General features: G+C 38.9%; 2 protein-coding genes across 2 annotated transcripts; one reads left to right on the top strand and one right to left on the bottom strand.

Moving 5' to 3' along the window:
- Positions 1–3,212: 3,212 nt before the first annotated feature.
- On the top strand, positions 3,213–11,980 carry GAL (galanin and GMAP prepropeptide). The gene is made up of 6 exons (XM_075047044.1): positions 3,213–3,345; positions 3,541–3,621; positions 4,320–4,374; positions 5,825–5,911; positions 9,288–9,365; positions 11,629–11,980. The coding sequence occupies exons 2-6, from the start codon at positions 3,541–3,543 to the stop codon at positions 11,679–11,681; spliced, it is 354 nt and encodes a 117-aa protein (XP_074903145.1). The 5' UTR covers positions 3,213–3,345; the 3' UTR covers positions 11,682–11,980.
- Positions 11,981–60,826: 48,846 nt separating this feature from the next.
- On the bottom strand, positions 60,827–71,280 carry TESMIN (testis expressed metallothionein like protein). Its single transcript, XM_075047782.1, has 8 exons — positions 70,649–71,280; positions 68,799–68,875; positions 67,270–67,361; positions 66,526–66,597; positions 65,834–65,936; positions 64,205–64,342; positions 63,479–63,654; positions 60,827–62,034 (listed from the first exon to the last, which is right to left on the bottom strand). The coding sequence occupies exons 3-8, from the start codon at positions 67,281–67,283 to the stop codon at positions 61,872–61,874; spliced, it is 666 nt and encodes a 221-aa protein (XP_074903883.1). The 5' UTR covers positions 67,284–67,361; positions 68,799–68,875; positions 70,649–71,280; the 3' UTR covers positions 60,827–61,871.
- Positions 71,281–72,089: the final 809 nt, after the last annotated feature.

The raw sequence follows: 72,089 nt of genomic DNA, 5'->3' as shown, positions 1-72,089 counted from the left end.
CATTTCTAGTCAGCTGGATTATGACACTCCCCCAGTAAAGCATTTACTTTTTGTAATGTCAGCATTTCACTGGAATTACTCCAGTGTATGGGAGACAAATTTTTTTGGTAACTTATCTCCCAAGCCTAGAATTCGTTGCCTTTGCTCACATAAAATATCTCTAATAAGAAATTTTGTATACATACTTGAGGATGATCTTAATATGTTCACTCTTGTTGTTAACTGGGAAGTAGGAAAAAAACTCACTTGTTTTTCATGCAGATGGACATCACTCTGTGAATGCAGTGGGTCTTAATGTTTGATTTTAATATTTATTGGTGAGTTGCTGAAACCAAACCTAGCTGTATAACTTCAACACAGAAATAGAAGATACACTTTTTCCTGCTTCATTCATTATCTTTCAGTAAGCTGGACAGTGAAGGGAGACACTGCAACTCTAGACCCTTCCAAAATATACTGCAAAATCCACTTTTCTTCAGTGTTTTTCCTGAATATTATACAAAGTAGCCATTCTCAATGGTTTATCCTTTTTGTTAATTAAAAATAATTTGTATATAAGGGAAATTTCTACCATTAAACTCATAGTAGAATCCTTAGGATAGACCACTTGTTCTCAAAATTAAAACTCCAGTGACAAAAATGCAATTAATTTTTTCCCAAGCCCACTGTTTCAATACTCTCATTTGTTTAATCTGTATTATCATTTCCTTAAAAATTTGAAGCTTTTTAGTCTGGCTGAAAACAGTATTATCTCCTGTGTTTTCATTGAATTATTATGAAATGCAGTTATAATTATGGAACAGAGTACATGTTGTGTGAGACAGCCAATGGTAATCCTGTCTCTCATGTATCAATTTAGAGACAGTTTTGTTATCAATGCTTATTGTTCTATTGACTTCAGTAAATTTCAGATGAGCTTCATTGTGAGTTTGTGTGATGGGGAACCTCTGGTGAGGACTAGGCATAACCTAACAGCTACTGTAAATTGCATTAAGCCTTTACAATTAACCAAACAACAAATAAATCAATGCAGGAATTAGTATGTTGAAGGGTCACCTCAATAAGAAAATAAACCATGTAGTCACAGAAATGGCCATTTTTCAAGCTAAGGTGGAAAAGGCAGGCTTCAGACTAATTCTAATTCTTCTGTCTGAGCAGTGAGATTTAAAATTCCTATGGAATAATAAAAGGCTAATAGCATTCTTGACAAGGAAAACTGAGGGAATGGGAATATCAATTGTAGAAATGAGTGATAAAATTATTTAATTGACACTAACCTAAAGATAGATTTATACAAAAAGTATGATGGTCAAGTGATGGATTAAGCCTCTGACTATACAAAAAGGCTTTCTTCTGCATCTGACTCTAGTGGAGTTGAAGAGATGATTTTACTCTGTAAATATGTAATTTGTAATTTGACAAGAAGATACAAGTATTGTGATGAATGGAATAAAAATTACAGGTTAAAATACATTGTTTCAAATACTTTTTACAGGAAGCTGAAGAACAAACTGTAGTCAAAGATAACAGTTAACACACTTTTGTAATATTGCTTGAATGCAAATTTTGACATCTCTTGATATAACTTCTGTGGTTTTATTCGAATAACACAAAGAAAACATTTTGTGTCATGGAGAAGCTTCAAGTTTCAAACATTACTTTTGGAGAGTTAACAGTTGAAAGCTAGGAAATTTCAGCCAGAAGTGCATTTTTGATAAGGTAAAGGAAAACAACACTTTGCAAAAATTATATTGCTATTTTCCAGATCTATCTAGTCTGAATTATGAGGATCATGCAATGGCTGACAGAACATCCTCAGCAAATGATAAAAAGCATCAAATGAAATCTGTAAATTTGAGCTTCCCATTTATGTACATTAGCATTTAAGAATTGTATAAAATAAACTTGATTCAAGCAGTTTTAGATCAGAAATCCAATGACATGGCTAGACTGTTGCAACCCCACTGCTCCTGACAAAAAAGAGTAGGAAACAGAACTAAAAGACACAGCTTCTGCTTTTAGCCTGGGTTATGAACATTTATGCTGCACTGAAGTAAAACAAATTGTTTGCTTTTAAACTGGTGAATGATGGATGTATTGCATTGTTCAATAGTTGTCTTGGCTCCCCATTCAAGTTCACATACACACTGTGTAAAAGTTTTCAGGGAATCTTAAGCAGCTTCAGAAAAAGGAGCTGGAAGTATAACTTATTCTGTGCAACATCTGGGGTACTTTTCTTCTTGAAAGATGAATTTGAGGGGCTTGTAGGGAACCAACTCATCTGTTGCAGAGAAAAGAGAATTTGGCAGGGAAAAAAGGGAACTGACATTGGAATCTCTGCCTTGTAATTCAAGTGGGCACATCCCAATGTCAGCTGTAACCACAACTAAGATAAGCAAACTGGTGAAACTTCACTGGTTGTAAATTAACAGGCAGGGCTAGTCTAATCACTGGAGAGAGCTACATCCCTAGTCTTTCATATATAGCCTTAGAAAAAAAACCCCAAACCTCCAACAACAACAAAAATAAGTGTTATCTCGGATACAAAGCAGCGAGGAATTACAATAACCGAGTTTTGATTCAGCTCCTTTTGCTTTTTGCTGTGATGCTAGAGCAAAGGGCATGGCTTGAAAGGCTTTTAAGGGACCGCCAGTGGCCTGGACTACAGGGAGCGCTCCAGGTGTCGCAAGCAGAGCAGCGGGGTGTTAGGTCCTCAGTATTGCCGAACGCAAAGCCCAGACACTGGATGTCGTTAGCCAGCATCACACGCCGACGTTTGTATTTAGCTCTGCTCCCGCACCCGAGTCTCGGAAAAGTGATCTCTATTCACTTTACGCCTTCTTAGTCCCCACCATCAGCCAAGCCCTGGTGAAGCTGCAGCGAGTGGCAGGCGCAGGCAAGGCTGCCCGGACCAGAGCTCCTCTCGCTGCCCACCAGCCTGCCCACGGCCGCCGTCAGCAGAGGTAATTGCCCGGGCTGTTATCTCCCTGGAGCCTGCGTCGTGCTTCCAAATACCTCTAATTGAATTAATGTAATTTTTGCCCTTCCTAATGCAGTGGGTTGGTGAGGGGGAAATGACCCAGAAGAGGCGGAGGAGAGGGGGGGTGGGCGGCTCTCGGCTCCCCCCTCCCTCTCCCGGTGGTGCTGCAGCCCATAAAGAGCGGAGGGAAGCGAGGGTGGGCGTGCAGATCTGCACCCGCGCACTGTGGCCATGCAGTGAGCGCCCCCGGGACGAGCCGCGCCCCCCTCCGCCCCGGACCGCCGCCCCCGGGACGAGCTGCCCCCTCCGTCCCGGACCGCCAGCACCAGCGCTGCCAGGGAGAGGCCGTCGCCCCCCAGTTCAAGGTACTCCCCTCTCGGACTCTCTCCCGGTGCGAAACTGGGTGCCAAACCGAAATCCGCAGCCGCCCTGCCCCACGGGAAGAAGGCTCAGCCCCCCCTTCCCACCCGTGGCGGGGATGCTCCCGTACTCTGTGGGATCCGTAACTGGAAGGCAAAGCGGTAACTCGGAGCACTTACCCCAGAACGGTTTCTTTCCAGATGCAGAGGTGCACTAGTTTCCTGTTTCTGTCTTTAATCCTTTGTGCCACCCTGTCAGAAACACTTGGACTGGTTTTCTCAGTAAGTACTAATTTCACTGTTGGAAGCCCTATATCCGTTGGGCAGCGTCCATGTCTCAGCTGGCAAGTAATACTAAACCTTGCGGTGATACACACTGCATTTAGATACAGGGGCTGGGCAAGATGCAGCACTCAAAACCACTTTGGGCAGTAAACAGGTTTTTAGTTAAGATTTTGCGGTTCTTTAATACTAGCTCCCTTGTAACAAGTAACAGGACTAAAGGAAGGGAAAGAGAGTGTCTGGTTTACAGCTCAAAATTGAACAGGTGTCCCACCTGACTCAGAAATAGGTGGTGTGCATGTGGACCTCTTATAAAGAGGCTGTCATGTAAATCCAAACGATTAAAAGAAAACATTGTTGTTTGTTAAGGTGATTATCAGGTGGTAATATAAACTTGCAGTATAAAGTCAAAATTTCTGCCTCCAAAGTGTGATTCGCAGTTTCTCTTACATGGGGTGAAATCTTCACTTAGCATGGATGTCAATAGCAAAACTACTGACTTAGATGGGGGGGGGGGAGGGGCAAGAGTTCACCATTATTTTTTTCTTAATATTATTTGCTTTTATTTTTTACAATATTTCTGATCTCAAGCCTTCAGAAGACACTTTCTGCTAAGAGAATGCCAGTTTGGGTGCTGTTTCCTTTGTCTTCAGAAAGCACTGTGTAGTTCACAACATACTTTCTCTTTTTTCTTTAAGGCAAGAGAAAAAAGGGGCTGGACTTTGAATAGTGCTGGTTACCTGCTTGGGCCACGTAAGTCAAGCACTCTCTTTTTGCATAATTTCAAAATGCAGAAGTTTTTTTTCTTGTGAACCAGTTTTCTGTAGTGTGCTACTCACTTTTCTGATGAATACAGTAATTTTGTCTAAACCTGCAAGACTGAAGAAACTCATTTGGGAGAATACTTGTTTAGATATCTGTTACATGCCTATTATAGAGTTGACTTGTCTTAGACAATAACTGTTCTTTTTTAAAGCAGAGTGGTGCTGTGAAACTTTGTACCCAGAAGCACATCTGCTCACTCTTTGTTCTTCTGAACTGTAATTTTCATATGACAAATACTACCCCACCCCTCCCCCAAAGTGTTACAACATCTTATAGCATCTTAGATGTCAAGGGATGAATGACGAAATGTGACATTTTGGCACTTTTCAATGTATTTCAGATTTCACCTTTAAATCTATTTGAAAATGGCTTTGCTACCTGGCTTTATTATACTACTAATTTTTTTTTTTCCTCAATTAAAGCAAAGCAATTTAAAACAATAACACGCAAACTCATGACTGTAAATATTAACAGTTCACTCTCTGAAAAATATTTAATGTAGAAGGTGTTTAAAATACAGGAACACAATGGTTTACAAAGATGGAGAATCACAAATGAAGATTATGTGAAATGCAGTGCTAAGCTGTCTCAAATATCTGTCCTTTTACCCTTATTTGTTGTTAATGTAATAACACTCACTACCAATGTTTCTATGTTTTCTGTCTTAGCAGTACATAACAAATACTACAGATACTTACTGTGACTCTCTTCATTATTTTTAACTAACCTTAAGGATACCTAAAAAAAAGATTAATGCATCTTAAACATATTAACTGGTTCTGTAAATGTGTGGAAGTGTATTAGCCCCAAAGCAGATCTAATCAGATTGGCAAAGATACTGTGGGGAAATGTACTTGTCAAAGTGCCATTTATCTAAGACTGGATAATAGGAATCATCCTTTGTTGTAGGTCGTACTGATCAGCTTTTACTGATAAAGGCAATCCCCATTGCAAGGGGAGAGAAGAGGCACCAGGGGCACATAAGATAGTTTACATGAATAACCTTCAAAAACTATCTGCAGTTTTCTTTTAAGCAAACTCATTGGCATCATTTTCTAAAAATAGAGGAAAGAGTAGCAAAAACAGCTTCCCAAATTACACGTGAATGTACAGACTTACATTTTCTTTACAACTTCCTCTGAATTCAGCAATAGCTTCAGCAGCTATGTAGTACAGGACTAGGTTTGTAAATGATACAAATCATAAGCACAAATTCAGAAGACAGGTTATTTCATTTAGTGACACATTAATTGCTTCTTTGTCATTTTGTACATCAAAAGTGCCCATCATGATCTCTTCTTTGAAATCCATGAAAAACAAGCAATACAGCAAAGGTTGTTGCTATGTCAATTAACTCCTCTGATTTTTAATTTATCAGATGCAGTAGATAACCACAGATCTTTTAATGACAAACACGGTTTCACTGGTAAACGTGAAATACAGCCTGATGAGGATATTAAAGCAGGTAATGAAATTCTGAAAGCCAGTATTGTTGATTTTGTTTTTTATGTTTAGTAATATATTTACTGTTATTGAGTTAACTACCTACCTAGATACAAGGCTGTTCCTGCACTTTAACAAAAATCCTAATAAACATATGAAAGGAAGAAAAATGAAATTTGGCCATTCAGTGTGCTCTTTGTACATGGTCATAGTTTAAAACATCTTGGTGCCCAGGGAAAAGTGCCATAAATACGTTGCTTTTAAAGTATAACAGATCATATTACTTTGAATAAACGTAGCTTTTTCTTTTCATATGTTCAAATAAGTAGTTCAAATGTCACCCTATACACTCAAGAGCTAATTTTTTTTCAGCAAAGAAGCAAGCTCATAAAGGAATCTTTCAGTAGGGAAAGCTATAGAAACTGGCTTTTATTTATTTATTTATTTATTTATTTACTATTTTTTATTTTATTCTGATGCTCCAGAGCTAAAACTAGACCTCAGAACTGTATGGCACTGTTTATGTCGTAAGAGTCTTCACTATTTAAAAAAAAAAAAAATCATGTTAAGTCTCATAATATTTCCTATGTTTAAGCAAGATGGACTAACTTCATTAAAAGATTGAGAACCTGGTCAAAACTGAAGTCAAGTTAACATATTTTTTTGAGGTTGCATGTATCGGAGTTTAATAAGCGGCAATGAAAAGGATGCAGCCTTGTTCTGGATTTGTCAAGCAAGGCTAGGCCTCTACAATAGATGTCTAGATTCCCTTTATAAAGAGAAGCTGGCACTTTTAGCATTTATTTTGAACACCTACCTCAGGTTAAGATGTAGAAACTTCTAGAAAAACCTGTTTCTTTCTCCTGAGGAGAAACTAAATCTGCTGCAGACGTCTAAAGTCAGCTAGGATGAATCTCGTCTTTAGGCTGTCAGAGGGTGATCTGTCCTTACCGCAACCAAAGCAAGCGGTACTTACTTGAGTACTCTTGCATTCAGTACTGCACTGATGGGGGAGGACAAAGTCCCAGCCTCAGAGCTCTCACAGGCTATTTTAAATCCGCCCTGCACAATGCAAATGTAGCTAACACTAAAGAAGTTCATAAATAAAGGCAATGTGCTTAATTACAATTTCATAGACATAATTCCAAATAGAAAAGTAACATTAATACATTTCTTAGTTGTTACATTCTCAGAATGACTGCCTGTTTAGTTCTGGTACGGTTACATTGTGGGGTTTTGTGCATGCGGTGGTTTTCGGTTGGGAGTGGTTGTTTGTTTTGTGGGTTGATTTTTTTTGTTGTTGTTGTTGGTTGGTTTGGGGTTTTGTTTTTAAGAAAAAAGGAGAAAAAAAAAGAAAAAAGGAAGAACCTACTTCCTCAAACACTGGTGTAAAAATAATATTTTGGTAGTCAGAAACAATGTGAAAGGTAGGCGTTTGGAATCTAACAATGCAGCTCACAATGCAACATGTTGCCATTTGTGGATATGCTACCAGGTCCTTTACAGGAATATGATCTTTAAGATTTACTCTTCTGCCAGGTACTGCTGCACCTCCACAATTACAAGTAAACTCAACCAAACTTGTCTGGATGGGACCTGAAAATTATATAACAGCCTCTGTTATGAACCTCATTTTAGATGTTGTTCTCTCATCAAAAGTTTTCTTTGAAGCTGAAGTTTATTATAGAGTTCCTATTCAAAGGAGATATGAATATAAAAAAAATGCATAAGGTAGTCAGAATTCTTATTTTAATTGAAAATAAAGGATTTTTTTTTTTATTAAATTCTGCTGATTATTTACAAAGTATCTTAAAATGGCAATATACCTGCACACTATTACTGTAAAAGAATTAATGCAAAGGACTCCTCTTTCTCCTTGAAGGAATACTGCAAAATTCACAAGCTCTTCAGATAACCTAGAAGAACTTGTAAGTTGTATTATTTACTTAACACTAGGTCAGGGGAGGATTTAAAAAAATCTATGAGCATAACTAGGATAATCGTTAAATTCCAAGAGCATAACTATTTCTTTACTAGAGTCTGCAAGTAATAGGCTACACAGAATTAAGGTCAATAGCAGAGTATATAGAAACACACATGTACAATATGCTCAAGTCACTAAAGACAAATACTTATCCAATAAATATCACATTGGTAACAAAATCGGAGTCAATAAGCTACTAATATAATAATGATTAATCATAACAAAAGCCTGTATCAGGTTAGGTGAGTATAAAAAATAAATTAAGGAAATCTTCAAATAATACAAGTATTATTAATATGAGTAATAATATCTCTGTGAGTTCAAAGACTGGAAGACAAGACTTTTAGATGCAAATTTCTTAAATGCTGACTGGCTATATACCAGGAAGCTTTGTGTCCCTTGCAACTCCCCATCAATATTTTTTATTTGTGCTACAGAGCTCAGTCAGCCTTCTGAGCTGTATGTTACTTTTCTTCCATCATGGAAGAGCTCCCCCAACATTCACCTGCTGCAAGTCAGTCTTTCAGACTATTTTCTGAGATAAAACACATCCCCTAGGATAACATCAAGGGACAGGCTTTTCAGTGATACACTAATGGACTGTCAGTCAGATAGTGGTACCCATCTGCCTGTGTGCAGAGAGCTAAAAATCTTAGGGAAATTACCTATCATTTGTTCTCTAATATAGAACAATTCTCCATCCTGTTGATAAAAAGCAAGATGTCTTCTCCTCCCCCCCCCCCCCCTTTTTTTTTTTAATAGACACAGAAAGCATACTTCTCGGCCTCCCAAAGTGCAGTAACAAGCTCCCAGGGAGCTTGATAAGTTGGGCCATTTAAAAAGCATCAAAAGTCCTACTTCCACAAGATCAAAGAGGAGTATATTGTATTAGATACATATGCAAAAACATACCTTTCTCAGCTTTTAGTAAAGTCCCAGACCTAGCTTTTGGGCTACAAATCACTTCTCTATCACTCGAATGGCTTATTGGGAACAAGATCAGATGACGTGAAGACTTCTTAACTGTTTTGCAAAGTTGATGAATGTGTTTACTAAATTCACCTTTCCCTTCAATCTCAGGCTGGTGGACACAAAGGAGAGAGTTGATAACAGAGGCTAACTCTCTTCTGCAGCAGAACTCATAAAGCCTTAAAGACCATGACCATTAAGGTGCCAAAGCAGCTCCTATGCAGGAATAGCATACAATACTGGGCAATTGTGATTCTGAGAATTGCAGTTACCTACCTTAATGTGGCTTTGCTCTTCCATTAAATGAGGTTTTCCAATGAGGATTTTAAGGAAAAAGAAACTTCAGATAGTTTTTTTCAGATTACTCATAAACCTAGTCACAATGTCACATACAATAGATCTTCATACTGTGTTAACATTAAGTAACAACCAACTTGTTTTATAGGGAATCTTGGAAGACTGCTGGCTGATGAAAACATTGTGCGCACAGTAATTGAATTTTTGGCTTATTTGCATCTTAAAGGTTAGTGAATACCTTTTTAATCTTTCACACCTTCTGGTGTGAAACTTACTGAGAAGATAGGACTGTCCTTGAATGTACAAGTCTGCTACAGGTTTGAGTGTGCAAGACCTTGAACAGCATCTCTGGTGGGGGGGAGAAACTATCAATTCCATTTTAGTGCACTTAGGAATAGGCCTGATTCAGAGAGTGCAGGTAGTACTGCTAAACTGCAGGTCAATGAATATCCAACATAGCCAGGTTCTAACACCATTTGATTACTCTGGGCACCATGAAAATAATAAAAGCTACTACTAAAACTGTAGGGACCCAACTTTTAGAATAGTTGAAAACAGACTAAATACAGTCTTATTACATGGGAGTGAGTATAAAACAATTCAATAACTAATTAAATAAGACCTCAGTTTAATGTCAAAACCAGTTAGTTGAAATTCTGAAACACTTGTTAGTGATGAAAGAAATACATCTCCCTTTCTTCATGTACTCTACAACAAAGTCACATCTTAAAATTGCAACAACACTAAGCTCAATGTTGGCAAACAGCTCAAAATGCTGCTAGTAAAAACTCTGTGGAGTCTCAAAATTGTGACAAGAAATATAAAACTGAGCTTACAGCTGATTCTATAAGAATGGTAATTTTATTATAGCATTCGATGAAGAAGAAATCTGGCTGCTTCTGAGTTTTCATTAGTTTTGCTTTTTTAAGAAAAACAACACAATTCTGAGCCTTTAAAAACCTCTTCAGCCCTTCTAAAACTGTCTACAAAACCATAATGAATACTTGCAAATTATAAACAATTTTGTAGCAAGTGTATACTGTAGAATAGTAACAAAGAACTGTGTGTTACATTTGTATTTTAAATTCTTTATTAAAAGAGACTTTCAAGAGATCTGTTCATTTTCTGCATATATAGGAAACAAAATTCTAGACCTCTCTGGCGCCATTTTCTAAATGATTTGTATCCACCCAAGCGAAATAACTCTCACTACTGAAAATATCAGCTAAAGTCCTTATTGAATCAACTTTGCATTTGAAACAAAAACTCTTTATGGTTAGTACTAAGGGCCTGAGATAATTCATATATATATATTTAAAGTAGATTATTAGCATGTATATTTACTGTGGACAAAGTAGTAGCTTGTTTGTTGTGCCACTGTGAAAAAGAAGGAGCCCTAAACACTCCTTTACTCTGCTATGTGAGCCTAGGAAGTAAAACCAGAACTGGACACAACAGACAGGGTGTGAAACATGTTGAGCTCAAGCATGCACTCTCTGATGGGTAGGGTAAGAGCTGCTAAGTTGGGCAAGAAAATTGAATGCATCTCATAGAAATATAAAATACTCCTTCCCTGGGAAGAATGAGCAAGAAAGGTTTTATTGCCCCTCTAGATAACTATTCCTTGTTTAGGACAGTGATAACAAACAGCTGGGTTTTTTTTCAGAAATTATGGTATTATTATCTGTCCTCATAAAAAATGGGAATCTCCAGATCATATAAAATGGCTTTTCCCCGAGATAGTTCTTGTATTCCCAGGTTTCAAAAGACACAGAATGTTACCATATTATCCCTTAACAATATTTATTGGCAAGACCTAGTACAAACTCTTACACAAAATCAGAATTGTAGATTTAGGAGGTGAAAAAAATACTTTATTATGGTAGAGACGCTTCAACTTTTTTGCTGAAATGAAACTTTACTACATTAAATATATTGGTTTAGATATGTTCCTTTGGGGGGAGGGGGAAAATTCCCACTCATGGGATTCAGATTCAGGGAATGGTTATGCAGATTAGGCATAAAGTTGAAGATGAAATATTAACTGCTAAGAAGTATCTTGGAAATAACTAAAAGTGCCCTTCAGCTCTTTCTCTTGAGAATTGCTCCCTCCAGCTATAAAGGCTTCCCATATAGAGCAGGCTGTAGGATGACAGCCATAACTGGATAATATTAAAACTTCTGAGATGCTGGGATCTAGCAATATCAATTGACATAATAAAATTGATATAATTCCATTGTAATTGTGTCACTGCTATTTCTAAAAAGGTGAAATTACAGCAGGAAGATATTACTAACATTCAGAAGAAAAAAACCAATAGTTTATAAATTAAAATATGAAAAGTTCAAGGATTTTCCTCTTATAGTTGAGAGAAGAAAAATATAAAAATGTATACTACTCAAATTGGATTTCATTATTTAATTGCTAAGATTAATATGCATACTTACATATGTGTTAATTTTTTTTATATTTTTTTTCCTTTTTGCAGAGATGGGAGCACTTGACAAACTGCCTTCTCCAGAGGAAACAAACCAGTCTTGAAGAATAATGCATTTTTATTGTGTTGTAGTGTAGATTTAGATTGAATTCTAAACAAAAGATCCAAATGAGCTGAAGATGAGAAGTATTGTTTGCATTAATCTGATAAATGGTAAACAGCATTCTGCCCTCTGTTTTGTTTGTTTGTTTGTTTCGTTTTTTTGGGGTTGGGTTTCTTTTTTTTTTCTTCTCCTGTGATATTTAGTGTAAAATTTTGCCTTGGTAAAATTTTTCTGTAGGCAAATGATAAAATAAAAACAAAGAGCAACTACACTGTTTCATTTTAAAATTAAATACTTACCAGCACACAATACTTCATATACAAAGCCCAAGTTAAACTGTAAGACTACACTACATCTATAGTCTGCAAATTACAGTAAAATAAAACATAAGTACTACATATTGGGTACGTTAGCTAACTGAGAAAAAGAGGAAGAGTGACTTCAGACTGCTGCCATAGACTCTTTTTAGGTCACAGATCTGTCTGTACTTCTACACTTCATGGAAGCCTCACTTCCTGTTCATATTTTCATAGACATGAAATAAACTCGTGTTCATTTTAAATTTCATATTATTTGGCTGTACTACACCAGCCCATTGACCAAAGCATACCTTCACACAATACAAAGTTAACTGTTCTGTATAGGTAACAGATTTACAGAAATCCTATGTATAGGATTCTTATTCCTATGTTGTCAAGAATACTGGATCTGTATTCTTTAATGAAGAAACTCTCCCATCCACTCCAAGATATAAAAAAAAATAATTATTATTTTATGAGATACTTTAGTCTGACTCCAGCAAAGCCCTTGAATATATGCTTAATCTCTACAAAAGAGCTTTGATGTACTGGGACCAGAATGCTATGCCCATACACAATAAATGTCATATCAAGAATAAGGAAAGGTTTGAGAGGATATGGAATCTTAGAAAGCTTTTTCACATTCAGATGATTTTCACTCTCTGCATAGTGCAATGAAATACATCCTTTCAAAACACTGCTGTGCACTAGAGTGCACAGACTATCAGAAATTTTGCAGAACATTATTACATAATCTGTTTTTCACTTCTAGCATAGCATATTAGCATAGAATACATTCTAGATGCCAAGTTGCTAGTGTCTAATTTGAACCCACAAGGTTATTTCACCTTGTCAATCAGCCTGTGCTCTTCCTCTGATAATCACTCAGCCTCTGATCTAATGTTTGATGTCACTTTCCAAAGTGTACAAACTACAATTTATATCAGATCCAATGAGCTTTTGAGCAAGCCCTTCACACAATGTTTTACTATTTTATTGTTTTTGAAAAAGTAATAGGAAAGTATACACTGCTAGTATACATGCTGCTAGTTCAACACTATTTGGTAAATTTGTGGGCTTCCAAAAATGTGAAAAAAAAAATAGAGTGAAAATTAATTTCTCTACATTAGTATAGTTCAGTAATTCCAAACTCTCATTTTCAGTAGTAATGTCCACATTTCCCATCATAAACTTGAAGCAGAGCTCACTAAAATCAAGAGGCATACTTTTCATTGACTTCCATGGACTTTGGTTCATTGACTGCTAAGAACCAGTATCCATTTGCAGAACTCGGTAACAAGCCATCTTTCTATGGCAGAGCAGCTGAATCTGTGATCAAATAAAAAGATCACAATTTTAGCATTGAATTTCTTTTCTTTTGAAATAGGATAAGAAATTTAATTTAAAATTAGAAAAGTTATTACAAATCAAATTAGCATACTGTCAGCTCATTAAAGTTGGAATGGTTTTGTTAGAATGTTTATTTGAAATTCTGAAATTTGAGATTATTTGAAATACTGAAAACTCATAGCATCAAGGTCCTTGGAAGATTTACATCACTGTCTAAGCAGGGAAGCCCACAAGGTCTTACTCATTGTGCTGCACTGCTACATGCATATATTATAAAAAACCACAAACGATCATTATAATCTAATTACTAAAAGCAGTCCACATGGTTTCACTTAATAATTACTGCATTCAAACATATAGTGGTAACATTCCAAAATACAGAGAGAGGTAAAATTTTCAGACTGTTTCTCCACCCTCTACAGCTCTTATCTTTGCAAAAACAAAGAAGCAAAAAAAACCAGTAAAGGGGCATTCTTCTGGACCACGTTCAGTAACATTATTTTATTAACATTTATTTTATCTAAAACATGTCTTACATCACTACGTCTCAGACCTAAATTCTGCAAATATTTGGAATGGCATCTCCATAATCAGCTTCTCAGACAAACGCCTGATATAAAATGGCCTTTAAACCACAACTTGAAAGCAATAGTTTCAACGGGGCAAAGAGACAATAAAAAGATGTGACAAGTTTCAATAGAAAATTAAAAAAATCCCTAACCATTTTCTCCTCATTTTATTTATTTGCTCATTTGCATACATTGTATCACACATTTGTGTAGGATTAGATCAACCTTTAGTGCATATCTGCACTAAAGACAAAAGCCAAAGTCTAAAAAAATGAGTAAAACTGTGTTGTAATGTTTGCCAGTGATAGGAAATTACCCAGCATGCAGACTTAACTCTGACAATGAACAGAAGGCTTGCATGATGCTGAATGACTGGACGATAAAATGGCACATGAAATTAAGTGATGATGCAAGCAAAGTAATATACACAGAGAAAAACAACTCTGATTTTGCATATACATAATGATGGTCTAAATTATCTCTGGAAAAATAGCTTAGACTCATTGTCCACTGTCCTCTAAAAAATGTCATTTTAAACCTCAGCAGCAATTAGAAAGGCAAATGTAATGTTAGGTATTATAATGAAAATAGCCAAAACCAAACCAGAAAACATCATTATGCCACCATTCCTAACTTTGACACCAGCTGCAGTTCTGGTTAGCCCATTGCAAAAAAAAAAAAAAAAAAAAAAAGCACTGTAGAACCAGAAAAGCTATAGAGAAAAGTGACAAATATCTTCAGCAACAAGGAACAACACAGAGAGCCTAACTAGATTGTGACTTTAGCTACAGAAAGAGACTAGTAAGGATAGAGATGACAGAGTCTTAAATGTTGTGGTAAAAGTGCTTAATGAAGTCACTTCTTCTTGTAACACAGGATTTAATGATCACCTGATAAAACGATGAAGTAACATTTTTAAACATCACCCCCAGAAAAAGAAATCCTTTTCCACACATCTCACGATGAAGTTGTGGCACTGACAGGCACGGCACATAGTGGCCGCCACAGCTCCTGAAAGGAGATAGTTACATTCACGGAAGAAAAGTCCTTCAAGGTCCAAATGAAACCACTACCTCCAAAAGTCAAATTAAATTGTCTCTGAACACATTACGGTCATGTGTGCACAGAACTATAAAACAATCCTTAGAATCTGATGTGTAATTCAGGGATTAATTACACAGGGCTTCTTCATCTGCACAGCATCTGATGACAGTTTACAAAAGAAACTTGGAAATTACACATTTTTGGCTAAAAATTCCGCAGAAATGAATACTACCTATAACCAAAAAGGTATAATTTTATACAGTGCTTCACCTGCCAGGTAGTCTCACTAAGACTTGTTTAAATGCAGATCAGTTCAGCGTAAAAGAGGGAATTTCTGGTGGCACAGCTGACATAAACCAGTCTATTCAGATTAGGAAGTCATTAGGCAGCTAACAGGATACATGTATTCTCGTGCCTGTCTGCTCATGTAAAGGTCAGACTGCAAAATTAGCATAGAAAAATTAGACAGGACTCAGAATACTGAGGGTGTTTGAGGGAGCTTGCTACTGGGGTTGACATAATACTGCTTTGAAGTTTAATTTTGCCATGGTTAAAACCAAGCTACAGCTCTTTTTGCCTGACCAGCGTACTAACTTCCTAAGATAATAGAGAAGCTTGGTGTGAGTGAGTTTACAAAAGATTCTGACAATTTCTTAGCTGTTCTTTTGCTTTTCAAGCAAGATGATGAGATATGATATGAGATAGTATGTGAAGCAACACATTAATAAGTCACCAAAAAAATGATGAAAGTATTTTTACATTCTTTCAGAATACATGATACGAAAAAGCAACACCTGGAAATACCTTGCCCAGGACATAAATTACCTCAGGAGATTTCTAAGGCAGGTATGAGGATTAAAAGAAAATTTAGAGCTGAGTGTTATTAGCAGAACAAATTATTCTTCACCAATTAACAAAGTACATTAAGATACCACAGTACTTCCGTCACTATTTTGTGTTCTATGATTTATTTTTTAATAAATGGAAATAATAATTCTGATGATAATTAATTTTGTGAGGACTGAGCATGACATGAACCAACCATAGAAAACTGCAACTCACAGATCTCACTACCCCTTAGATTCAGTAGCTGGGTATACAAATGTCAGTAGCTAAGATTTTTAATACCACAGAGCATAGGGGATTTGTCAATTCATGTGCAAGACTCAGCACCTCCCAGAAATGAGCTTTAAAAACCTAGAGTTGAGCTGCAGATGAGAATTATTTTATCTTGAATCACTTTCTTATTTTATCTTGTGAAGCACTACATTATCCCCAAATATTTGATCCCTTGAGATTCAACTCATTTATGTTCCATCATCTGTGGTATTTCTAATTGAATTGATTTCCACAGATTTTCCGCTAATTAAGTACAAATAAATCATACAGCCTTTCTGAGTGCTGGGAGACATAATTCTCACATGGAATATCTGTCTGAGAGGATGTTCTAAAATACCAAAATACAATCTATCTCAAATCAGGATAAAATGGGCAATTTTTTTTTTCTTTTGGTAGATTTTGTAATATGAATGTTGACTATTTATCACTTACATACAAACACTTAAATATTAATTTAGAATGGATTGCTTCTATAATTTCCCCTTCAGAATGTTTATGAGGTCATATGTTTCCTTGAAATGATTCTATTTCATTAAAAATCATTCTATAAGAAAATAATTGATCTGATATATGAACATTATGGCTATTATTTACATTTATCAATATTAAAGGTGCTATTTCTTGACAAGATTTAAAACTGCGGCTCTGATTATTTACGTCAATATAAGTTCCTATGTCATATTTGTAGAACAAGTATTGTTTGCTTACAATTTATTCAAATGTCAGTGTAGGGCACACCCTGCTTCCCTAAGTTTTTTCTGCAGTTTCATAGGGTTGTCCTATTCCTCTTGAACTCCTAATCTAAAAGATAGTAGATTTAGGAATCATTAGTTTTCTAGTGGTTTTCACATCTACTTTTCTCTGCAGCTATTAAAACCCTACTCAAAGTAGTCTCCAAAGATTTGTGTGAGAATTTTATGTACCTCTTCTGCAAATCAGTGTTTGGGGACACATATATTGGGTAACAACTTCCAGGACTCTTCACAGAAACTTTAGGCACTTGAGCTAAAGAGGGGAAGCTCTGCTAGGTGAAGATCTGAATCACCTTCTGCTCTCTGCTATCTAGAGAGTGAGCCCTGGCTCTGAATCTAGAGTAACCTTTTAAATTAGGCATTTTGGTTTGCTGCTTCAAATCAAGCAGAATGAACCCAGGCCCTAAGACTTAGAGAACCAGTAGGAGCAGACCAGAAAAATAACCATGTTTTTACAGCCAAGTGTTACATTTTTGCATGACTCTTCAAAACACAGCTTTGCAAATTGTGCCTGCTTGGCTTTCATGCTGGTTACCTATTTAGTCACTGTTTAAAAATACAGCTCTTCAAAGACAACATATGAGATCCAAATCCTGACCTATGAAACTCAGTATAGTGGTACTGATGACCTTGAAAGTAGGTTTATTTACATCAGTTAAGGTCTGACCTTATCCAGTGGAGCAACATCATTAAAAAAAATCTCATTTTAATAAATCTCAGATCTTATGCTGAATATAATTTCAGAAATAAAAGCTATAGTCACCCTTATTCCATGAACAATACTCCTTCTTCCCACCTGCTGCAAAGTATATTGTTCATTAAATCCTTCTGTCACTTTGGGCCTTCAGAACCATCTACTGATTCTAGCCATTAAAGAAATGATACTGTGTCTGTGTATTATTTAGAAACATCCTCACATCTGTGAAATCTTAATTCATTTTATGTAGTGCAAACACTTTTTCTTCCCCAAATATTTACATTTTTCTCTGCCTTTTCATCCAATTCTGTTTGAACTCCTTTTTCAGTGCTGTCCTGGGTTCAGCTGGGATAGAGTTAATTTTTACAGGAACCTGGGAGGTGGGGGCATAGCCGGGGCAGCTGACCTGAACTAGCCAAGGAGCTATTCCATACCATGTGACATCATGCTCAGTATATCTATGAGGAGCGGGCCGGGGGGTGGTCTGGACTTTCGGTAGGGGAAGTGGCGGAGCGTCGGGTCCCGGGTGGTGAGCAGTTGCACTGTGCATCACTCTTTTTGTATACTCGTTCATTAGTACCGTTGTTGTTGTTGTAATTTCTTTGTGTTGTCCCAGTAAACTGCCTTTATCTCAACCCTCGAGGTTCCAGGTTTTTTTTTTTTTCTCTCCTCCGTCTTCCCCCTATCCCACCGGAGGGGGGCGGGAGGAGTGAGTGAGCGGCCGCGTGGTCCTTTGTTACCGGCGGGGCTGGAACCACGACAGTCCTTTTTGGCGCCCAACGTGGGGCACGAAGGGTTGAGATAACGACAGATCTGGCCAGAGCGTGTTGAAACAAATTTGTCATACGCATTTCTTATACTAGAAAAATAGATGTTAGTCACAATGTTGATTAATTTGTTTACATGGTGGCGTTTTGTAAGTTCTTATATGCTCTATGTATTGCCTGTAGTTGCGTATCTCACCTCTGGAGAGTGATTGGGATTATCATTTTGCTGTACTGGTCACGGTCGCCTTGTGAAATGATTACATCACTGGTCATGAGGTTAAGCTGGTATCTGTATGAGGCAGTGATATCATTTCCATACTTTGGGCACCTTCTGCCGGATTTTATTGGTAATTACACCCAATCCATGGGGAAGTTAGGGGGGGATACTTCCCCCCATCCGTTCCCCTCCCTTTTCTCCTTCCGACTAATTACAACAGCTTTCGAGAATTTTGAATATCCTTGGGATGTGCAAGCCAGTGTGCTGTTAGTGCTATGCCTCCTGACTATGTTCCAGGTCTTGTTTAGGGCTACAAAAAGGCTCTTTAAGAGTACCACCCAGAGATCTGTCCCAAAGCTGGATATTCATGGGTGACACGGGCTGAAGAGGCCCCGCTGTATAATAAACTGCCAGAAAATGAGAGGCAATATGCCCTGTTCACTGATGGGTCCTGTCGCATCGTGGGAAAGCATCGGAGGTGGAAGGCTGCTGTATGGAGTCCTACACGACTAGTCGCAGAAACTGCTGAAGGAGAAGGTGAATTGAGTCAGTTTGCAGAGGTGAAAGCCATCCAGCTAGCATTAGATATTGCTGAAAGAGAAAAGTGGCCAGTGCTCTATCTCTATACTGACTCATGGATGGTGGCAAATGCCCTATGGGGGTGGCTACAGCAATGGAAGAAGGGCAACTGGCAATGCAGAGGTAAACCCATTTGGGCTGCCACACTGTGGCAAGATATCGCTGTTCGGATAGAGAAGCTAGTGGTAAAAGTACGTCATGTAGATGCTCATGTACCCAAGAGTCGGGCCACTGAAGAACATCAAAACAACCAGCAGGCAGATCAGGCTGCCAAGATTGAGGTGTCTCAGATGGACCTGGACTGGCAGCATAGGGGTGAGCTATTTATGGCTCAGTGGGCCCACGATACCTCAGGCCATCAGGGGAGAGATGCAACATATAGATGGGCTCGAGATCGAGGGGTGGACTTGACCATGGACACTATCGCACAGGTCATCCATGAATGTGAAACATGTGCTGCAATTAAGCAAGCCAAGTGGCAAAAACCCCTGTCGCATGGGGGGCGATGGCTGAAATATAAACAGGGGGAGGCCTGGCAGATTGACTATATCACACTCCCACGAACACGCCAAGGCAAGTACCATGTGCTTACAATGGTGGAAGCAACCACTGGATGGCTGGAAAAATATCCTGTGTCCCATGCCACTGCCTAGAACACTATCCTGGGCCTTGAAGAGAAAATTTTATGGCAACATGGCACCCCAGAGAGAATTGAGTCGGACAATGGGACTCACTTCCGAAACAACCTCGTAGACACCTGGGCCAAAGAACATGGCATTGAGTGGGTATATCACATCCCTTATCACACACTGGCCTCTGGAAAAATCGAACAATACAATGGACTGCTGAAAACTACATTGAGAGCGATGGGGGGTGGGACTTTAAAACACTGGGATACACATTTAACAAAAGCCACCTGGTTAGTTAGTACTAGAGGATCCGCCAATCGGGCTGGCCCCGCCCAACCAAGACTTCCACATACTGTAGAAGGGGATAAAGTCCCTGTAGTGCGCATGAGGAGTATGCTAGGAAAGACGGTCTGGGTTAGTCCTCCCTCGAGCAGAGGCAAACCCATTCAAGGCGTTGTTTTTGCTCAGGGACCTGGGTACACCTGGTGGGTGATGCAGAAGGATGGGGAAGTTTGATGTGTACCTCAGGGAGATTTGATTTTGGGAGAGAATAGCCAGTGAATTAGGCTGTATGATATTTAACTGCTAAATAACCTGCCAATGCATGTCATTGTATCTACAGTGTCTATATGCCATATCAAGGGTATTACTGTAAGAATTACCCAAATGACTGCAGGATGGACTTTGAAACTGAGCCAAGTACAACAGCGATAGAGCTTGAACTGGCACCCAGCAATTTCCTCAAGATCAACATCTTCGACCTGCAGACCAAGGGTGTGAGTTGCACCAAATGTACTAGCCACAAGTTCCAGAGGCAGCATACAACAACCCAACATCTCACACCATCTCTCTTATCCTGAAGAACTGTTACAACAGATGGAGCCCCAAAGTCATGGACTAAATAAAATCGATGGACACATTAGAGGGATAGCCCATAGGCTAAAGGAATACCATTTGTGTGTGTGTGTGTATGGCCGGGCTGGGGGGGCGAGTCCAAATACTTATATATATAAGACAAGGAAAGTGGTAGTGGTTGATTGGAAAATGTAAGATCTGGGCATGATGTAGATGGTATAGAATAGGGGGTGGATAATGTCCTGGGTTCAGCTGGGATAGAGTTAATTTTTACAGGAACCTGGGAGGTGGGGGCATAGCGGGGGCAGCTGACCTGAACTAGCCAAGGAGCTATTCCATACCATGTGACATCATGCTCAGTATATATATGAGGAGCGGGCCAGGGGGTGGTCTGGACTTTCAGTGGGGGAAGTGGCTGAGCGTCGGGTCCTGGGTGGTGAGCAGTTGCACTGTGCATCACTCTTTTTGTATACTCGTTCATTAGTACCGTTGTTGTTGTTGTAATTTCTTTGTGTTGTCCCAGTAAACTGCCTTTATCTCAACCCTCGAGGTTCCAGGGTTTTTTTTTTTTCTCTCCTCCGTCTTCCCCCTATCCCACTGGAGGGGGGCGGGAGGAGTGAGCAAGCGGCCGCGTGGTCCTTTGTTACCGGCTGGGCTGAAACCACGACAAGTGCATATTGTAGACAGTATTTTATCTCTCACCACAACCCTCAAACATCTGTTTCCAAAACTCAGTTTGATTAAACATAGTAGTTTTGTTGTGTTAATCATTATTTTGGTATTATTCTTCCCACTCTAGCTATCTATTAGCATAAAACAGTAATTACCAATAACTCACATTTGTGACAGTGTTGACAAGCCAGATATTCTTGGCTGGGTAAGGGGAAGCAGATGTAATACATTTTTTCCTTCTATGATCTGTAGTAGGTATTACGCATTGTCCTGGTTTCAGCTGATTTAGAGTTAATTGTCTTCCTAGTAGCTGGTACAGTGCTATGTTTCTGAGTTAGGTATGAGAAGAACGTTGATAACACTGATGTTTTCAGTTGTTGCCAAGTAGTGTCTAGACTAAGTCAAGGATTTTTCAGCTTCTGATGGTGATACCGAAAAGCCGGTCGAAGAAACTCTCTAAGACTTGTTTTGGAGTTTCAGAAAACAGGCATTCTTTATTGCAGTGCTGGATGCATGGGGGATAATTCCACCTAGTGTGCATACCACAGCTTTAGCACAAACAGGTTATATAGAATAACTAATTGCATATTAATCAGATTAGTATACATATACATAAAAATGATTGCAACTGATTATCATAGTACTGCCTACATCCGATCATGTGCAATGAAGGATCCATTTGAGTCGAAGGGCTGCTCTTGCTACCACTGACCCATTTGAAGTTCTTGCTGGCTGTCCTTAAACTCGTTATTCTTGTTCTTGTTCTTTGATCTTGAAACTTAATGCAGTTTCAATCACATGTGGTCAGTTTCAACATTGTTCTCATCTAGCGTACAGGAACATCTAGTCATAAGAGCAAAGAACTGCAAAACTTATGAATAATTACTAGTTAATCACTTGACTAGACTATGTAATTATCTCCCTGGTTACCCTTTGTCTATTGTTTCAACCATAATGTTAATATATGATCATTTATCAAATCTCACTTGCACAGTCACCTAGCAGCAAACCAGTTTTCATAGAAGGTATGAAATATTAAAATCATAAAAGTTTGAACAAACCACATGAAATGTATGGACATATGCTATCAATGCTCAGCCAGCAAGAAGACTGGAGGGACACAAGAAGTTGGGAGGGCACACAGCCAGGACAGCTGACCCAAAGTGACCAACGGGGTATTCTATACCATGTGATGTCATGCCCAGTATATAAACTGGGGGGAATGGGGGTGGAGGGGATTGCCACTTGGGGACTAACTGGGTGTTGATCAGCGGGTGGTGAGCAATTGCACTGTGCACCATTTGTCTATTCCAATCCTTTTATTATTATTACTGTCATTTTATTAGTGTTATCATTATCGTTATTTGTTTCTTCTTTTCTGTTCTATTAAACTGTTCTTATCTCAACCCATGAGTTTTACTTCTTTTCCTGATTTTCTCCCCCATCCCACTGGGTGTGGGGGGAGTGAATGAGCAGCTGCGTGGTGATTAGTTGCTGGCTGGTGTTAAACCATGACACACATATGCATTATTCTTTGCCTCAGCCAGATGGTTTCCTTTGTGGGGAAAAAAAAATTAAAAATATGGTTTTTACCACTCTACCTTTTGTGAATTCAGAGTAGAAGCACATCTGTGGACAGAATTGAGCTATATTTTTCAGAAGAATCAAAGCAATAAAGGATTCTAATCCCTAATTTTCAGAAGTGATTTAAGGACAGGATTATTGGAGGCATTAATTTACTCTGAGATGCAGAAACTCACTTGATTGGATTTATGGGAGCATTCAAGGAGGTCAGGTGTTGAACTACCAACAAGATTTGAAATTTTAATTATTTATATGCAGTCTGAACCATTATTAAAGCAAAAACTTGTGTACACTTATAAATCCAACTTGATACTAATCTGACTCTTAGGATGGCAAAATACATTCAAATATCTGACCCTTTATAGGTGAAAGCCTGGAGAACACTAATAACTTGTGCTATCAAAAGTTGGTCTTTGTTACTATTGGTTTACGTATATCTAAGCACAAATGTGATGTTAGCCAGCAACTAAAATGATCTCACCAACATCTCAAGGCCAAAAACCTGCTAGCAAAATATCGAGGAAAATACATAGCAATGTTGTAATTGCAGGCTCTGAGCCCACATGTAACATGGGCTGTATGTTTTGCTTACACAACACAGAACATCCTGCACTAGCAAATACAGTCAAGTGTGCATATGCTATGACAGTGCTGGGGTCCCCACAGGTGAAACATGACAGAGGCTTGGTTGGATGGAGTTTATCATGCAGATATCACCTACATTTCCTCTGAAAGATTATAAGACTTTGGCAACATACTGTTTAAAATTGTGCTAAAATTGGGACTTGCATCTCCTTCTGAAAACTGTACCCTTATGCTAGGCAATCTGGGAAAAAATTTTGCAGAACCTCCAATTCAGTTTATAATTAATAATACTAAAATCACAGAAAAATTAAAACTATGGCTTGCAGCAGGAAAGAGCTTCCTTTAGAAGAAGAAAAAGGCAAATAAAAAAATAAACTCTGAATATACATTTATGTTCTGACAAAAGCCAGAAAGCCCTGTATGCACAATCCTGTATATGTGAGCATTTTATCATTACCTGCTATCATGGAATTTCCCTTCTGAGCTCCCTAGTGCCACTTCCCAGCAAAATCACAGTCAGAGGGGACATGTACCATATTTTTCTGGGATCATTTTATGTTCAGTTGTATCAGCCCTGAAGCAATATTAGCAATTAGGGTTCAAATTCAGCCATGAGTTGCTCACACAATTCAATAGCATTGCAGTGTACAGAGCTTTAAAAGTTTTGATGACTGCATGTTTTTTGTTGACTTTCTGAATTTGGAAATATTAATTATTGTCCCGATCCAATGTTGGGGAAGGTTTCAATATGATCCCAAGAGCAAGATTAAGACACAAACGAGGTCAAATGCCATATACCCAAAAGAGTTTTTATTATCAAAAGTATCAAAAGTAGAAAAAAGGAGCAATAGGATAGTATGGAAGAAAAGGCAGAAGTCAAGCAAGCAGTCGGGATAGAGTTGCAAGGATAGTCACCACCATAGATCCAGCGGCGTCCCGTTGGTCCTCAGTCTTCAATTCTTCAGTGGTGGGTGGCCCCCATGGCTTGTCTCCATGGGTTTTTTATAGGGCATATTTCGATGATGTCATGCACTGTTCACGCGCTGCAGGTTTCCTCGACCTTTGCGTGATCAACACCAGAAACCAGTATCTTATCTCAAAGACTACAGTTTCCACGAGAATGGTAGTTCCACATTCTTGCATGCTTTGTTGGCTCCAGCTCTGTTTCCTCCCCTGGTTGCCTCAATGGCCTGGTAATCATCCTTATGGACAGAGGAGTGTCCTGGTTAAACAGGCCATCTCAGAGACAAAGGGCTCAAGATAAACAGTTCACAGTTCCTTGAGATGAATGGCTTGAGATGACAGTCCAGTTCCTCACACCTAACAATCTTTGAGACAAACAGCTCAAGATAACAATTCACTCTCTTACAATTATGAAAGAGCTTGGTAGAATAGAATTATAGAATATCTCAAGTTGGAAGGGATCCATAAGGATCATTGAGCCCAATCCCCTGCTCCTCCTGGTACTGCCTAAATCTAAACCATATGACTATGTCATCCAGATGTTCCTTGAATTCAGACAGGCTTGGTGCTGTGACCACTTCCCCGGGGAGCCTGTTCCAGTGACCGACCACCATCTCAGTGAAGAACCTTTTCCTAATGTCCAATCTGAACTTCCCCTGATGCAGCTTCATTCCATTTCCTCATGTCCTATCGCTGGTCACCAGAGAGAAGAGATCTGCACCTCCCTGTCCGTTTGAGGAAGTTGTAGACTGCGGTGAGGTCACCCCTCAGCCTTCTCTTCTCCAAGCTGAAAAAACCTAGTGACCTCAGCTGCTCTTCATAAGTCTTGCCCTCGAGACCTTTCACCATCTTGGTTGCCCTCCTGTGGACACACTCTGATAGTTTGATGACTTTATATTGAGGTGCCCAAAACTGCACACAGTACTCGAGGTGGGGCCACACCAGTGCAGTGCAGACTGGGACAGTCACCACTCTCAACCAGCTAGCTATGCTGTGCTTGATGCACCCCAGGACACGGTTGGCCCTTTTGGCTGCCAGGGCACACTGACTCATATTCAACTTGCCATTGACCCAAACTCCCAGATCTCTGCTCTCCAGCCTCTTGTTCGCCAGTTTGTACGTACAACCAGGACTACCCTGTCCCAGGTGCAGAATCCGGAACTTACTCTTGTTAAATTTTGTACGGTTGGCGATTGCCCAGCTCTCTAGTCTATCCAGAGCTCTCCGTAAGGCCTCTCTACCCTTGAGGGAGTCCACAGCTCCTCCTAATTTAGTATCATTGGCAGACTTACTTGATGTACATTCAAGTCCTGTGTCCAGATTCATTATAAAAGCATTGAAGAGCACTGGCCCTAAAATTGAGCCCTGAGGAGCCCCACTGGTGACTGGCCACCAGCCTGATGTAACCCCATTTATTATAACTCTCTGAGCCTGACCCATGAGCCAATTGTTCACCCAATGTATTATGGACTTGTCTAGCTGTATGCTGGACATTTTGTCTAGAAGGATGCTGTGAGAGACAGTTATCAAAATCTTTGCTAAAATCCAAACCATCCCACATCTACTGGCTTCCCTTGGCCAGCTAGGTGGGTGACCGTGTCGTAAAAGGAAATTAAGTTAAGTTACTTAAACAGGACTTTCCCTTCGCAAACCTGTGTTAGCTGTGAGCAATAGCTCCATTGTCTCTCAGTTGTTTTTCAATAACTCCCAGAATGACAGTCTCCATAATTTTACCAGGCACTGAATTGAGACTGACAGCCTGTAATTACCAGGGTCTTGCTTCTTACCCTTCTTGAAAACTGGGACAACATTTGCCAGCTTCCAGTTGACGGGCACCTCTCCGTATTCCCAAGACCATTGAAAAATAATGGAGAGACGTCCCACGATAACATCGGCCAGCTCTTTTGGTACGCTGGGTTGAATCCCACTGGGCCTCATACACTTATGTGCCTCCAGTGGGAGCAGCAAGTTTTGAACAAGTTCAGAGTTGGCTGGGAGTTTATCATCCTCCCCAGTCACAGTCTTGCAACACAGGGCTCTGGGGGTGCCAGGGCCCATCATTGGTGGTAAAGACAGAGGTGAAGAAGGCACTAAACATCTCTGCTTTGTCTATGTCCCTATTTGTGAGGTGACCAACCTTATCAAGTAATGGACCAATGTTATCACCTCTGATCCTCCTCCTTTTGCTGTTAATATATTTTAAAAAGCCCTTTCTCTTGCCCTTCACAGTAGTGGCCAGCTTGAACTCTAATCGAGCTTTGGCCACACAGATTTGGCCCTACAGTCATGAAGAGCATCGCTGTAGTCCTCCCATGTCACCTGTCCTTGCTTCCAAGGTCCATATACTTTCCTTTTCAACCTAAGTTCTAGAAGAAGATCCCTGCTCAGCCAAGCAGGCCTTCTGCCCCACTTGCTTTGTAGCTTACTGCTGCTGAGCTAAAATGCCAAAGGCTGGAATGGTACAAACTGAAATAATTTGTTGATTTCTGATAAACAACATGGATTTTTACCAGTTGAAAAACCTGTCTTAAGAGGTAATGTAAGAGCAGACATTTGTTGAAACATTTGTTAAACATGCTGACTTCATGTTGCTACCTGGATTACTTGTCTATTCACGGTTTTATTCTCAACAGAAGCAAGCCACTAGAGCTGAAATTGGAAGCTACACTGTGCTGCCAGGATTTGGGGAATCACAGCAGTAGGTGGCCATGCCTGTGGTTTCTTGTTTTTTTTTTCAATGACAAAGCTACATGTAGTCTTTAAAATGCAGTATATACACTATCAGCAGGGACTTAATTTTGTTCTGACCTTGGGGCTGACAATTTTTTTTTAAGTGAGCAAAGGAGAAATCTTGAAGATTGATGTTGATGTTGGAGAAAGATCATAGAATCATAGAATCATAGAATGGTTTGGGTTAGAAGCAACCTTAAAGATCATCTAGGTCCAACCCCCCTGCCATGGGCAGCGACACCTTCCACTAGACCAGGTTGTTCAAAGCCCCATCCAACCTGGCCTTGAACACTTCCAGGGATGGGGCATCCACAGCTTCTCTGGGCAACCTCACACCCTCACAGTGAAGAACTTCTTCCTTACATCTAATCAAAATCTACTCTCTTTCAGTTTATAAACTTTACCCCTTGTCCTATCACTTACATGCCCTTGTAAAAAGTCCCCCTCCGGCTTTCTTGTAGGCCCCTTTTAGGTACTTGAAGGCTGCTATAAGGTCTCTCCAGAGCCTTCTCTCCTCTGGGCTAAACAACCCCAACTCTTTCAGCCTGTCTTCATAGGAGAGGTGCTCCAGGCCTCTCATCATCTTCGTGGTCCACTTCTGGGCTCTCTCCAACAGATCCATGTCCCTCATGTTGCAGACCCCAGATCTGAACACAGTACTGCAGGTGGGGTCTCATGAGAGCAGAGGAGAGGGGGAGAATCACCTCCATCAACCAGCTGGCCACGCTTCTTCTGATGCAGCCTAGGATATGGTTGGCTTTCTGAGCTGCAAGCGCATATTGCTGGCTCATATTCAGTTTTTCATCCACTAATACCCCCAAGTCCTTCTCTGCAGGGCTGCTCTCAATCCACTTATCACCCAATCTGTATCTGTGCTTGAGATTGCCCTGACCCATGTGCAGGATCTTGCACTTGGCCTTGTTGAACTTCATGAGGTTTGCATGGTCCCACCTCTCAAGCCTGTCAGGGTCCTTCTGGATAGCATCCCTTTCCTCCAGTGTGTCAACTGCACCACACAGCTTGGTCTCATTGGCAAACTCACTGAGGGTGTATGCAATCCCACTGTCCATGTCGCTGACAAAGACATTAAACGGTGCCGGTCCCAATACTGACCCTTGAGGAACGACAATTGTCGCTGGTCTCTCGGACATCGAGCTGTTGAACACAACTTTTTTGACTGTGACCATCCAGCTAATTTCTTATCCACAGCATGGTCCATCTGTCAAATCCATGTCTCTCCAATTTAGAGACAAGGATGTTGTGTCAGATAGTGCCAAATGCTTTGCACAAGTCCACGTAGATGACATCAGTTGCTCTTCCCTTATCCACCAATACTGTAACCCCATCGTAGAAGGCCACCAAATTTGTCAGGTACAATTTTCCCTTAGTGAAGCCATGTTGGCTGTCACTAATCACCTCCTTATTTTCCATGTTCCCTAGCATAGTTTCCAGAAGGATCTGCTCCATAATCTTGCCAGGCACAGAGGTGAGACTGACTGGCCTGCAGTTCCCTGGGTCTTCCTTTTTCCCATTTTTAATGATGGGTGTTATGTTGCCCTTTCCCAGTCAGTGGGAACTTCCCCAGACTGCCACAACTTCTCAAATATGATGGATACTGGCTTAGCCTCTTCATCCACCAGCTCTGTCAGGACCTGTGAATGCAACTCATCAGGTCCATGGACTTGTGCACCTTCAGGTTCCTTAGATGGTCTTGAACCTCATCTTCTTCTACAGTGGGTGGTTCTTCATTGGCCTAGTCCCTGCCTTTGCCTTCTGTGACTTGGGTGCTGTGGCTGGAGCACTTGCCAGTGAAGAGTGAGACAAAAATGTTGTTGAGTACCTCAGCCTTCTCCATGTCCCAGGTAACCAGGTTTCCTGTTTCCTTCCAGAGAGGGTGCACATTTTCCCTAGTCTTCCTTTTATCACTGAGGTACCTATAGACACTTTTCCTCTTGCCCTTGATGTCCCCAGCCATATTTAATTCTATCAGGGCTTTAGCTTTCCTAACCTGATCCCTGGCTGCTTGGACAATTTCTTTGTATTCCTCCCAGGCTACCTGTCCTTGCTTCCACCCTCTGTAGGCTTCCTTTTTGTTTTTGAGTTTGTCCAGGAGCTCCTTGTTCATCCACGCAGGCCTCCTGGTGTTTTTGCCTGAGTTCCTCTTTGTTGGGATGCATCGTTCCTCAGCTTGGAGGAGGTGATCCTTGAATATTATCCAGCTTTCTTGCGCCCCTATTGTAATGCATTTCCCCCTCTCTCTGGGCCAGTCTGCGAACTCGGGAAGTCTCGCTAGGCCTTAGCATAAGTGTAATGATTTGGGCGGTTAAGCATCCCTTGACTGTACCAGTCAAAACTCTTGCATGGCTAAGATGGGGAGCTGCACTGACTGGACCAAGGACTCTTGTTGCCTGGTGGAGGCTGGGGACAGGAGTAGGCATAATTAGTCATTTCCTGACAACCTTGGGACATATCTCAGTCCTCTCCTGACAGCCTTGGAACATCCTGTATCTGAATCTTAAGTCGTAGTCTGACAGCCTTGGAGCCTTCCTTATCTGAATCATAACTCATGTGAAATGGTACCAGTGCTACTGGAATCCTAGTAATTTGCTGATGACTAAAGCCAATCATCTCCCAAACCTATAAACAGCGGTACTAAGTGAGACCCTTTGAGGTCTTCTGGATGACAGTGGGTTGCAACCAGCATCTCCCCCTGAGTGGGATGCCTCTCAGAGCTCACAAACCCTTCAGTTTGCAAAGATCAGAGGTTTGTCACCGAAAGCTGACAAGACTTGGGCTGATACTCTCTGCTCCTTAAGGCTTAACCCTTCGCTCGTTGAGAAAGATGCCAAAGCATTTGACATGAATATTTTCACTGAACTTGAGGGGAATTTTTAACAGGTATACCTCTTTGACTCGCTTATATGTATATCTCTTACTGTCTTTATGTATGTGTGTGCACTAACCTGAATATTTTATAGCAAGTATATTACAGATATTGCTTTTCAAATCTATACATAAGTTACTGTTGTGAACTTCATTCAACTGTGAATGAATGTCAGGCTGCTATTACACTCATAATCCTTTTAGATAAAAACTGTTGCCCAAGTCTAGGACTAGGAGTTGATCCAGCTGCACCTAGACTCCATCAGGAGTTTAGAAAGCAAGGGGGTCTTCTCTGAACCTTGTGACTCAGCGGGAGGGTGTCTCCTACCTTTTTACATTCCTGATCTCTGTACCAATCATGATAAATCAATTCCAGACCAATTTTCCTTTGTATGCTTCTCTCAACTTTTTGCATTGTGGGTTTCATAGTTTTAGTTTGATTCTAACTTAATTTTCCTGTGTACATTTCATTCATATATTAAATTGTGGTGGGTTGACCCTGGCTGGAGGCCAGGTGCCCACCAAAGCCTCTCTATCACCTCCCCCCCCCCAGCTGGACAGGGGACAGAAAATATAACAAAGGGCTTGTGGGTCGAGATAGGGACAGGGAGAAATCACTCAACCAATTACTGTCACGGGCAAAACAGACTCAACTTGGAGGATTAATTTAATTTATTGCCAATCAGATCAGAGTAGGATAATGAAAATAAAACCAAATCTTGAAACGCTTTCCCCCCACCTCTCCCTTCTTCCTGGGCTTAATTTTACTCCCAATTTTCTCTCCCTCCTCCCTGTCAGCAGCGCAGGGGGGCGGGGAATGGAGGTTGCGGTCAGTTCATCACACGTTGTCTGCCGCTCCTTCCTCCTCAGGGGCAGGACTGCTCTTCCCCTGCTCCAGCATGGGGCCCCTCCCATGGGAGACAGTCCTTCAGGCACAGACTGCTCCAGCGTGGGTCCTTCCCAGGGTCACAAGTCCTGCCAGAAAACCTGCTCCAGTGTGGGCTCCTCTCTTCAAGGGTCCACAGGTCCTGCCAGGAGCCTGCTCCACCACAGGCTTCTCAGGGGGGTCACAGCCTCCTTTGGGCACCCACCTGCTCTGGCGTGGGGTCCTCCATGGGCTTCAGGCAGATATCTGCTCCACCGTGGACCTCCATGGGCTGCAGGAGGACAGCCTGCCTCACCATGGTCTTCCCCACGGGCTGCAGGGGAATCTCTGCTCTGGTGCGTGGAGCACCTCCTCCTCCTCCTTCTTCACGGACCTTGGGGTCTGCAGAGTTGTTTCTCTCACATGTTCTCACTCCTCTCTCTGGCTGCAGTTTCTGTTGGGCAGCAACTTTTTTTTTCCCTTCTTAAATACGTTCTCCCAGAGGCACTACCACTGTCGCTGATGGGCTTGGCCTCAGCCAGCGGCGGGTCTGCCTTGGAGCTGGCTGGCATTGGCTCCATGGGACACAGGGGAAGCTTCTAGCAGCTTCTCACAGAAGCCACCCCTGTAGCCCCCCACCCACTGCCAAAACCTTGTCACATGAACTCAATACATAAGTATTAGAGTGAAACTTACCATCAAATTCTGTGAAGTTTTGCATTTATATAAATTCCTATTAAATAATTTTTTGCTAGTACCGTTGGAGGTGATTCTTTTAGTGGTCCAAACCACTCCATTTTGCGACACCTCTTCCTTCCAGGGCTTTATCCCATGGTACTCTACCAAGCAGATCCCTGAAGAGGCCAAAGTCTCCTCTCCTGAAGTCTGGGGTAGCAAGCTTGCTGTGTACCCTTCTCACTGCCCTAAGGATCTTGAACTCCACCATTTCACGGTCACTGCAGCCAAGGCTGCCCTTGAGCTTCTGTCCAGGGTTCAGCTGGGATAGAGTTAATTTTCACAGGAATCTGGGAGAGGGGGCACAGCCGGAACAGCTGATCTGAACTGGCCCAGGAGCTATTCCATACCATGTGACATCATACTCAGTATATAAATGGCGAGCAGGCTGGGGGGAGCTCTCTCGCCTTTCAGTGGGGGAAGTGGTGGAGCGTTGGGTTCCGGGTGGTGAGCAGTTGCACTGTGCATCGCTCATTTTGTATATTCTTTTATTAGTACCGTTGTTGTTGTTGTAACTTCTTGTGTTGTCCCAGTAAATTTTCCTTATCTCAACCCTCAAGGTTCCAGGTTTTTTCTTTTCTCCTTTCTGATTCTGCTTCCCATCCCACCAGAAGGGGGGTGAGAGGAGTGTGAGAGCAGCTGCATGGTCCTTTGTTACCGGCTGGGCTGAAACCACAGCAGCTTCACACTCCCGACTAGCCCCTCCTTGTTGGTGAGAACAAGGTCCAGCATAGCACATCTCCTTGCCGGCTCCTCCATCACTTGGAGAAGGAAGTAGTCATCAACGCATTCTGGGAACCTCCTGGATTGCTTGTGCCCTGCTGTGTTGTCCCTCCAACAGATATCAGAGTGGTTGAAGTCCCCCTTGAGGACCAGGCCTTGGGAATGTGAGGCTGCTACTATCTGTCTACGGCGGGTCTTATCTGCTCAGTCTTCCTGGTCGGGTGACCCCCACTATGTCACCTGTCCCTGCCCTCCCTTTAATCCTGACCCATAAGCTCTCCATCAGTTCCTCATCCATCCCCAGGCAGAGCTCCATGCACTCCTGCTGGTCATTGACATAGAGGGTGACACCCCCTCCTCATCTCCGCTGCCTGTCCTTCCTAAAGAGTCTGTATCCTTCCACTCCAACACTCCAGTCATAGGAGCCATCTCACCATGTCTCCGTGATGCCAACAACATCATAGCCCTGCAGGTGTGTGTGTGCCTCTAATTCCTCTTGTTTATTCCGCATGCTACATGCATTTGCATAGAGGCAGTTACATTGGGTCCCCAATGAAGCTGACTTACTGGCTGGAATTTCTTTGTGCTGCTCTTCAGGTGCTCTCCTGCTGACCTGTGATCCCTCTCCAGGCTCTGGGCATCTGTTGCTAGCACTGGCATCAAACTGGTGGGAGTGGGATGGATTGAGGTTCCCCTCCCCTGGCAACTGTAGTTTAAAGCCCTCTTCACCAGCGTCGCAAGCCTATGACCGAAGAAAGATGCTCTTTCCCTTCTCTGACAGATGGACCCCATCAGCCCCAGTAGACCAGGTTTCTCAAAGTGAGTCCTGTGGTCCAAGTAACTGAACTCCTGGCTGTGGCACCACTCCTGTAACCATTTGTTGGTTCACCAGGTTTGACTGGCCCTTTCAAACCCCTTCCCTTTGACTGGGAGGATTGATGAAAAAACTACCTGTGCTCCAGAGTCCCTTACCACTGCTCCCAGGGCTCTGTAATCCTTCTTGATACTCCTCAGACCACTGCTGGCTGTATCACTGGTGCCTGCATGAAACAAAAGCAGCAGATAATAGTTGGTGGACTGTATGAGATATATAGTGCAGCTACTAAAGTTGTGTCAAAAGGCTCTAACACAAGCAGGAAGATGGCTGCTGGTAACTCTTTCTTGTAGATTCGGTAACTGCAGCTTTATTAATTTATACAAGAAAAAAGACAGAAGAAACCTATGGAGAAATTCTAGACAAAACTTTTTTATTCAGAAGCCAGTTCTTAGATGACAAGAAATTATTCTGCCATTGTATTCTTTCTTAACATAAATAAATAAGCAATCAAACCAACCAATCTACCAAGGAAATGCCAGGAATTCCTCATAAAGACTTCTTTTCCCACTTGCAAGCCCCGTAATTCTTAAGCTTATAAAGTTGTTGGACAGGAAAGAAATGCAAGAGGGCATCGAAATAATTCTGTAGGTCACAGCAAGATCCGGGGCTTGTAAACCATATCTGAAGAGTGCTTTTTTTTTAAGACCTCCAGTGTTAAAGTCTCCACAATCCCTCCAACAAACCAGTCAGTGAGTGCTTCAGTGTCCTCTACCATTAGAAAGCATTTCCTGATATAGAACTGAAATTTTCTTTCGGCCTTTTCTACCAAGTATTTATTTTATTGACCATGGACATGGGAATAATTTTTCCCTTTGCTGTTACTAAAGCAGTATGTTTCAAGGCAGTTACTATGCCCTCTCTCACAATGCTTTTGGATTCTTTTCCTAAAGGTAATCAACCACAACTTGCTAAACTTTGAGGGAAACACAGTAAGGGTTTCCAGAAGAAAAGGTTCAAGTATTTGCAGGATCAAGGTTTATAGCTTTTTTTTCTTTTAAAGAAATGGTTTTGATTGTAAAATAACATGCAGAACATATTAGGGGTTTTTGTTTTTAATGCTTTATGTCTCTAATTTTTGTGCATCCAGGTGAAAGAAAAGGACAACTAGCAGAGAAGGCTAGCAATTTAGAAGACTGCAATATATGCATAATACTGCAGTTCTGAGCATAATAATAGATGGGCTAAATGGCCACAAGGTGGTAATAGTGCTCTACATGAAAAAGCTCAAGCATGTTTAACAGAACTGATTTAAATCAGTACAAATGTCTGATTTACCTAGAACTGTAATTACAAAGAACAGTAGTGCCTTCAGAAATGAGGAAGTGAAAACAACTAAGAAAACACTGTGTGCTGCCTAACAGAGAGAAATGCAGTGCCTAAGTAATACATACCTATTGTAAACTGTTATTTTAAAAATGTCCTTGTATTAGCATAACAAAAATTAAGAACATCACTGGAGTAAAGTCAGGTGATAAAACCCAAAAGAATCTTGTGCAGTGGTTGTCCTGATGCTTTACCAATGTTTTAGTGAGAAATAACAGGGAAAAACTCACATAAGTTTTACACTATGAACAAGGAAGATTACAGCATAGTCCCCTCTTTGGAAAACAATCTTGTCAAGAAATAATAGGGCAGCTTCTGAAGTATATATTTTTGTCAGTGCAAATCTCACATTGCAAATAAGCTTTCTTGTAAATCTGTCATCAAGTGACTGCATGAGAATATTTCCTTTATTTTAGTTATTTGAGGGAGCTATAATATCTTGCTAGTCAGAGCATCAGCTTAAATACAGAAAAAGAAATTACATAGAGAAAATAAAAATTATTCCTCTTCTGGATTTGAAAAGTGTCACCCTAACTAACTGTGATCATTATTAATGTTGAGATGGTTGCAACAGCCTGGAGCTGTAAATGCCAATATCACTTTGGAGGCAATTGCCCATTTAGAGTTAGGCTTCTTTGAAAGGCCAGTGTAAAATCTTATATATGGAGGTTTGGGCATCAGTCACAGATGCTACGAGGGAATAAATACCTGCTCAGGGGTATGCAACTCCCAGGACTGTGCTGAAGCAAGATTTCAACAGAGAAATTCCAACACTGAAAATGTATTTGTATTTCATGAAAAAAAAACCACCAACAAACCAAAAACACACATTCAGTGCTCAAAAGCACTAGAAAGAATTCCAACATGTATATTTTTTATTTTAAGGCAAATGTATTAATTTAGAGAGTCATAAATTTGGATACTTGGGTTTGGAGACTGTATCATTCCCAGGAATAAGTCAATTGTCTGATCATTCAGATAAATCCGCAGAAACATGTTTCTAAAATATCGTGTATGCCTGTGGACTCCAAAGAACACATTGATGTTAAAGCTGCGTGGAAAAAAGGAATTTCCAGAACATGGAGGTCTGTTACATTCATGCAGAATAAAGGCTATGACACATACAAAGTGACATTTCATTTCTAATCATGCAGCTTAGCTATTATTATGTGGGGAAACACTTTTATTACCAGGTTTTACTGTCTATATGCTGATACTTGAAAAACAGTATTACAATTTAAAATTTATTTCAGATCAATGGAAGCAACCATGTGGGAATTTGGATCTGTAATTCTCCCATTTCACTCAAAAACTGCTTGCCATGGGAGACTTTACAGCATACAGTGTTCTACATATGCTGTTCTGTGTGAAACAAAGAGAAAATTATGAATTTAAATTTTACCAGAGTGAATCATTCCTCACTTCTGAGTCCAGACTTGGAAATCAGCCCCTGTAAAGTCAAGGCACTATTTGCACAATTAGAGGCTACCTCCACTAAAAGTATCAGAATCAGGCCTTTTATCCTTGACCAAATGAAGTAGAATGATTGTACCAATTGTCTGTGACAATTAGATGATTGAATCATGTGAATAGAAGTTCACCCATCTTCTAGCTATCTAATTCATGGTTAATGAGTGCTCTTCATGCACTCTTCACCATAAGGACTCAACTCATAAATCACTCCCTATTCATGTGGGAGTTCAGTCTGAAGAAACAGACTATGTAATGATGTGATTTTTGATGCTTGTCATCTCTTCAGAAGGTAGCAGGTCAGTGGGAAAAAAAAAAAAAATTACACTACTTTGCCCCACAGCAATTTCCTATTGTCTTGATACAAAGAGATTCTCACCTAAGCATATAACAGGAGAGCAGCTAGTCTACTTTTTCACAAGGCTTTCTTTTTTTTTTCTCTTCTCCTTCAAAAAAACTCACATATGGTCTTTCCCTTCAATCATATTTTTCTCTCTTGAGATTTAATTATCATTCTATACTTTGTTGTTTTCCTTCTCCTGACCTCATTGACACATTTAGAGATCTTGGTTTTAACCACTCTAAGGCTTACAATACCTCTTCCTGTAAAAGAGGTAAAAATGCAGTGGCCTTTAAGCAGGTGAACAGGGAGAAATGAGATTACATATGGGGTGCCTAAGACTTGGATTTGAAGTCCATGACTGATTCTGAGAACAACAGCCTCTAGTTCTCACCAGACCCAGTTGCAGCAAGAATAAACAGCTTTTAGATAGGCCAAGGCAGCGTGAGTCAGACATTAGTACTGGGCAATAAACATACAGATTTTCACAGCAAGGTTAAAGGATTTACTTTCAGGGATGGTAGAAAACACAAACCTGTTGGCCCACCAAGTTCAGTCCTTTGCTATTGTTGGCAACCACTTTATAGAAACCCTTTCCTACATTGCAAAGTATCAGATGCTTGTTAATAAGATGGATTTTTTCCTGGCACATGAAGACAAACCCTCAAACAGGGTTCATTTACCCAGTATGCAAGCCAATAACACACAGAGTCGAGGTAGTTTCAAATTCATTTAATTGACGCACATGAATGGCTGTCTGTCTCAAGACAGCACACCTTTGTCTCAAAAATTCCCACATTTATATACTTAAGTAATACATATTCATTATTATTTCCCTTAATGATTGGTTCTTTCTCTTTCACCTCTCATGTAAATTAGTGCGCAGACACTGTCTTCTTCCTTCATTGTCTTCTTTTGAGTAAGGGGTCAATGAGTTGGTGGTTGCAATCTCCCCCTGTAGGAATTATCTTTTACCTAATTCTTACTCTGTCTTGGCAGTTCCAAGCAGTTCTTCAGGGTTTGTTGATCAGACCACAATCCATTACCTTTTCTGACATAAACATAAAGCCCCATTGTCTAATAGTTAGTTCCTAAACCCTAAATTATGTCTAGTTTTCCTATGTTAAATATTAACTGATAGGGGCTGTATACAGGACTTTAGCAGTTCCCTGGTTATTTCAATGATATTATATGTATTAATTGATAACACTGTCAGTGTAGGTAAAATCTTCAGTCTGTCATGTTGCACAATTATTCACTTCCCAATAGCTCTGTGACAGGGAGCAGCAAGGGCAGGCTAAGCCTCAGGGGAAACCAATTGGTACCTGAGGGTGACAATAAGGCAGACAGAGGCAGTGCCCACACTGAAAAGGGCACAGTCCCACAGTACCTGAGCAAGAAGGGCAGAGCAGGTACAGTGCTGGTAACCAGGTTCAGCCAACAGTTGACATCATTGCCAGACAAGCTCAGAGCAGTAAAGCAGGTCTGGGATCAAGCCAGGAAGTCAAGACCATGTGTCAAAGTCAGGATCTGCATCAGCCAGGCACAGGAACAGCTCAAACACAGTTTAGGCAAGGGCCTTGTATGAGAGCCTCAGCTGAAAAGCTACTCCTGAGCAAAGAGTATTTGCACCATGTTTAAGCTGCCTTCAGCCCAAACAGCCAAAACCACAGGAGGGGTGGGGGATGTGCACTCTGAGCCCTGACACTTTGAAGGTCTTGACCTCCTGTTGTGCTACAGGTTTGTCTGCACTATACAATGAAGTGCTGTACAGAGCCATCCGTTCCTCACAGGTAGATTGGCCCTGCTTCTCAGCCCAAGGATTTCAACATGCTAAGGAGCAATAAGTAGAATTAGCTATGCCCCCAGGAATCAGTGCTGTACATAGATGAATGCAGAACATAAATGGACAGAGCTGCCTACATATTATTCCTCACTATAGCTATACATACCCCAGATAGACTACCTGGAAAAGGTTAAATCAAACAACAGCTCTGCAGAGTTCTTTCAAGACGTGACATTTCTGACAGAGTTTAAAGGGGATGTGGGTGCCCTCAGCTCTTTCCTTATAAAAGCATATGCTACATAGGCAAATGCCACATCTTTCCTCTGCACAGTGAATACATTTAGTATTGTGTTACATTATACTATTAGAGTTCTTATTGTCCTGAGTGGTCATCACAATACAGATGTTCTGAAATAGCTAGCTAAAAAGTTACATCTTCCTTTGTCATAATTCATCTGATGTTCCTTTTGTATTCATCATAGAAAGATAATCAAAATCCTTTCAATCCAGCATGAAGAGTATCAAAAGAGGACTAAACTGAACAAGGCAGAAAAGAATTTATGAGTGGGTACTAGGGAATATCTTGCCAATTCCATTTAACAATTAGGTTAGTATTGGTGCATGGGGTGGATGTGAATGGGATTAGATTTTTAATAAATTATGAAAGTTATGGCTGATATGACATTACAGGCCCTTGCTTGGGCAAATTGTTGCAGGTTGCTACAGTTTGCTTAGGAAAAGATGGAAAAGAGAGGAAGGAAGAGTTTTTGGACTGTTTGTAACAACTGTATCTATTCCATCCTGAAACTCAGGAGGAGGTGAGTAGAAAACTTGTTTAAAACATGCACAGGAAGATAAAGGGAGCAGTGATATAATAGGATACCTATTCAAAAACTCTTGCTTAGTGAGAGGGGGCTTTCTGCAGTACCACACTGTGGTGGGTTGACCTTGGCTGGCTGCCAGGTGCCTGCAGGAGGTAGAAATAAATGGATGCCTGTAAAGTTGAAAGCAGACGATGTTTATTGCTAAAACACACACATATTTATAATCCCATATTATGCAAAGTCACTGTACACGTGCACAAGCATAAAATATTACTGGTTATATCAACTCTGTACATGTGCATAAACATAGGACATAATTGGTTATACCAACTAAAACATGCAAAACTTGTCTCAGTCTAATTGGTCAAGATAAACTGCTGAATTGAGGTTCTTTGTGTCAAGTTCCCTTCATCGTGGAATGCGCACCTGTGTTCTTCTCATTGGCATCTTTCTTTTTTTGTCTTCTTGTTTATTCTGTTCAAGGTCTTCTAAAGGCGTCTGAAACGCTCTTGCGACCGTTAGCTAAGTATGTGTCCACAGGTGCCCACCAAGCTGCTCTATTCTTCCCCTTCTCATACCACAGGGGGAGAAAAACAGGATGAAAAGCTTGTGGGTCGAGATAAAGACAGGCATATCACTTATCAGTTACCATTACAGGCAAAACAGAATCAACATAGAGAAAGTAATTTAATTTATTGCCAATTAATCAGAGTAGGATAATGAGAAATAAGAACAAATCTAAAAACACCTTCCCCCTACCCCTCCCTTCTTCCCTGACTCTACTTCACTCTCAACTCTTCTACCTCCTCCTCCCACCAGCAGTGCAGGTGAATGGGGAGTGGGGGTTGCAGACAGTTCATAATGCTTTGTCTCTGCTGTTCCTCCTCCTCACGCTCATCAGCATGGGGCTTTTCCATGGGGTGCAATCCTTCAGGAATGGACTGCTCCATCATGGGTCTCCCCCAGGTTCACTGTTCCTGCCAGAAGCCTGCTCCAGCGAGGGCTCTCCACAGGCTGCAGCTTTCTTCAGGGCACAGCTACCCTCTCTGGCATGGGTTCCTCCATGGGCTGCAGGGTAGATATTGGCTCCACCATGGACCTCCACGCACTGCAGGCAACAACCTGCATCACCGTAGTCTTCACCACATGGGGTGGTGAAGGGGGAATCTCTGCTCCAGAATTTGGAGCACCTCCTCCTTCTGCACTGACTTTGCTGTCTGCGGGGTTGTTTCTCTTACATTTTCTCACTCCTCTCTCCAAGCGGCTGTTGTGCAGCATTTTTTACCCTTTCTTAAACATGTTATCACAGTACTTTAAGTAAGTTTGCCAATGATACTAAATTAGGAGGAGCTGTGAACTCCCTCGAGGACAGAGAGGCCTTACAAAGAGATCTGGATAGACTAGAGAGCTGCGCTATCACCAACCATATGAAATTTAACAAGAGTAAGTTCTGGATTCTGCACCTGGGATGGGGTAGTCCTGGTTATACATACAACCTGGGGGATGACAGGCTGGAGAGCAGCCCTGCAGAGGGCAAGACATACGAGGAGCAGCTGAGGTCACTAGGTTTTTTCAGCTTGGAGAAGAGAAGGCTGAGGGGTGACCTCACCGCAGTCTACAACTTCCTCAAGCAGACAGGGAGGTGCAGATCTCTTCTCTCTGGTGACCAGCGATAGGACATGAGGAAATGGAATGAAGCTGCATCAGGGGAAGTTCAGATTGGACATTAGGAAAAGGTTCTTCACTGAGATGGTGGTCAGTCACTGGAACAGGCTCCCCGGGGAAGTGGTCACAGCACCAAGCCTGTCTGAGTTCAAGGAACATCTGGATGACATAGTCATATGGTTTAGATTTAGGCAGTCCCAGGAGGCAGGGAGTGGGACTCAATGATCCTCATGGATCCCTTCCAACTCGAGATATTCTATGATTCTAGAAGTGCTACCATTGTTGCTGATTGGCTCAGCTTTGGCCAGCAATGGGTCTGACTTGGATCCAGCTGGAACTGGCTCTGTCTGACATGGAGGCATCCTCTGGTGTCTTTTCACAGAAGCCACCTCTGCTGCCTCCCCTGCCACCCAAAAAACTTGCCATGGAGACCCAATACACACACTGAAGCATTTAAAGAATTGAACATTATAGCAGTGAGGCCTGTACCCATCTGTCGCATCCCAAGGTTGGAGTGACTCAGGTTCATGGATTTCCTTTGTCAGAATTAAGGTGAAATGACACCAGGGGAGTTCAAACAACAATCAATATTTATTCAACCAAGCTAACCTTGCCCAAGTATAAGTGAACTTATTAATATGAACCTTGCATTATACCATTAAGCTGGTGTTTGAAAAGAGAAGGGAGGTGTAGAAAAAGAAGTGGAAAAAGGAACATGAAATTGTGTCAAAGGAGAGCCCTCCTGTTAAGTCACAAGTTTCAGAGCAGACCCTCTTGCTTTCTGGACTCCTTCTCAAAGAGGATCCCAGGGGTAGCTAGATCCACTCCTAGTCCCAGACTTGGTCAACGGTTTATGTTTAAAAGGATGAGGCGTAGGGACTGTGGAAAAGAGAGAGAGAGAAAGAGAGAGAAAGGGAGGTGAAGAAAGAGAGAAGAAAAGGGTTTCACCAGTCCTGGGTCCAGTGTTGGTCCAGCCAGCCTAGAGATCCAGTTCTGGAGGGCACGCACTGAGAATTTGTTCTCCCTTCTTTTATAGTTGGTGGTCTTGACATGCGCAGTTCACATTCCCGGGGTTCTCTGGAATTGGTTGGTGGACTTGGGGGTGTCACTGGGGGGTTGCCTCTCTCTCCCTGCTGGCATGACCACTTAAGATTGAAGTGCAGTCCCATCCTCCATGGGGCCTCCTCCTCCAGGCACATACACTGTGCTTCTTCTCATGGTCACTTAAGATAAGGAATTGCGGCTTTGGAGAAGCACGGTCCCACCCTCTGTGGGGCCCTCTCCTCCAGACACGTTTTCCTGTTCATACATCTCCAGCGCTTTTACAGAGGCTGTCTTCTCCATCAAAGTTCTTTAATGAATGTTTGAGACATTGACTATAATTTGTCAGACTGTCACACCACCCCATGGCTCAAACAGTCACTGGACTTCGATTCATCTTTGTCTGTGGTGATTTTAATATAGCAGACAATGGGGGGGGTGGGGGGAGAGAGAGGTGAGGGTAGTAAGTGGCTAATCATACATCTTACTATGGCAAGGCCTGCTATTAAACATATAAATCCAATTAATATCATAAGCCCAATATTTAACAGCCATTTTCCCCATCCCATCTATCCCAAGGATCCCAAAATGGAATGTAGCTATGAGTTTGGACTCCAGCCATCAAACCAGTCAGCTGGTTGCATTGTATGGCATCTTGGTTCGTGCTTCTTCAATGGAGGTTGTGGCATTATGAATGGTAATACAACATTCGGATTCAGTCAAGTTTAACATACCACACACACCTTGTTCTTTTAACAATAACATATCTAAAGCCAGCCTATTTTGTAGGGTCATCTTGGACACTTATTGAACTTGTAAGTTTAATTCTCCAAAACCATACTGAGTCCAATTACTTAATAAATGTACTTGCCAGGTTAGGTTTTCTAGCACCCATTGGTGCCAAATAATATACCCAGATGGCACAGAGAATGCTTCTAACTCTAACAATACCTTCTGTCCCCAGGTACTTGGGTCACCAAGTTCTTATTTTTTTCCTTCAAAAGGGTGGTGTGGTATAGTCAAAGATTTGCCTGGGGCACATAGTAGGAATTCCCAAACCACACCGTAATCCAGCCTGTTTGATAATGTTCAACTGTGAGTACATTTTCCCTCTCCTCCAGCCACATTTTCCTGTTCACACATCTCCAGCGCTTTTACAGAGGCCATCTTCTCCACCAAAGTTCTTTAATGAATGTTTGAGACATTAACTATAATTTGTCAGACTGTCACACCATCCATACATGGGAAAACAGCATGACAACCCATCAAAAGGCTAGAGTGTACTGAGGACATCTTTAATTTCAAAAGGGGGGAAAAATTATTTGGGGAGCAGGTGGCTTAGATTTGTACAGCTGGAGAGGAACTGTTAGAATATAATAAGGGTAAAAACAATCACACAGTTCACTCTTCTAATGAAAGGAAGTTGAAGACCAAGCAGAGTAATGATAATGGACTTCAGCAATCCTTTGGATCCGGCAAGTGGAGTTACTTGCGAATATTATCTAAGGCAAAAAGGGCATTAAGGTAGCAAGCAAGCAGCAATAGACACTGCATTTAATACTCAAGGGCAAATTAGCCCAAGACAAGGGAAAGTTATTCACACAGCAAAAGACTATTCTTGCTACTTAAAATGAATTGTTCAAGAAGCAAGGAAAAGGCCACGTAATTGAAGTACAGATAAATAACACCAGCATGTAGCAACAATTATTACAGCAGTGAAAAAGAGTTCACAACTAGCAAAAAAAAGGAGAGACAAAAAGAGAAGATATTTCTATGTTTACAGAGAATGACAAAAGTATAGTGCATGGCTAAATGGAAAAGAAGAGACAGCTAACGTGAACCACGGGCTATATCCTACCTCCCAGGATTTGTCAGCCTAGAAATAAAAAACCCAACATGATTTATTGTCTATCCTAATCAAAAGTTATTGTTGAGAGAATACACCGAGTTACATTTTTTATCATCTTCTCCACAACCATGAAAGTTAAAAGCTTACTTTAAAAATATATATCAAAAGATTTTCCCCAATCAGATGCTTCCAGTAGACATGACTTCAGGAAAAATTATGAAAGCTGGCAAGACCAATACTGTTTGTAGATCAGATCAAAACTGAGGCCCGTGAAAAACTTACTGAATCCAGTGGGGTCTGAGTCTGGCCAGGATGAAGAGCAAAGCTGATTTTCATAGCTTTGGTTCAACTTTTAGCAAAGCAGAACATGGACAGTTGAAGAATTTCATCGATTTGAGAAAGCTACAGAGAGTTAACAGAGAGTTAAAAATCTCCATAGCTGTAAATTGACTGTAGTTTTAATGATACAACTCACAGTAGATTTATGCAGAATAGCCTCCTGTGTTTCTGGCTGTCACATCACCGTGTAACATAAGTAACAGCTGCTTCCAAACTGACATTATTTGTCCCTTAAGAAACAGCTGAGTGCTTGACAAGCCACCTGCAAATCTTCATTTTACCACCCATAATACAGGAAAGACTTGTCAGAGGCCAGACTTTATCTCTTCAAGGACTGGTTCATGAAATATCATCCCAGGTTTGTTCAATAAAGAACGAACTGCTCAGCAGCCACAATTATCTTCTACACAATAGAACTCAGGCAGTCTGTTTATGTTTATTATCTCTACCCCAACTCCTGGAACTTTGTAAATCATTCTAGTTAGTTAAAATGAACCAAAGTTTCCCTTAGGGATATGATTTTTCTCTTACAAATTTTCTGAATTCATGTTGCCACTAAGCATGGGAAGAGAAGCTTTGGAAAAATAAGTTCTTTTTCAGAACTTCAGCTAGACAACAGTTTTGTGGCAATTTTGGGAGGAAGATCTTCCTGTATTCCCCTCATCTTATCTTTGTTGCCTTTTCTCTGTTAGCACGTCTGCTAGCAGAGAAATAAAAATGTGAGCTACACTGAATTTCACATGTAGCAGTTAAGACACAGAAAGTGATCCAGTTTTCACTCTTTTTGTAACTTTTTGTATCTTTTTTGTATTTTGTGTGCAGTTTTTGTATCACTGCACACAGTGACACTTTGTACATCAGAGTACATAATCCCTGAAACACATGGGAGAACAGGTAATTACACTGCATTGTCAATATGATTCACATTAGTGCAGCACAGGTTTCTGTAAATAAAGCAAATGGATAGCTCAAGCTAACTGCTTCAGGCAAAGGTACCCCTCTAATCTACATAACAAGTGCAATATTTAGGAGCCTATGAGTAGCATGCTTACATGTGTGACCCCATATCTCTTGCAATGAGTTATCTCAGCTATGCCCTAAAATGAAACTTTTGACTTCTCCCCTCAAACAAAGAGTAACCTTCTGAATAAAATATTAAACATAATGTCCATGATCTGATCCTCAGTAAACAATACAAATTTGTGCAAAGAACTAATGAACATTAAAACCACTGTATGGTATTTTTGTCTAACAACATATGTCACATAAATCAATGGAGTGAGACAGACAAATTATTAAAAGGAGTGCCTCTCAAACTCTGTTGTAACTGAAGAAAACATAGCTAATGCACACAGTCCAGACAAGGAACAGAAAAGATCTCACAGCCTGAGCAGACTGACTGATGGGGGGGAGGGGGGGGAAAGCTTGCTTTTCAAAGGGCTTACTTATTTACTTATTTCTAGTTACAAGTAGTGGACAAAACAAAGGCTTTTACATTGTTAAATGTGAAAAATCAGACCTCAAGTTTTCTGCAGTGATGATCTCCAGATTTCAATATTTTTCTCTATCTGAAAGCTGAAAATAAAGCAAAATGAACCAATTCCCTTGTCTGCTTTTTTAAAAGTTGAGAGAATCCCTTGCTTTGGTAATATACACATAACAAACACTCACCTGTAGACTTAATTTTCAAAAAGAAGTTTGTGAAGCCCCAAGGAATGAATTTCTCAACTTGATGAGCATTTGTCCTCTGAAACCAAGATCCTTTAATCTGTATCTACCTACTCAAATCAATAGTGTTCCTTGAAATGTAAGCTTTGCCTTTCACTGGCAATTGATGCTCTAAGAACATATTAATATGCAGATTTAAGCTGTTTTGTTCTTAAAACCTTTGTGAATTATTATTTGGAAAGAATGGAGAGGGAGGAGACAAAAAAACCCTCTGTGGCACTGTGGTCATCTCTGATGTGCTTATCGCTGCTTAACACTATGCAGGTCTTGTCACCTCATCTAATGAAGGAAACAGTGGAGGTAGAACAGGTACTGAGAAGGCCAAGTATAGAATAGATTACATTAAAAGGAGAAATGAAATTGAATATATGTCTTCTGTTTAGAAGAAAGGTAGATTATTAGAATTGGACACAGGTCTACAAAATCACACATGGGGGCAGAAAAGTTGAATAGGAAATAACACACATTTCGCATAATGTAAAAGCTAGGAAGGGCAAGTTAGAATCAAGCTAATAGAGAAAAAATTATCACACAGCACACTGCAGAACTCATTACCACAAGAGACTGCAACAATTGTATAAGAAGATTACAATATAATTAGACAGACTCCATCAGGGATTAGTAAACATGCTTATCTAGATGTATTCTTTAACTCTGGTGATCTCCTGAGGCTTAGAGGATAGAGGGAAGTCTCCTTCCATAAATGTTTTTTTTCCTTGCACAGTTTTCCTAAAATATCTGCAACTAGCCATTGTAAAATACGGGATAGTGTGCAAGATGACTCAGAATTGCTGCCCTGAAAACACAAGAGTCAAGGTTTTGCATGAAATGTAAGAGAAGCTTAGATTTAAGTTCAGCAATTTGCATATGTTTAAAGTAGTGCTCATAACTGGAAAGAAAAATGCCTTAATCTACATGTCTTTAAAATATTAAGGCAAGTGGTGAAGCCATAAAGCAATTAGACCTTTCCAAATTAAATCATTGGTTTGAAGTGGTAAATAGTTGTAAAACTGTACACATTTGTCTTGGAAGAGTTTCAGTAAGTTATTTATCACAGAGTGGATAATAACTCTCTGACACTGTAACTGAACACACATAATAAAGAAAATAATTTGGTTAAAGCCTAAAAAGCACTTTAATTACTTGTACACAAAAATAACATCAGCTACAATTTGTTAAAATATTAGCACTTTGAGAAAGAATGAACACATGTATTGATATATTTAGTCTTTGAACAGATACAGATTTGAAAATAACACCCCCCTGCCTCACCACAAGAAATTATATTTAAACTAGGTTTCTGCTCCATAGGGATGCATCTGCCTGTGTTTTCTGGACCTGGAGAATAGATGAGGAAGCCAGGAAAAGAGGAGGAAGAGACAGCTAGCTTAACTCCACATTACAAGAGAGTCTCTATGCAGGGGGTCAAGAACACTGTTGGTTGATAAACACAAACTCTGGGGTAGTTTTCTGAGTTCTAGCCAGGTCATGTGGACACAAAAGCCACTGATCCAGCTGCAGAGTAGGGGCACAGGTGCTACTGAAGCTTTTGGGTTGTCACATCTCTGCATTCAACTGCAGTGGAACTCTACTTGCTGAACATGCTCAACCTCATCTCTCTCTCCCTCGTTGTCCTGACTAATAGTATCCAAGGCAGCTCTGAGCAGAAAAATGCCTAAATACCATGCACATTGAGACTTCACATAATTAATTTCTCTATCTGTATGTAGTCACAAACACAGTGAATCTCTAAGTTGACTGGTTGATGAGCCACTGCTTAGTAACACAGCTTCTGAGATCCTAGGGTTCTATTTCAGCGTTGGTTTCCACAAGGTATAAAACTGGTTAATTCAATACTGTGCAAGTTAAAATTTGGAGAAAAAATTGGCCTGTCTTCCCTTTAATCTTTCAGGCCTTTCCTAAATTCCATTTAACTACAACAGGAACTTTCAAGTGAGAAAAGAAACACAAAATCAGATTCTATATTCTTCATCTTATAATAAAAACAGGTCTTCAAACCATTCTGGCATCCAAAAACTTAAAAATAGGAAACTAAAACTCACATCCATTGGGAAGCCTTTGTAAGGTCAGAAAAGTAAGAAGTGGCCTTTCTGCAAATGAGACATAGGCAATGGTGTTTAACAGCTGGAGAGCTGGAGAGAAAAACGTGTTCATGCAGTGATAACCAAATGTCATTCTTTCAGGCTGTGCTTCTAAAAATACTTAAGAGCAAAGCAGGAATCTTGGAGATACTATAATGTCGTGGTCGAGACGGACAAACGACAAATACACATTCTTATAGTACAAGCAAAGAAGGTTTTTTTTATTACTACAAGCCAGCAAATTAATAGCCATTATACTTGTTACCTTGTACATATGTCTGTCCCTTATTGGTCAAAAAGGTGTCAGAAGTTGTTTTTCTCACCCCTCATTTGGTAACTTTTTCAGGTTCTTTATCACAACTGCAAACGGTCAACACATTCCTTAAACTTAGTTTCCCAGGCATGCTTCTCATCCTTTCTTGTTCTCTCACGGGAACACTGTAATCTTGTCAAGGTCAATATCCTCCCCAGGCCCCTTGGTCCAGCCAAGGTCCTCCACACTATAACTTCCTTGTCCCTTAGTTTTATTTTATTCTGGGCAAAACATTTTGCTATAACCCTTAGCTTCATTTTCATATATGGGTATATAAAAAAAGCAACCTTTCTTTTGTGGTTGAAACACATTTTAATTTTGGAGAGTTCTGTAAGAATAAGATGTTAAATAACTTTTTGCTTTTTTTCATCTCATCATTATTAAATCTAGAAATCATAACAATAACAGTACAGTTACCATTATTGATCCTATGTGATCAATGGGGCCACTTTTAACAGGAACAAGCTGCTTTCCTAATGAAACCTGCCATTATAATAGTCACTTAAATGTATACAGTCATTGCTTTTTTGAAAGTAAAATAAAATCTTTAAAGACACATGAATGCTATGACACTGCATAACTTATAAAAACTGAAAATAAGAATGTGACAGAAAAATGCACACATAATAAATGGAATCAGTTAAGAAAGGAGATTTTTTTTAAATCTTCAGTTGTTTGTTGTAGTAGAAGACAGGACTGAAGATGAGGATTACATATATGCACCACCTACTAAGAATGCTTGACATTTAGTCAACTTCCATGTTGTGGGTTTTTTTCTTTCAGGTACAGGTTGTTTCCAGATCTCCTGGGGCCAACTATCATTAACTATGCTGATATAAAAGAGTCTGACACATAATTTTATAGCTTTAATCACAGAAGAAGGTAAATACTTTATACCTAATTCTCACAAACTAATCTGCATGCAAACATTGTTGCCTCTAAGACAGACAGCTGGAAAGGACCATGACCAACTGAACTGAGATTTGTATATTTTATGATCTATATATTTTATGTAGCTCATTACAGGTGAAAGAGTTGCAAAGCAAATCTTTGAGAGTATTTGGATGATAGAAGGGAGTGACAGCAGATGCAATAGAATGGTAAGATTACAGTGTATGCATACAGCTGTTTATCATACTCACTGCTCCTTTTTGCTAACTGCATCAGGGGAAAAAAAAAAAGAATTATTGTTATTTTCTTTCAGAAAACTAAAACTGCTGTGCTTTGTGCCTGTGCCATCTTCATGGTTTTTCTGGTAGTTGAAACTAGGTGTGCTCCAAAGGTAAACACTGTGTTAAAAATGTCTTTTTCATATGAGAGGGTTCATTTCTGGTGAAATAATACCTACTTTCTTTCTGTAACTTGCAGAGTGAAGCCATACTGAGAAGCTGTGGCCCACAATCAATGCTATACCTCAAAGGATACTGTAAGTTATATTCAAAAACTTGTCCTGTGAACAATGAAGATATATGCTTATTTGGACTAAGACGTTAAAAACATTAATAGATATTTAAACTATCACAGAAAATCAAAGCATGTTAATCAAATTGTTTATGATATGACAGCTGTGCTAAATTAAATTATGCAAATCAATGTATTCTATTAGAAAATTACCATAAGAAAGTTCTTGTAAGCATATTTGTATTATGTATAAATTGTCTGTAGCAGAAATTTTTGTATGTTTATGCCATAATACTTTATTCCGATACATATTTATTTTACATGTGCCTTTCATGGAGAAACTGTCCAGTAGTATTTGCAGAATTACAAGATTCTTAATTCATGTGGTAGTTTGATGGTACATGGCTAAAACGTACCTTTTATCTTATATTTCTGCTTGTATTCAAGCTTTCAAAAATAAACAAACATAATGACCTGCCCTTCTACCTGAAAACTGAACCATGCATTTTATTGCAGGGTTTTAAACTCCAGTTTTCATGATTTTTAAGGTTAGTTAGTAAATAGGTGGTTTACTTTTTGCTGATACTTAGAGGAATCTACATGGTATACAATCATTTTATTATTTTAAATAACTGCAAAAAGACAGGTGCTTGTGAGTAATGATTAAGGGGAATGTGAATTTTCCTTCTGTTTGACAACTGAATGTCACTGAGTATGCAGCCCCTCTACAAATATCTTTGAAAACAAGATATTTGAATTAAGAAGGCACTTAAAGAACAGAGAATAATACACCTACTCGGTATCTTCAGATATTATTCAGGTGGCATTTGCTCTAGAGATTGTGGACTACATCTGACCTACTCTTGACTTTAAGGATTTATGTACAATATCTCAGGAACAATTTAAGAGAGTGACCCAGGAGTCATTGTTATAATGTTATATGCCCCCGGGTATCTAATTTCTGTAGTCAGCCTTGCCTAAAAAGTTTTATTGTAGGTTGAGACACTACTAGAATGATCTTGGAGGTGTTCAACTTGAAATCAAACTATTTTGGAGGTGCATACACAATAGGCCCAAGTTGAATTTAACCAGGCACAGGATTATTCTTCAGAGTAGGATAATCTTCAGAGAGCATTGAGATGTCATTAATGCTGTATTCCAGTTGCCTCTCTCTCACTGGAACAGTAAAAGTCAAGAAAAGCAGCAAATGATTCTTCCACTTTTACTCCAGGTGTCAGAATAGCTTTATGGAATTGCAGCAAATTATATCTTCTCCACGCTTTTGAATCTGTGCTGGCAGAAAACTAGCGCAGGCCAGCAGCAGGTAGTCCATAATCAAAGGAATAAGGAGATGCATTAAAAACTACTTTTGCTTTCCTAGTCCATCCAGTTTGCATTAGATTGGCAGCTGAATGCCAGCATTGGGCCCACTGAAATAAAACAGTGAAGACCCTAATGTAAAACCTTGTCACACTGACATCTTGGATAAAAAGGACCATGCTTGAAGAAGTACCACCATATGGACTTCTCCAGCAGTATTAGCGCTACTACAAAACCTATTTCTGTTAGGGTTCTAAATTTACCAAGCACACCACAGAGACAGTCTTCGAGTTTGTTATTACTTCAGTAAATTTTTTTCATGTTCCTCTGAAAAGTTTCCATATAGAATTGGAGTTTGAAAATAGGGATCAGCAGTTAAAAAACCAGAAAAAACAAGGAGAATGTTGTTGTAATATTAAAAAAAATATTAAAAATTGTCTAAGCCAAATGTGTGTTAATGCTTCAAAAATTGCAAAGAATTAAATATTTCAGATGCAAGCCAACAATCTTATCTGCATCTTTTTGTGTTATCTAAGATCATGGGATATTTCTGAAGAACCATACCTTTTTTCTACAATCAAATAGCACCAGTAAATAGGCTATATTTACATATTAATCTACAGACAGTGATTATACAAGAGAAGCCATTTGGCCACAAGTTTTGTTTGTCAACTCAGAGGAATAAAATCAGAGCAAAAGCATGTGACTACTCATAGCTAAGTACCACAAGCATGTGATTCCTTTCCCAACCTACATTAGTCATAAGATAACCTCATACAAATAGTAACCTTGACCTCATCTCCATTCTAAATACTGTCTGAAAACCAAGACTCTTCTCCAAAACACACCAAAGAAGTGACCTGAACTATCATATGTTGAAGATGAAAAGGCACTGGGAATAAGTAATTGTGCTGGATGTTGTAATTGTTGCTCATTTTATGATTTGGGGAGATATATTCTGGGTTATGCAATATACCTCTACTGTACATATACAACTGAGAGTGGCACCTCAAGGGCAAGAAATTCCAAAACGTAAGACAGACATCTGCTAGTTCTAATCACACCAAACCATGAAGCTGACTTCAAGCTCCCAGAACTGTTTTTTTCAGAGTTCTCAGATTCTTCCTTACCTGTATCTATAATTTTATAGCCACTGTACAGAATGTGAAGATGTTTGAAAAGTGCAGGGTATCATGACTTGGCTATTTTATATAGAGAAACTGAGACATGTGATGTTTTATATGAAATATCCTCCTTTGACCTGTGCTATGCACTTTTCACCCTCCAAAATGTCCACACACATGGCTTAAGTAATTCCATCACAAAGCCTAGAAAGGGTGTTATTTAACTGTAATTCTGAGATAGCAGAGTTGAGGCAGGGCTGGAATGAGTCATGCCTAAGTTCAGCTAAATAGAAGTCAGTTATCTAGTCTAAGCCGCTTGTCCAATTTTCCTCTCCAGGCAGAGGAAAAGAAGCACCTCCAGAAGATGATGTATCCCATCCTGAGATGCGATCAAACCATCAATGAAGAGAGAGAGAGAGAGAAATATGTCCAGAAATCACTTAATTGTCTTTGGAGTCCTCTCTCTCTTCCTATTGCTCTCCTTCTTCATTGACAGTGGAAAGACCCTGTGCAACTAGCTTAATGTAAATGTCCGACTGTAGACATGCCTAGAGTCAGGCAGGCTGAATCTCAATCTAGGGGCACAAAAAGCTGTATAAGACTACAGTATCTTTTGACCCATAGTGATAAGTAGAACCCAGGGGCCATGTAATTTCTTTGTTGAAAACACTACATGAGGAATTTGAACTATTTCATCTAAGAATTGCCTGGGCAATGCAAATCTCAACTCAGGGTTACTGCAATAACCTTGAGGTTAGCAGAGCCAGGGTCAGAGCCTTGCCTTTTAAAGCTTTGACATTCTGTAGCAAGAAGCTGCACTGTTATTCCTCTGCCCAGATCCAGTCTCCCTCTTATACACACAGTACACGAATACCTGTTGCCTTAAACTGGATGCTGTGTTGATAGAATGGTTTTCCTGATTTTTTTCTCTCTCTCATTTTTACTAGATGGCAGGAGATATGCCTCTGACAACAATGGCCAGTAATACAAGCTTAGCCTGGAGGACTTTAGTGCATTTTTATAAAGTATTTAAAAAAAAAAAACAAACCCAAACATCATTTACCATTATACTAGCTATAGATAAATATCTGTTGCTTTTTTATCATATTAAAAGCAAAATCCTTTTTTGCTGTTGTAAGTAGTTCTAACTCCACATATTATTTAAGCTACAGATGATCCATTCCTTCATTTGGTACACCTACTGAAATCTAAGGGAAAATAGATGGAGGCCAGGATTTTTCAAAGTGGTTCAAAATTATTCTGTCTCTGCTGCCTGTGACAATTTGAATTCTCTAAGACCAGAACTAACCAAGCACACAGCACTGCCCTTCCTCCAAAACCAGTGGTATTTTAAGAATTCAATTATTTATTGGAAAAAACCCACACATCAGAAGTTTGGTGATATTTCTGTGTATCTGGAGTTGAGAGAAGGCCAGCAGCAGTTTAGTGCATTTCCCATACCCAAAAGAACTGTGTCTGCAACAGGATGACAGCAGGGAACAGGAGCAGCCCTGACAAGAGAAGGATGCAGTGAAGTAGTGCAAGTACTGCATACAGACAGCATGAGATGATGCCAGGTGGCAGAAAGAAAGAGCCATTTCAGTGTTATGGCAAGTAGAATTTCTTCAGTGCTTATGACACTACAGTCCCTCTCTGTCAGTACAAAGCAGAGTTTATACTGTTGGAAAGTAGCTGTTGGGAGATACAGCACCACTGTCTCACAATGCAACAGCACAATCTGAAGATTCTACTTTTTCTGGAGTGGGGCCACACAGATTACATTCCTACTATTTTAACGGGGGCAAAACTGAATTTGGAGTAGTCCTAAGAAAGAAATATGGGAAGCTTCAGCATAATTCCTAGTTCTTCAGCTGCTTCTGAGAAACATCAGAAATTGGTAGCATTTTATCCTCTGTGCTCTAGCAAAGTAGGAAAAATTACTGGGCTTGATTTTTAACTATTTCTTTTAGCAGAGCTAAAGTAAACGGTGAATGACACTGCAAAAATACAAGCTTTTACCACCAAAAACCACAGAGCTATGGGTGGGTGAGATGTAAAGGCACAAAGCAGGTTATAGACAAGTCCAGACTACTGCCTTTCTTAACTGACTGAAGTCAAGGGAAAGACTTCTGCTGGTTTCACTGACTAGTCAATCCTGCCCCTGCATCAGAAAGGCAAATCTTCCCTTGTTGCCTGTCCCAGTACTATAATGCAGAAGAAAACATATTCAAGATGGCCTATTTGGCTATACAAATCCCACTAGCAGCTCCAATTGCAAGGACAGCTCCCAAGGAGGAAATTTTTTCAATGCTCCATATCTCTTGTTCCAATAAAGAGCACAGCTGTTATATGTGCTCATATCAACTTTGAGCAAAGAAAAGGGATTTGTATGTTGTAAAACCAAAGAAAGCGATTCTACAAGACAAGACAGATTCTCAGCAAAACAGTGTGAAGCTCCAAAAAAAGTGAAATGAAAGCAAATGAAGCAAAAATGTTAAAACATAGTAGTGACAAAAAAAAGATGAATGCCTACTCAGTTCTACTGAAGAAAAAAAAAAAAGTGATGTGTGTATACTCACATATTCACTTCCAGGGAAGAAGTCTATCCTGTATTCACCTGCTTATCTCAAATTTTCTCAGTACTTAGTAAGTGCATACAGAAAACTGCAAAACTGGGTTTCTCAGGGTCACTCTGTGAAGCTACACATAGTCTGATGCTTACTGCTCTAAACTGAAAAGTTGCTTGAAACTTAAAAACTTCCCAGTTTGAAAAAATAGATCTCATAATATTTGTTCTCACTTACTTCCCATATACTTTCCATTTACACCAGTGAACTAGACTGTGCCCTTTACAAGACTTTTCTCTTGCTGCATAAGTACAATGGTCCCAATTTTGATGTGCACTATTACTTAAACACTACTGTGACTGGAACAAACAATAGAAATTATGAATAACACAAACTTACTCCCAGAGACAGAGGAGCAGTACTGCATTCCACTTGATTAAAAACAAACAAGCAAGCAAACAAAACAGATAAACTTCAATACTGATGTTTTTGTTGCTATTCTTCTAATTTTTCAAATAGCACTGCCTAACCAAGCTCTGTTAACAATTCAGATATGATTACCACACTCTGACAATGTATCACTTACCCCTTTTCCATAATTATATCTGCACTAGCATTGACAGCTTCCAAATCATGGCAGACCTGCAGCAATCTTTGAAGATTATTATTATTGTCACTATACACACTGCAGTCAGAATCTCTCTTGAGGACTGCCTGTTACTGCTTTTGACAGTATGTACATCTTAACATGCTTCTTAACAATACACAAGAGAAAAGACATGCAATGAAATGAGGCTGGATTAATTATATGAAAATGTGACAACATTATAAATTTAGACAGCTTCCTATTGAAGTTGCTTTCCATTGTCCCCAGTCCTGTTGGTATGTAAGAGAAAAATACAGTATTTTCTTCCCAAATTTCTCTTCTTGCAAAAAAAGATCTTTTTAAAGTTGTACTCTGATCCCATAAGGTTTCTCATTTGTAGACATTTTAAAGGAGACACTTCATTCACCATAAATATTATTAATAAATGGCAACTATACACAACATTTGCTAAGATCCTTGCATCAAAGGAATTTAGCTTAACCTAACACTTGACTTCCTCATATTCTGCTATGTTAATTGAACAATCCATACTCAGTTCCTGGGCTTTACCTTTGTAATCAAAGCAATTTTGAGCACTATGCTATTCTTATCAGTTCTGCAAATCATATATTGCAAGAGACATTCCACAAGTGAACATTTCTTTTCTACTCCAGGGCCATCAGCTTGCACTCAGCAATTCTAACATGGCACATTAATGCAACAGAAAGTAAAACCTGCAAGGAGTACTTATATCATGCAACACACTTTCAAACTACCACTCTCTAATGACCTAGTGGCACCTTCTGTCTATGGATTTTGACACTGCATAATACCTGTGAAGAGATTGGCTTTTCAGTATCCCTTCTAGACTACTTAGGATTGAATTACTTAGCTAAGTTTACACAGAATGGCCTGTCTGTTCTTCCTCAGCTGTTATATTAAACATCTAATATTGTATTAAAGAAAATGTGAAATGTCAGGTTTCCCTCAAAGACACAAAGAAAGGTGAAAATTTAAACACAAATTAAATTCTATAGCATTTGGACTAATTAGAAGCTGACCCTAGCATTCAGGAGGCTTGCCATATGAACGGATTAATACCTTTTTACTTCAGTATAAAAATAAATCCACACCAGCTTCTCTGGACAATCCAGCTCAAAGAAAAATGCACCTTTTGCATAACAAATTTACTTCAAAGACATCTAGTACTTTCAAAGTACAGAACACAAACTCATTCATGTATTTCAAATACATTTCCTCCACAATTGTTAAGGAACCTAAATGCAAAAGATTTTTTTTTCCCTTTCATGGACTAGGAATTTGTAGCTTCAAACTATGATTTTGTTTCCATGCTCCTTTCAGATATGAAAACTTCTCCTACGCCACATCAATAATATAATTATACCTTAATGTTTCTCTTGTTACAAAGAATTGCCTTTTACCAGCTTCCTTGCTAGGACAGAATACAGAGAGATGTGTTTCTAGCTACAGTAATTACCTTAATTTTGTAGGAACATAAGATTGCTGTGTAATCGGCTATTACTAATGCAATTACTCTGAAGAAATTGCTCACAAAGATATGTGTCAGGGGTGCTTCTACATCAGCAGAGATTGAAGTAATTTAATAATGAGTCACATTTGGCCTCTGAGGCGGGTAATACTGAATGGCAAATATCCACACTATGATGAAGATTTATGAAAGCATTATTTTGGGGTATGGTTATAGGATAGCTACTGGGTTTTGCAAATTCGCTATACACCTCTTCTTTTCCCAAACGTATTAGCAGTACTTCTATAATTTATGTTATAGTAGAGGCCCCAGCTGGGATCAGAGCCCCATTCTGTCAGGTACCTGCTCAGGGTCTGATATTTCTTATTCTTTCTAAAGGCCTGATTCAGAGCTTGCTGAAGTAAACAGGGAGACCTTGGATGGCTTATGGACTGAGCCCTAAATATCTGGCAGACTAAAAGAAAACAAGGAGGAGGGACAGGCCTGTCATCCCACTTCCAAGAGTCCTAATTCAAGAAGGTCCTTGACAATATGCTTGACTTTATTATTCAGTATTCACTCAAATATTTTCCTGAATCAAGGCATGGAAATGCAGTGAATCTCTCAAGACCAGCCAGGAAGCATGTAGCAGATGTGAGAAGTGAACTCAGGTCTCCAAAGTCCCTCTTTAGCTCCTTAGCCATAAACCACATAATTTCTGTAAACAGAGCTCTGTGGTATGCAATTAATTAGTAAATTTGTTAACTGTTAGCACCTCTCAAAAGACCTGTCTGACATGGTTTTATTAGTTATTGACTATGATTGTAAAAAAGAGCTATAATGAAAAAGCAACGTAAAGTATGCCACAGTAGGTTGCCACTCTGCAACACTGGAATGAAGACCATTTGTGTACAGTTGCCCATGTGCTCTATTAATTGATTACAAGTAGCTCTACAAAATGAGCTGACTTACCATTGCTTTACCTCAGAAGCAGAAATACAGACATACCCAAAGTACCAAACATACATAGAACTGTCACTACAACAGGTATAGTCATTCTTTTTTTCTCTTTTTTTTTTTAATTCCTGCAACTGAAAAATATAAACCAAAATCGTCTAAACACAGGGATTAAATGATGACACTAGAGCTTTATCATCCAATAAGAAATGACTGCTACCACTATCGGTGCAGTAAAATAGAATGCAATGAATATAATAATTTTATATCAGTACAAAGTTCATCACTTTCAGTAATACCCATTAATTGTTAAGGTATGCATACAGAAGGCCAGACCTGGCCAGGGTTAACCCAACAGGGTGTGAGAAATTGCCAGATACTGCAGACAATGGAAGGGGAAAAACCAGCTGGCCAAACTTAACGTGGGGTTAAATTAATAGGACAGTAAAAGGAGAAATTTCGAGATATAAAATACTGAAAAGGGATTATCCAGAACTCCCTTTGGGTGGAGCCTGAAAAGATGGTGAAAAGGCATGTGTTGACTTACTGGGGTCACTGACAAAGGCTGAAACTACCAAGCAAGGATGCACCCCCGCCCCCCCGCCCAACAAAAAAACAAACCCCAAACCTTAATAAAACTGGGAACAATGGTAAAATTGTACAATGGGGACAAGTTGCTTATTTGAGGGGGAGAAAAAGGGGTACCTGCTTTACAGGTCTCTGCCTAATCACAGAACCTGGAGCAGCACAATAAACCTGTTGTTCTGACCATACTCTCAGGACCCCCAAACACCAAAAGACTCTGCAACCTCTTCCTCCCCTCTTAGGGGTTTGGCTGTCTGTGCTGGAGGCCAGCTCTGATATGGCACAGCTGTAGCCTTGGATCAGACTTGGGTGAGCAAGAGCTGCGAGAAGCCTTTTTGGGGACCTTACCCCTTCACTCAGGAGCTGCATTTAAGCTCAGGCATTACTCCTTCCTGAGCTACTTCATAGATCTATCTATACCTGGTTACATGCCCTGCTGATCCTCACTCACTGATTTGAATTCCTGGTTTGACATCGTATTTACCTCATCACTGTGGACTTGTCTGGCAACAAGCGGACTGCAGGCTGATCTTATTACAATTGCCAGAGCTCTTCTTGCACAGGTACCATGCACTTTGTTAGTGTGGAATTTAGGCACGCAGGGTTTGTTCTTCAAACTCAGTCCCTTGTTGACGATAAGCAACATCTGTGTCTGGTTTAGAAGGGATCACAGAATATCTACCTCGCATTCCCCAAACACTTCCCAGCACTTTCTTGTATATTTCACACATGAATCAAGAGATGCAAAACAATCATGTGCTATAGAAAGAATCAGAAACTGAGAGCATCAACATCAAGCAAATCTTTGAACTGGCAGAACATTAAAAAACATAGATTATCCTCATAGAAGATCCTAAAAAAACTCCCAGTCTCATGTTGTTGAAAATTCTTTCATGATCCCAAAGTAAGTTTGATCAATTCAAGCTTGAGCATTTAAACAGGGAAATTTAATATCTCTAGGAAGGTGAACACACACTGCCTGCATTTTGCCTCAGCATTTGTTAGTGTTCAGTACTTAAGGGTTCTAAGAATGACATATCAAGGAGAAGAAATTTTTCCAGGTGCCATAGGTGACTAGCAAAAGCCCTGAAGTATGAGATTAATGAAAGGAAATATGGCATAATCTAGTGTCTTTCCTTTCAAAATCCCTTGAATATGCCAACATACAGACACTGAAAGCCTTATACTACAGACATAATTTATTGTCTCCAGGAAATCTGATTTAATTATGCAATTTTTGAAGTTTCTTTTTAAAATATTTTAGGTTCCTGGCTCATACTATCCTATCTGCAAAACCATTTCAGAACCTTATTTTTTAATAGTTAGGAAAACTTACTTTTCATTCCAAATTTAAGTGATATGTATACTTTAACAGCTTCTATCCCTCTTTGATATTTATCCCCTGAATTTATTTATAAAGAGGAATCATATCTCCTCTCAGCCTTTATTTGCCTAGACTAAATCAAACTCCTTTGCTCTCTCCACCTAAAAACAGATATTCCATTCTCTCATTTGTCACAGGAGCCTTTCTGAGAACTGCATCTCTTCCAAATTGTTTGTCTTTCTTGAGCACAGATGACCAGAACTGTACACAGTATTCCAAAGGAAGATTTAGCAGCATTTTATAAAATAATACATTTTCCTCTCTCTACTAAAAATATCTTTTCTAATATTCCCTAGAACAGTTATGCCGAAAATTCAGAAACCTTCCCTCAAGGCTTCTTAGCTGGCACCCTGGGTGAAAGTCTCTGCATTATATATATGATATCATGTTTACCAGAGATGAGAGCCTAGAGATGTTGCTCAAAGCTGTAGCTCATGCCTTCTTCATTCATTTCCCTTACTATACTATTTGTATCTCTCCCCTGCACTCCTACCCTTTACTTTTGGAGGTAGAATTTTCTTACCTTTTCCACTCTAGTTCCATTTTTAATTCTATTTTTTTTTTTAATTTTCCCTGTGATTTTTTTCCTCTTTCTTTATTATTTTTCAACCTCTTGACTAGTCAAACTCTTATGATTTTTCTTCCTGTTTTCTCCTCGTCTTTTGAGCTCATCTCTCCTTTGGGCTTAATAACTTGCCATTTTATATTGTGGCACTGTCTTCTGCTGTGTTTATTCAAATTAAGATGCAACTGAAGATGCGACTGTATTATTACATTAAATTCAGTTTTTCAAGGATTCTAACAGTTCCTCTTACAATGCATTTATCTTTTCTACTCCTTACAATAATTTTTATTTTGCATTTCTATTTCTAATTTCTATTTTTAATCCATACTTGCATCACTAGTCCTAACCCTAGTTTCTTGTTTACTAGTGTTAATCCTACTGAACCTCACCTCCACTGGGAATTTTAGTGAGTTGATTTCTGAGGTTTGATTTCAAGGTATGATTTAGCAATACAGGCTGGTTTCTTCTTTTTCTTCAAGCTTTGCTTCCTTATGGAGTGTCTATTGACTCTACAGCCCTTGTATGCTCTTCTGATTTATGGCCTCATAGTAACTCTATCTGGGGACAAATACTTTTTAAGATGATGCCTTTATGTAGGTATTAATTCCAAAATCAAGAGAAATCATCTTAGGAATTGAAGGGCCCAGGAAGGGGTGAAGCAAACAGGTGATGCCATATCACTTATGGAGCACTTTAGAATCCATTTTCTCCTATGACATTCAGCAATCTCCAGCAGCAGTTGTTAAAAGCAAAGATATAAAATGCAATCCATTCATATATCAGCCACCACCAATAAAAAAGCCCTTCCTCTTAATAAGCAAAATTTTAAGATAGCATGCAGTCTTATCTGCTGTCCTGGCAAGAATTTTTCATGGATCAACATGACATGGAGAATATCTTTATTCTTTTAAGCATAAATGCCAAAAACATCTAAGCATATATTATTAACTTAGCATAAAATGTCTAAAACCAAAAAGCATTAATATTTATATTTCTGTCAATTCATTTAGATGACAATTTTTTTTTCTTTTCCAGAAACACAGCAGCAAATAGCTTACTCCTGTTAGAGAAAATAAAATCTACTATTATCCCAACAGTAAGAATGAGAAGAGGAAGAAATGTCACAGAGAATAAGAAAAATGAGTAATTAAATAAAAGCTATTCCAAGCTTTAAGGGAAACTGGATTGCAAATGTAGGATTCCACAAATTTCAATCCTAAATGCTATGTACATAAAAGATTTTCCCATCATAAACTACTGTACTTTATAATAGGAGTAAAAAGGAGGTCATCTTCCTCCTATTCTTTATGAGACTAACCTGTCTAACAAATCTAATGTTGAACAAAGTCTAGCATGGGTTTTTTTCCCAACAGTAAATACCAAACCTACTGACAACATTGCACTGTTTTCCAAAAATAGTACATCTACAGACAGCAGAAGTAAGTTGCCAAAACAGAGAAGACCCAAAGCTAAACTTAGTAGATTTGCCTACTACCACTGGAAATGGAATTTTTTCACAATTCATAAAATAATCAAACTAAGATAGCAAATGCTTACTCAGTTTTTACTGCATCTCCACTCAAAACATCCAATAAAGTAATTTTAAGTTAAACTTGCTTTTAATAAGAGTCTAGGTAAAGACTGAAGAATGGGCTCAGAAAGCCCTAACTACAGAGAAAATCTGTTTTAGTACAAAATGTAAAAAGCTTTCTACAGTATTAAGGTACTCAGAAAAATGCTGGATGGGGTGCTGGTTTCACTTACACCAGCATAATTCAGAAAGAATTCAACTGAAGTCAATAAAATTATTCCTATGAAAGATCAAAGTAAGATCATTAAGTACCAAAATTGTTGAGACTATGGCAACATATAAACATTAATACTTATTTGCTTTATAATACCTTGAACATTATTCAACTTTCAGTCCTTTAGATTTTAATTATGCATGTAGGATCTGAGATAAACATCTCCCGAATTCCTCCATGATCATCCGCTCAGCTAAACAAACAGAGTAACCTCTTTTTTCTGCCTCTTCAGCTTGCATCAGGAGACAAGCACATACTGCTTTCACTTCTTCCCAAGATATACATACAGCTGGTTGCCTGACAGAGGAAAAGAAACTAGTATGAAATGTCTCGATTTTAAATACACAAAACAATTTAAAAGACAAACTGCAAAACTCAGTTAAGAGTTGGAATGCACAGAGGTGAATCAGAGTAGCTGCACTGTTACTGTAAGATACATCCTTGCAGGAATTTCACTATTCTACACTGAATAGCTTCAGCTTCTGACAGATTGCTTCTGAGTTTTTCTAATTTATCACATGGAAGACTGTGTTCACACTACATAACAAATCTACGCAAATGCTGCCCAACAGGTGCAGACAGGGAAAGCTTATACAACAAGCCTCTTCCTCCATCTGCATGCAATAATCAGATCCTGCCTTATGTATAAGGAAATGTGTTAAAAAGGCTTAGTCAGGGTCTAGGAGGTACTAAATGTAAATTCAGTCTATTGCTGCTAAAGGAAACAGCACTAAGCCCCTTAAGGATTCCCTGAATGGCACCTTAGCAGTCTTGCTTTGAATAAACTCTTGAAAATACCAGTCGTTAACACCATAACTCATTCTGCTACATTAATAACGTAACTCATCCTACTGTGTGATTCAAGCAAAGGCATAAATTGGCACCATCTACCCCATCAATATACTACCAACAGCAGAAATTGATAAAATATTTTTAAAATATATCATCAGAAAGTATTTTAAAAATGGAATTAAGATAAGAATTTCAAAGTAATGTTTGATGCAAAGAAGCAAAGAAAATTATATATGCAAACTGAAAATTTTAGAGCCTGGAGTAAAGCTCCCTAAAATGCATTAAGATGGGGTTTAATTAATTTTAATTATTATTAACAGGTATTTCTATTTATTAGCCAAATTACTATAAACCAACCAAAAATAGAGATTAGGCTACAACTGTGTTAGAAAGCATAACAACATTAGGATATTTTACAATCCAAATTGCCAACACAAATAAAATTGACAGGAGATGGACCAAAGGAATGGGAGAGATGGCAAAGGAGCAGCGATATAAACATGCTTATTAATTGAACATCACAAACATGTTAATAACATAATTTTCTTAGTACTTCTTTGGTCAAGGTTTTGTTAGAAATGAATGCTTGAACATAGAAAAATTTAAGAACAGAGAAACTGAAGGAAAAACATAAAGTAGCTAAGGGGGAAAAAAAGTCGAGAGAATGAAATATGTGCTCTGTACATAAATAACTGCTGTTTTGTAAGCAGAACTAATACATATATCCCTGAACTCCGTATACTATATTCTTAAAGGATAGTTATAGCCTCTCCTTTGGATATTTTTTTATTTATAGAAGTAAGATGGCATATACTATGTGAAGTGATTCCTTGTATATAAGCCATCTGTCATTTTCGTCACTATTTCTTAGATAATTATGATAATGGGTACACAAAAAATTAATAAAGTCAAACCAATGGATTATGCAGTGCTATTTCCAAGTATTCACCTGTCTGTCTTCAATTTTGGTAACTCTTCAAATGTTGATGTTAAAACTGGGCTATTTCCTTCATCATTTCCAATGTCCACATAGTTTAGCACATGGAACTGTTTTTTTTCATCTGGACTTTCTTCATAATTTTTGCAACCAATGCATTTGCAAATAGAGGAACACATAATTTTAGCCTGGCAAATATAGAATATTTAGAATAAAAATTGTATAAATCTTAAATAAAACATACATTTGAGCAACCATTGGAGCTATACCACCAGGGACTTATTCTAGATGTGCTGGTCCGGGATACTCCCAGAGCAAAACCATCAGTATCAATAAAGTAAGGAAGCAAGACAGGTTTTTTTCCATGGATTCTCTGTGGAGACTGATGTTCTGTACATGGACAAATCACTCCTCCCCTCAATTTGTGGATAACTTTGCAAGATAACAAAATACCACAGATAGAAACTACCGGGATTAGCAGAAAACCATTCCTCACTTCTTCTGGAGCAAGTCATGGGCTGAGAGCTCCTGATACCGAAAATTTTAGCTGACCAACTTCAGCCAGATTCAGTTCTTTAAAGACATGACAAGAAAGAGACTGTGCTTCCTATGTTCAAAAGCTTTTATGATGAAAAATGCAAAGGAAGAAGAGAAGTGATTCTTTTTTGCAGCTACTAGTTACAGAATATAGTCAATGTTAAGGAAGTAAGTGATGAGAGGAAAGTTCACCTGACTCACCTCAAAGCACTCACAATAATTCTTGAGGCATCCCGAGCGCTTGCAGTTACATCCTTTGTTATGGTGAGGTTTAATTTCTCCTAGTTTTCTTTTCCCAATCTTTGGTAAGAAAGCTTCTGGGTTTCTATCAAGACAGGCCTAAAACAAAAATGGCTAGATTATGAGAAATTAAAGAAATGTTTTTAAACACCAGAATGACTGTGATACAATGTTTAATAAAGAAGTCCTTTCTTTCCACTCACATCATTGGTGATATGAAGCCCATGGATAAAGGAGTCTTCCATGGCATGTGAGAGCAGGAATTCAAAGATTCTGAAACACTAAGCCAAGTTGGCTCTATCACGGAAAGCAACATATATTGTTTTTATGGAATAACATAAATGACCCATCTACTCTTCTCTTGGGGCTGGTTTCCTTTCACTGCTGACACTGCTTTCACCAGAAATAAAAAGTTCTCAGTGAAGAAAGAACCCTTGCATACATAGTTACATACATCTCAGAAGTTTTAAACATATCTTTTTTTATTAATGGCCCAATACAAAGACCATTCACTGAAATTAGCATTGGATTGGAACAGCAGGTTTTTATTAGGTCCCAAGACCTCGCAATACCATGGACTACTAAAAGGCAGGTTAAAGAGGTTATATGCCCTTTATGTACAATATTTATGGATGGCACAGGTATGCTTTTGTCAGTGACAAACAAGATCTATTATGCTTTACAAGATGACATCTACAGCAGTGAGAGGAGTGCTTAGATACCAACAACCCCATCAGCTGAACTACAGACAAGCATCTGATTTAAAAACTAGTTGTTACATACTGACAGCAAAAACTGCTGTGGCTTTGACTGGTTGCATGTGGTCTAACTCTAATTAGATCAATGTCTTGTACAATCCAGAAATGATGTGAATGATACAAAGATTGTTCTGGAGAGTTGCATACAAGAAGCACAAAGCCATTAATATATCCATAAAGCATCTGCAGTAGAGTAAGACTTTTCATTATCACTTTAAAACTTACAAAACATAACATACATATTAGATTAAATTATTGCCCAGATTGTGCAGTTCAACATACATGCAAAAATTATCCCACATATTATTCTTTATTCCACTAGTAAAATCAATCTCCAAATGTAGAAGCAACCTGCTTCTCACTAGTGCAGGGTTCAGTGTCGCTGCCAGGAAAGCCAACTTTGCATTGCTGCATGGGTCAACCAGTAAGACTAACACAGACAACTGCAGAAGATCTGTCAATGAGAATAATAATTCGGATAGTAATAATTTGTTTTCCTTTAACTACTGTCTGACTTTGGGATACAATAAATTTTCCTTCACATGAAAAAATTTTCTGAAATTAAATTTGGGTTTGAATACTTCCTTCCAAGAATAAAAATTATCATTTCGTTAACACATCACTAGTTTTAATCCAAAGTATCAGAAGTTCTATAAAAGGAAGGAAATAAATCCCTAAATTTCTTTATGTAAGATTAATACAGAGGTAACACATAACTTCACTTGTGTTAAAAATATCCTATTTCAAATGCTGTAACTAGTGGAAAAAACAATACTGCTATATTTTTCGCACAAGAAGCTGATACCGATGTGTATTGTATTTTTGTTTTTACCTTAATGGCTTTAAATCGCTCAGTTTCATGAAGTTGATTGTTGTAACAATTATTGCAGTTGCAGTTGTTGCAAAAATCACCATTGGCAAAACAATCACAATATCTATGATTAAAATGTAAAATAACATAACAAATAAAAAGATTAACTGGTTTAAGTGCAAATTTTTAAATTTAAATTCTACTTCTATGCAGAATGTTTAGTTTCTTCTCATGAAAAATGTTCCTTCCTCTGTAACTTAATCACATCCAAACCTAGACAAAGAGCTTCTCTCTCTTTCAGTTTTGCATTTTGTAAAATACACCCAGTCCATCAACGAATCAAACATTAATTATTGTGTATACATCTCTGTGCATATTATTTATGAAAGAAAGCAGCAGCAAGACAGAGAAAATGTATTTTAGTATACAGAATTTACATTCTACATAGGATTTTCCAGATATGCTCTGAACAATTCTTCTAGCTTCTCTTTTTATTTTTCATACTTTGGATTATATGCAGTCATCTACACCTCTGCAGCAAGCTTGTGTGACACTAGTTTATGTCAGCTGTGGATCTTTCTAACTCAATATCAGATGAGTAATTTTTGACACGTATGTACTGTTCATTTGAAAGCACGCATTTCTTGTATGTTTATCCTTTCATCTATACACTATTATTAGCATTTATGAAATGTTGAAAAACTGTTACTTACAATTTAAGACACTGAGATTTTGTGCAGTTACATGGTTTCTTAGACTTTGTAACCCCTGAACCAAAAGATAGGCTACACAAGTTGAAAAAGGAAAAAAATTAGAAAAAAATACACAAATACAAATATAACTACAATGAAAACTAATTATTCTATAGTTTTGAAACAATAAATACTGACTTTATTTTTTACACCAATATTGGTGCTACTGAACAAGTGTGGCCTCACAGAATACATGAGAAAAAGAGAATAAGCAACCTGTAATCTCCCTCTATCCTCTAGCTGTCACTACTTGGGACAGGTCTGCCCTTAGTCCTACAAACTGGTAATGGTTGTGCAACTGCAAAGCTCTCTCTCAGCTTTCACACTGGGGTTGCACCTGCCTCTTATTTAAAAATGATCTGCAATTAAATATTATTAAAATAATTCCATTAGTGTTAGAAATACAGGCTAAACACATGCTAATTAAATTTGGAAACATATAAATTAACTTAGAAAATTAAATGTTTTTCAGGCAAATGGACAGCACAACTGCACTGATCCTAAGAAAACCTGAAACCATGCTACATAGTCTTGACTGCCAGCAACTGGCATCATGACTACTGACATATATACACAAAGCACTCTTACAGATTTGCATTTTTGTTAAGAGAAAGTAGCAGCTATGCAAGATGAAAATGTCTAGGTGTCATTGCCAGTTTAAAATTCAAAAGTCATCATGGATGTAAGATGTTTCACGCATCTTACCCCTCTGAGGTCATTTTCACTGGCCCAAGCAGATTTGGTTCTAGATGGAATGTGGCAGAGCTAGCTACTGGTTGTAAGGGTCCATTTTCAAACTGTTCAAGATAAAATGCATATATCCTGTTTATGTTAACTTTAAAAAAATACTCTTGTAAGTTAACAGAGAAAAGTAACACAAAGAAAATGTTTCTGGGATAATTTGATCACCAAAGTTACTGATAAAAACTCATGGAAGTAAAGAGTCATGAAAACTGCATGCATCTCCTCTTGGAAACTATTCAGTATGTCAAGAATCCCATTTCTCCCAATGCAAAGAACCAAGAAAAGCTTTCAGTGCCGCAGTGTTGGTACACTATTTTCAATTTACTGGTAATTCTAGGTTCAGTTGCTTTTAATTCCAGTAATCAGTTGAAACTGGCTAGTGACTTGATGATTTATGTTATGTTCAGCTGCAATATGACATCTAATTGGTTGAAAACTAAGCAAAATTTAAAAAAATAATCAGCTCACAGGCCAAGAAAACACACTGTTGTATCTTCAGACATACAATTAATAAGGGCCTGGTTATGGAGAGAGACAAGGTAAGAACAATTAGGATTACGCTGTTATTACTGGTAATGGAGGGACAGTGAATAATTGTAAATCACTGTTATTTTAACAGGTAATTAATCTAGCTGGCCATAAAGAAGAGGAAAATTAATGTATTTAAAGGAAGGGAAGAAATCTAGGAAACAACTAATTTGGGATACAGTTAGAGAAGAACTACAAGCCTGTCTACACCACTGCTCCAGAATGTTTAGGAACTAATTTGCAGATATACCACCTTTAGAGATGAAAGACTCCCTAGGTCAATGTTCAATCTGACCCTTGGGTTTTTTCTTCCCTCTTTTATGATAGTGGCTACTATCCACAAACCATTTGCTGTGTTTGTATCGACATCACATATTCACTTCACAAATCAAAAGTTAACAATTAAAAATTTGAAGTGATTTTTGCTGCCACCTCTGTTGGAAGTAACACATGAGAAGCCAAACATCTGCAAAGATTTTTAGTCTTCTGTTCAATTTTCATCAACAAAAAAGATAATCAACAAAAATTACAAAGACTTAATGACTGTTAAATCCTAATCAAGACAAAAGAGTGTAAAAAATCCTACTGGAAGAAAATATTCCCCTTCTTCTAGCAAAAGTCAATGTTCTTTCCTTCACCCCAAAAGAGTCTTAAAATGGTTCTCAGAAATAACATCATCTATATAATACCAAATTCAAGGTTTCAAAACTGGAATAAATTTAATTTTCTTATGGAAAACTGTATTTTTAATTCTGATATTACTTCTAGAATATGTTGAAATCAGAAATCTTTATATGCAGAAAGAATACTGCATGCAGAACTCATCTGTCCAAACCAGCTAAACTGTCTTTAGAAAATGCATACAATTGTTACTTCCCAACATAGACTTCACAACCCATTTTAAGAAAAGGGAGAATAGTGTATGTTGTACTTAACAAGTTTAAAGGATAAAGCTTATTTACCTCTTGTTCATTCAGAACCAGTTCACCTGGAACAGGCAAAACCTGCCCCAGTACACCTGTCACAGGGTTGTCCACATCTGGAAAGAAGACATTTACCTGAAGACAGCAGAACTACTCACAGTGTATAAAGTTTCATTTATGCATAAATATTTTTTGAATTAAGCATTCAGGTAAATTGGTATCTTCAACTTCTTTTGTTAATAAAAAAAATTACCTAAGGCTGTCTGTCCTCTGTTAGCACTTTCTCCTACAACTTAGTTTTGAATCCAAACTTACTCTACAATAAATAGTGTCTATGAAGGACTTAGAAGTTTTTCCTCCAGAAATGTTTTTCTCATTGAAAAAAAACAAGTATAAAAACCTGACCACACAAAAATACGCCTGACAGAAGAACCCACCATCAATTTGTTAGCTAGGAATTTGAGCATAGGATTTTACTCTATGACACCAAGTACATTTAAATTCAAATGCCATAGACTTAAAGTATTTTGATAAAATAAGAAAAATATCAGAAACGATTAAATATATTTATCTTGAGTTCATATTTTACAAATTTCCAGAGTTCTGAGAGAGCATTTGGAATATAGGTCTTTAGCTTATGAAAAAAATTACTAAAAACCCATGGAGAAAACCATAGCTGTGAGACTAAGTCTTTGTGTAAGTCCTGGTGAAGAACTGCATTAAGTGAGCATCCTGGCCTGTGCAGAAAAAAGCAAGCATCAGTCATAGTAAGATTACAAGATGAATCTTATACCTCTACTTACTTTCCTCCCATCTAAAGAAAGAAAAATAAATGGAAGCCAAAGGACAGCTTAATTCAAAAGTTGAAGAGATTAGTCCCTAGAAACTTTTAGATATAATTGCTGTACTCAATTCTTTTACTTGCTATGAAGATGAGTAAAACAGAAGAAAGGTCAAGCAAACAAAAACTAAAGAAAATATGCCAGTGCACTCCTCGGCTTTTTCTTCCCTACCATTACAGCAAATGAAAGAGAGTTTGAAGGAACATGACCTTTAACTTGAATGTGCCTGGTTTACTCTTCTGATGGCTTCTGACATATAAGTAAACAAGCCCCATACCTGGAGCATCTGCTGAGAGATGCCCACACTCAGCACTTATTGATATTGAGAACAATATCTGTGTTTGTTTAGTGTCTAATATTAAAAGGCTTTGTTTTCACAGTGCCATCAAAATGCACCACTGAAATAAAATTATAATAATAAATAATGAAATAAACCGTGACAATAATGTTTTTGAGGAAGCTATATGTAGGTAAAGAAATATTTATTTAAATTAAAACTAAACTATACTCAAATACTTTGTTACTGCTCAGATGAAAATGTGTTATTCCATCTAAACAGCATTAACTTTAGGACCTCAGAAATTACTTTCATTAAAAACTGATAGCATTTCAAGTTCACAGCATTTCAAGTTCACATAATTATGTAAATATTAGTGAGACATTCTGAATCCCAAGGCGAAAGTATACTCATAGCCCTCAACGCTGCTCTTCATTTATAGGCAAACAGTGTCACTTGGTGGCAAGCTAGGGTAAATGCAAACGTATGCAGCTGTTCATGCTAAATGTGCTTTATATGGAAAATAATCTGCATATTAAAAACTTTCAATAAATTCAACATATCCATTACATCATTCTTATTACACTGAAGCGCGTAGCAATTTTTTAATTATAAAATGAAGTAAAATAATAACTGGTCATAGCTACACTAGCTTTGGCTCATCTCCCACTGTTGCTGCTTAAGAACATAAACACATGCATTTGCATATTAAAAATCTATCTATGATATACCATCTGACAGGCTAAAGATAATTTTAATTTTTATTGTACCTGATTGAAGATAATTATGTTGGTGATGATACTCAGGAATTAGATGAACTGGTTTTAGTCCTTGTGTGCCACAACCATTTATACAGAGTATTTGAGTACCTCCTTCCAACTGACAGATAACCTGGAATGAATAACTAATAATTAGGTTTCACCTAAGAAACTGTAATTCTAAGCATATAAATATAAAAGTTTTCCTAAGAGTACCACCTGTCTTATAAAGCTTCCTAATCACAGACTGGAATCTCTCAAATGGGATCATTATGCATTAAGATGTTTGGGATTTGACCCTTAATTTATTTTTGGAAGCAGCTATTGAGATCTACCACTGTAGCTCCTCAGCTTAGGTCATATGGATTCCTGGTTCTCCAAATTGCTCCATGGGGCTTTGGAGAGCATATTCTAGCTATTTACTAGTCCGCTGGCTTCAGATTCAGTTCCCTAACCAGAACATGCCATTGTAATTGTTCATGTTTAATTTCATTTATTTAGCCGTTATTTTAAAATCTTCTCATTTGTTTTTTTTTTGTTTCCAGCTGTTAAAGAGAATGTAATGTGTTTTATATAAAGTAGCACTGTAACTAGAAAAAATTTAGACTATGAGTCCAAGGAAGGGACTGCCTTATTATTCTTGATACAGCACTTACTAAGTGGGACTTCTTGATGCTAGCATGGTACAAATAAGTTAATTTTCTCTAGCATATGATTTTGCTATCAATTACAGGATATAATTACCACGGGGTTGGAATCATTTCTGTGTGAACATCTGGATTCCTCTGCTACACTGTGTAATGCTAATAACTTGCAGCCAGACTCGTCAATATTTGAACTCTGAAAAATTGCTCTGTCTTGGTGATTCTTGATAACAGTACTAACTGCTTCTCTTACCTCAGCCTGAAATACAATGTTTTAAAACTTAACAGGCATGCTTTAAAATCTACTTTAAATTCCAAGCAAATACAAGAAATTTAAAAATTTATCTGCATAAATCATATATTTTAAAGCAACAATTGTACTCAAATGTAATACTGAGAATTATTTACTTGTCAATGGCAGAATGACTTTTGCTCATATTTCAAGTAAAAATATTCCTGAAGAATAACAATGAACAGTAACATACTTTACAGTAACAATGGCGTTCAGTGTCCCCAAAATCACGAAGCATCAACTGATTTCTAAAGTGCCCTGGAGAAGTTAGGCAATAGTCACAGCAAATTATACAAAACAAGAATTAATCTTGAATTATATAACTTGACTGGGGATTATTGGGATTTAGTCTAAGTAAGAAGTAGTCATGGGAGACTGGAATGCAAATTCAGTTATACCTATAAATTAGATTGTTCCAAAATTAACTTTTGTTAGGGTGATCAACTACTGTGTGTCATGGCATTCCATCATAGATATGGTGCCACTTACATTTGTTGAAAACCAATTTATCACCTTC

The sequence above is a fragment of the Buteo buteo genome, chromosome 16 (assembly GCF_964188355.1).
Source record: "Buteo buteo chromosome 16, bButBut1.hap1.1, whole genome shotgun sequence".
Lineage (NCBI taxonomy): Eukaryota > Metazoa > Chordata > Aves > Accipitriformes > Accipitridae > Buteo > Buteo buteo.
This window is presented reverse-complemented; position numbering and strand designations above follow the sequence as displayed.

Bases quoted from the DNA above. Each gene is read 5' to 3' on its own strand.
- GAL (XM_075047044.1), top strand. From the start codon at position 3,541: ATGCAGAGGTGCACTAGTTTCCTGTTTCTGTCTTTAATCCTTTGTGCC. The intron at 4,375-5,824 runs GTAAGTCAAGCA...TTAATTTATCAG, and splicing joins TGGTTACCTGCTTGGGCCAC to ATGCAGTAGATAACCACAGA. The intron at 5,912-9,287 runs GTAATGAAATTC...CTTGTTTTATAG, and splicing joins TGATGAGGATATTAAAGCAG to GGAATCTTGGAAGACTGCTG.
- TESMIN (XM_075047782.1), bottom strand. The intron at 65,937-66,525 runs GTAAGTAACAGT...TTTTAATCATAG, and splicing joins AAATCTCAGTGTCTTAAATT to ATATTGTGATTGTTTTGCCA. The intron at 63,655-64,204 runs GTGAGTCAGGTG...TATATTTGCCAG, and splicing joins ATTATTGTGAGTGCTTTGAG to GCTAAAATTATGTGTTCCTC.